Source organism: Rattus norvegicus, chromosome 4 (assembly GCF_036323735.1).
Source record: "Rattus norvegicus strain BN/NHsdMcwi chromosome 4, GRCr8, whole genome shotgun sequence".
Taxonomy (NCBI): Eukaryota; Metazoa; Chordata; class Mammalia; order Rodentia; family Muridae; genus Rattus; species Rattus norvegicus.
Window position 1 is genome coordinate 101,349,746 of NC_086022.1, and position 72,089 is coordinate 101,421,834.

The 72,089-nt window shown below is 37.6% G+C and overlaps 2 gene segments (V, D, J or C); both read right to left on the minus strand.

Moving 5' to 3' along the window:
* Positions 1–32,132: 32,132 nt before the first annotated feature.
* Positions 32,133–32,728, minus strand: LOC120102167 (immunoglobulin kappa variable 1-9-like). The segment is given in 2 exon segments: positions 32,133–32,462; positions 32,580–32,728. Coding segments are annotated over 2 exon segments (405 nt in total).
* Positions 32,729–48,276: 15,548 nt separating this feature from the next.
* Positions 48,277–48,933, minus strand: Igkvl1 (immunoglobulin kappa variable like 1). The segment is given in 2 exon segments: positions 48,277–48,632; positions 48,832–48,933. Coding segments are annotated over 2 exon segments (435 nt in total).
* Between the last annotated feature and the right edge of the window lie 23,156 nt (positions 48,934–72,089).

The window sequence follows — 72,089 nt, forward strand, 5'->3', positions numbered from 1 at the left end:
GACTTGCAAGAGATAGAGGCTTGATCTCCTTGGCTTACAGTCATGGACAGTGGGGTTTGTGTCATCACAACATCACCCCTGGAAGCTGAAATAATGAAAGAGAAGTATGGGAGTTATGAACAAATTCATGAACACTGTTATTTCTTTCTCTTTTTGATATTTATTTCAAGAGCTGTTTATTTTAGCATACATTATTTTATGCACTATAATTTTCTCTATAACAAAATAAGTTCATTGAAAGTCCTAATAAGTTTCTAGACATAATTTATATCATCTGTGTCACAATTTGTTTCTATAACATGTGATCACTCAGTTCTGGATCCTCCCTCTCACAGTTCTCAACCAAATAGGCCATATCTTTGAGGATAAGAGCTGTCTGTCTTCTCATACATGGCAGGACAAATGTAATCATCAGTGCCAACCAGGGCTCAAACTTCTCCTTTCTTACTTCCCTCTGTCCTTACCAGGAATCCACAACAACAGCAGCACCAAAAAATGAACAGGAGACTTCATTTTGAGGAGGCAGCTTGAGGAGACTGATCAGTCACAAGGTAGCTGTTGAGCTTTTATCTGAGACTTGCAAGGGTGCGTCCTCTCTAGGGAGCAATGTGCAAAGGTCCAAGTAAGTGTTGCAGTATAAATAAAGGGAAGAATTACACCGAATTCTCATGACGGAAAAAATCAAATGAAGTATCATCCACATCTGGGGTGATGATAGGAATAATATTAATGTTTGATGGGAAAAAACATGCTGAAAATTGTCCATGTGAACATCATAGACAATAAATTCTATGTTACAGAAATGCAAGGGGTCATGGAGGAAAAATGAAGGGATATTTATGTGAACATTCTGTATGTGTTGAATAACTATGCTTTTTTCCATATACCATCAATGCCATGGAAAAAATGCATTATTTTTAGAGTACATTTTTTGTATTCTAATTGCTATGTTTTGTTGAATCTAACAAGTTGATTTCCAGAGTGGTCGTACAATTTGTACTTCCACCACAAATAGAGGAGTGTTTCCATTGTAGAAAAACATCTTCAGCATGAACTGTCTCATCGCTTTTTCACCTAAGCTATTCTCATAGGTATAAGGGGGATCATTGAGCGGATTAAGTCCTTGAGCATGTGCGAACTTTTCATATTCTGATATTGTCTTTAATTTCTTTCTTCAGAGACTTGAAGTTCTTGTCATACAGTCTTTTACTTGCTTGGTTGGAGTTACGCCACGATATTTTATATTTGGGCTACTTCCAAGGATGTTATTTCCCTGATTTCTTGCTCAGTCCATTAACTATTTGTTTAAGATTGCTAGATAATTTTCTATCTGAACAGCTGAAGACAGTTACCTGGTCTGGGAGTTCTCTGATAGAGTTTATTGGGTGACTTATGTATGCTATCATATCATCTACAAGTCTCAATGCTTTGGATCTTCTTTTTCCACTTTTTATCCCCTTAATCTTCTATTGTTATCTAATTGCTCTAGCTAGAACTTCAAGTACTATATTGAAGAAATACAGTGAAAATGAAAGGCTGGTCTTGTCCCTGATTTTTAGTGGGATTATTGTAAGCTTTTCTTCATTCAATTTGACATTAGCTATCAGCCTGATTATATATATATATATATATATATATATATATATATATATATATATATATATATCTTGCTTTTATTGTGTTTCAGCATATGCCTTTTCTCTCTGATCTTTACAAGATTACAGCATAAAAGCATGTTTACTTGTGTCAAATTATTTTTTGAGCATTCAATTAGATGATCTTGTATACTCATTTTTTCTAATTTGTTTATATGGAGGTTTACATTGATGAAATTTCACATATTAAGTCATCCCTCCATCCCAGCAATGAAACCAACTTGACCATGGTGGATATTTTTAATGTGTTCTTGGATTAAATTTGTAAGTATTTTACTAAGTCTTTTTTTTCTCACCAAAGTTCAAAACAGACATTGGTCTGCAATTCTCTTTCATTGTTGAGCCTTTGTGTACTTCAGGTATAAGGGTGACTATAGCCTCACAGGATGAGTTTGACAATGCTCCTTCTGCTTCTACTTTGTGGATAATTTGAGGAGTGTTTTTCCTTAAATTCTGGTATAATTCCATGTTAAGAACATCTGGCCCTGGGCATTTTTTTCTTCTTGTTTTGTTTTTTGGTTTGGAGACTTTAACTGATTACTTCTATTTGCTTAGTTGTTATGAGATTATTTAGATTGTTTACCTGAACGTGATTTAACTTTGGCAATGGGAATCTATCCAAAAAATTGTTAGTTTCATTTAGATTATCTAATTCTCTAGAATACAAGCTTTTGAAGTAAGACTTAATGACTCTTTGGATTTCCTAAGTGTCTGTTCTTATATTCCCCTTTTTTATTTCTTAGTGTGTTAATTTGAATATTGTCTCTCTGCCTTTTAGATACTTTGGCCAAGCCTTTGTCTCTCTCATTAATTTTCTTAAAGAACCAACTTTTGTTCTGTTTTTGTTGATTCTTTGTATTATTCTCATTGTTTCAAATTTATCAAAGCTAGACTTGAGTTTGTTTATTATGTACTGTCTTCACCACTTAGCTTTGATTGCTTCTTTTTTTCCAGAGATGTTCAGCTGTGCTGTTAAATTGTCACAATGAGATTTCTCTAATTTCTTTATGAAGGCACTTAATTCTGTGAACATTCCTCTTATCACTGGTTTTGGTGTGTTCAATAAGTTTTTGTATGTTGTACCGTTGCGTCCCTTGAAATATAAACAGTATACTTTGATTTCTTTCTTTATTTCTTCATTAACCCAGTGATCATTGTATAGAGAGTTGTTCAGTTTCCATGAGATTGTAGGCTTTCTGTTGTTTCTGTTGTTGAAATCCAGCTTTAATACATGATGATTTGGGAAAATCAAAGTGGTTAGTGTAATCTTCTTTTAACTGTTGAGGGTTGCTTTCAGACCAAGTATATGGTCAAATTTGGAGATTTCCATATGGTACCGAAAAGAAGATATATTTATTTGTGTTTCACGAGAATGTATTTCAGAACATTTGCTGCTTTCAATATTTCTCTATTTTCGGCTTGTATGTCCCATTCATTCATGAGCCTGGGTGGTGAAGTCTCTAAGAGTAGATGTGTCTGTTTCCACATGTGCTTTAAGCTTTAACAATGTTTCATTTACTTAAGTGAGTACCCTTGCATTTGAGTTCTAGGTGTTCAGAATTGAGATGTAATCTTGGTGGATTTTCTTTTGATGAGTGTGAAGTGACCTTTCTCATCTATTTTAATTAACTTTGGTTGAGAGTATGTTTTACAAGATGTTAGAATGCGTGTACCAGCTTGCTGCTTGGGTCCCTTTACTTAGAAAACCTTTTTCCTATATATTATTCTGTGATAATGCTTTTCTTTTTAACTTAGGTATATTTCTTGTATACAGCAGAATGATGGGTCCTGTTGATGTAACCATTCTGTCAGTCTGTGTCTTTTTATTGGTGAAATGAGTCCATTGGTATTTTGAGATATTAATGATTAATGATCAATCATTTTTAACTCCTGTTCTTTTGATGTTGGTAGAGGTTATGTGTATGTATGTTTAAGAGGATGTTTCTCTTCTTTTGGATTTGCAGTATGAAAGTATTAACTTCGTGTGTGTGTGTGTGTATGTGTGTGTGTGTGTGTGTGCACGCATGCGTGTATGTATATATGCATGTTATGTATGTGTGTTAAATGTGATTTCTTTGTTCTGGACATTTAGTGTTTTGATTATTTTGTTGCAGGAAGATTTTTTTCTGGTGAAATGTATTTAGTGTTCTGTAAGGTTCTTTTACATGTATAGGCAACAGCTAAAGAAAAGTGAAAGAAATTTTCTTTTATGATTTTGTTGAAGATATTTTCTGAAACTTGGAGCTGAGACACTTGCTCTCCTATTCTTATTATTTTACAACTAGGTCTGTTTATAGCATCCCAGATTTCTTGAATGTTTTATGTTAGAAACATTTTATATTTAGCATTTTCTTTATCATTGTATTCTTCTATTGTATTTTCTATGTCTGTGATTCTTTCTTCTACTTCTTACAATCTGTGCATGATGCTTGTGTCTGTAGTTCCTATGGTCTTTCCTAGTTTTTCTTTCTTGAGAATTGCCTCAGTTCATGTCTCTTTATTGGTTCTCTTTCAATTTTCAAGTACTGAACAGTTTTGTTCAATTCCTTCACCTATTTGTATTTTCCTGAATTTCTTTTTTTTTTTTTAATTGGATTTTTTTCCATTTTTTCTTATTAACTTGAGTATTTCTTATTTACATTTCGATTGTTATTCCCCTTCCCGGTTTCGGGGCCAACATCCTACTAAACCCTCCCCCTCCCCTTCTATGTGGGTGTTCCCCTCCCCATCCTCCCCCCATTCCCACCCTCCCCCCAACAATCACGTTCACTGGGGGGTTCAGTCTTAGCAGGACCAAGGGCTTCCCCTTCCAATGGTGCTCTTACTAGCATTTTCATTGCTACCTATGAGGTTAGAGTCCAGGGTCAGTCCATGTATAGTCTTTGGGTAGTGGCTTAGTCCCTGGAAGCTCTGGTTGATTGGCATTGTTGTTCATATGGGGTCTCGAGCCACTTCAAGCTCTTCCAGTCCTTTCTCTGATTCCTTCAATGGGGGTCCCGGTCTCAGTTCAGTGATTTCCTGCTGGCATTCGCCTATGTATTTGCTGTATTCTGGCTGTGTCTCTCAGGAGAGGTCTACATAAGGTTTCTGTTGGCCTGCACTTCTTTGCTTCATCCATCTTACCTAATTGGGTGGCTGTATAAGTAAGGGCCATATGTTGGGCAGGCTCTAAATGGGTGTTCCTTCTGACTCTGTTTTAAACTTTGCCTCCCTATTCCCTGCCAAGGGTATTCTTGTTCCCCTTTTAAAGAAAGAGTGAAGCATTCGCATTTTGGTCATCCTTCTTGAGTTTCATGTATTTGTGCATCTATGGCAATTCAAGCATTTGGGCTAATAGCCACCTATCAATGAGTGCATACCATGTGTGTTTTCCTGTGATTGGGATACCTCACTCAGGATGATATTTTCCAGTTCCATCCATTTGTCTATGAATTTCATAAAGTCATTTTTTTGATATTTGAATAATATTCCATTGTGCAGATGTACCACATTTTCTGTATCCATTCCTCTGTTGAAGGGCATCTGGATTCTTTCCAGCTTCTAGCTATTATAAATAAGGCTGCTATGAACATAGTGGAGCATGTGTCTTTGTTATATGTTGGGGCATATTTTGGGTATATGCCCAAGAGAGGTATAGCTGGGTCCTGGGGTAGTTCAATGTCCAATTTTCTGAGGAACCTTTAGACTGATTTCCGGAATGGTTATACCAGTCTGCAATACCACCAACAATGGAGGAGTGTTCCTCTTTCTCCACATCCTCGCCAGCATGTCACCTGAGTTTTTGATCTTAGCCATTCTCACTGGTGTGAGGTGGAATGTCAGGGTTGTTTTGATTTGCATTTCCCTTATGACTAAAGATGTTGAACATTTCTTTAGGTGTTTCTCAGCCATTCGACATTCCTCAGCTGTGAATTCTTTGTTTAGCTCTGAACTCCATTTTTTAATAGGGTTATTTGTCTCCCTGCGGTCTAACTTCTTGAGCTCTTTGTATATTTTGGATATAAGCCCTCTATCGGTTGTAGGATTGGTAAAGATCTTTTCCCAATATGTTGCTTGATGTTTTCTCCTAACCACAGTGTCCTTTGCCTTACAGAAGCTTTGCTGTTTTATGAGATCCCATTTGTCCATTCTTGATCTTAAAGCATAAGCCATTGGTGTTTTATTCTTGAAATTTTCTCCAGTACCCATGTGTTCGAGATGCTTCCCCACCTTTTCTTCTATTAGTTTGAGTATATGTGGTTTGATGTGGAGGTTCTTGATCCACTTGGACTTAAGCTTTGTAGAGTGTGATAAGCATGGATCGATCTGCATTCTTCTACATGCTGACCTCCAGTTGAACCAGCACCATTTGCTGGAAATGCTATTTTTTTCCATTGGACGGTTTTGGCGACTGTGTCAAAAAATCAAATTTTCATAGGTGTGTGGCTTCATTTATGGGTCTTCAATTCTATTCCACTGGTTGAACTTTCTGTCTTTGCACTAATTTCATGAAGTTTTTATGAATATTGTTCTGTAATAATGCTTGAGTTTAGGGATAGTGATTCCCCCAGAATTCCTTTAATGTTGAGGATAGTTTTAGCTATCCTGTTTTGTTTTTTTTTTTTTTTTGTTATTCCAGATGAATTTGCAAATTGTTCTTTCTAACTCTATGAAGAATTGGGTTGGAATTTTGATGGGGATTGCATTGAATCTGTAGATTGCTTTGGTAAAATGGCCATTTTTACTATGTTAATCCTGCCAATCCATGAGCATGGGAGATCTTTCCATCTCCTGAGGACTTCTTCAATTTCTTTCTTCAGGGACTTGAAGTTCTTATCATACAGATTTTTTACTTAGTAGGTTAAAGTCACACCGAGGTATTTTATATCATTTGTAACTATTATGAAGGGTGTCATTTCCCTAATTTCTTTCTTGGCTTGTTTCTCTTTTGTGTAGAGGAAGGCTACTGATTTATTTGAGTTAATTTTATATCCAGCTACTTTGCTGAAGGTGTTTCTCAGGGGTAATAGTTCTCTGGTGAAACTTTTGGGATCACTCAAATATACTATCATATCATCTGCAAATAGTGATATTTTGTCTTCTTCTTTTCAAATCTGTATCCCCTTGATCTTCTTTTGTTGTCTGATTGCTCTGGCTAGAACTTCAAGTACTACATTGAATAAGTAGGGAGAGAGTGGGCAGCCTTGTCTAGTGTCTGATTTTAGTGGGATTGCTTCAAGTTTATCTGCATTTAGTTTAATGTTAGCTACTGGTTTGCTGTATATGGCTTTTACTATGTTTAGGCATGGGCCTTGAATTCCCATTCTTTCCCGGACTTTTATCATGGATGGGTGTTGAATGTTGTCAAATGCTTTCTCAGCACCTAATGAAATGATCATGTGGTTTTGTTCTTTCAGTTTCTTTATATAATGGATTACATTTATGGTTTTTCATATATTAAACCATCCCTGGGTGCCTGGAATGAAGCCTACTTGATCATGGTGAATGATGGTTTTGATGTGCTCTTGAATTTGAATTGCCAGAATTTTATTGAGTATTTTTGCGTCAAGATTCATAAGGGAAATTGGTCTGAAGTTCTCTTTCTTTGTTGAATCTTTGTGTGGTTTACGTAAAAGAAAATGTGGCTTCATTGAAGGAATTTGGTAGCGCTCCATCTGTTTCAATTTTGTGGAAAATTTCGGGTAGTATTGGTATGAGGTCTTTTATGAAGGTCTGATAGAATTCTGCACTGAACCTGTCTGGACCTGGGCACTTTTTGGATGGGAGACCTTTAATGACTGCTTCTATTTCGTTAGGTGTTATGGGGTTGTTTAAATGGTTTTTCTGTTCCTGATTTAACTTCGGTACCTGGTAATTATCTAGTAAATTGTCCATTTCCTGTAGATTTTCAAGGTTTGTTGAATATAGTCTTTTGTAGTAGGATCTGATGATATTTTGAATTTCCTCTGAATCTGTAGTTATGTCTCCATTTTCATTTCTGCTTTTTTTTTTTTTTTTTTGGTTGACTTTCTCAAAGAACCAAATTTTGGTTCTGTTGATTCTTTCTATGGTCCTTTTTGTTTCTACTTGGTTTATTTCAGCTTTGAGTTTGATTATTTCTTGCCTTCTACTCCTCCTGGGTGTATTTGCTTCTTTTTGTTCTAGAGCGTTTAGGTGTGCTCTCAAGCTGCTGATATATGCTCTCTCCTGTTTCTTTCTGCAGGCACTCATAGCTATGAGTTTTCCTCTTAGCACAGCTTTCATTGTGTTCCATAAGTTTGGGTATGTTGTATCTTCATTTTCATTAAATTCTAAGAAGTCTTTAATTTCTTTATTTCTTCCTTGACCAGGTTATCATTGAGTAGAGCATTGTTCATCTTCCATGTATATGTGTGCATCCTTCCCTTATTGTTATTGAAGACCAGCTTTAGCCCGTGGTGGTCTGATAGGATGCATGGGATTATTTCTATTTTTCTATCTTTCTGTATCTGTTTAGGCCTGTTTTATGATCAATTATATGGTCAATTTTGGAGAAAGTACCAGGATGTGGTGAGAAGAAGGTATATCCTTTTGTTTTAGGATAAAATGTTCTATAAATATCTCTTAAGTCCATTTGGTTCATGATTTCTCTTAGTCTGTCTATGTCTCTGTTTAATTTCTGTTTCCATGATCTGTCCTTTGATTAGAGTGGGGTGTTGAAATCTCCTACTATTATTGTGTGAGGTGCAATGTGTGCTTTGAGCTTTAGTAAGGTTTCTTTTATGTATGTAGACACCCTTTTATTTGGAACATAGTTATTTAGGATTGAGAGTTCATTGTGGTGGATTTTTCCATTGATGAATATGAAGGGTGCTTCCTTATCTTTTTTGATGACTTTTAGTTTAAAATTGATTTTATTCAATATTAGAATTAGAATGGTACTCCAGCTTGCTTCTTCAGACCATTTGCTTGGAAACTTGTTTTCCAGCCTTTCACTCTGAGGTAGTGTCTGTTTTTGTCTCTGAGGTGTGTTTCCTGTAGGCAGCAGAATGCAGGGTCCTCATTGCAGATCCAGTTTGTTAATCTATGTCTCTTTATTATAGAGTAGAGACCATCGATGTTGAGAGATATTAAGGAATAGTGATTATTGCTTCCTGTTATATTCATATTTGGATGTGAGATTATGTTTGTGTGCTTTTCTTCTCTTTGTTTTGTTGCCAAGAAGATTAGTTTCTTGCTTCTTCTAGGGTATAGCTTGCCTCCTTATGTTGGGCTTTACCATTTATTATTTTTTGTAGCACTGGATTTGTAGAAAGATATTGTGTAAATTTCGTTTCGTCATGGAATATCTTGGTTTCTCCATTTGTGTTAATTGAGTTTTGCTGGATACAGTAACCTGGGCTGCCATTTGTCTTCTCTTAGGGTTCATATGACATTTGATCTGTCCAGGATCTTCTGGCTTTCATAGTCTCTGGCGAGAAGCCTGGTGTGATTCTGATAGGTCTGCCTTTATATGTTGCTTGACCATTTTCCCTTACTGCTTTTAATATTCTTTCTTTATTTTGTGCATTTGGTGTTTTGACTATTATGTGACAGGAGGAGTTTCTTTTCTGGTCCAATCTATTTGGAGTTCTGTAGGCTTCCTGTATGTTTATGGGCATTTCTTTCTTTAGGTTAGGGAAGTTTTCTTCTATGATTTTGTTGAAGATATTTACTGGTCCTTCTTCACTGTCTTCTATACCTATTATCCTTAGGTTTGATCTTCTCATTGGGTCCTGGATTTCCTGTATGTTTTGGACTAGTAGCTTTTTCCATTTTATATTTTTTTGACCGTTGTGTCAATGATTTCTATGGAATCTTCTGCTCCTGAGATTCTCTCTTCCATCTCTTGTATTCTGTTGGTGATGCTTTTATCTACGGCTCCTTGTCTCTTCCTTTGGTTTTCTATATCCAGGGTTGTTTCCCTATGTCCTTTCTTTATTGCTTCTATTTCCATTCTTAACTCCTTCAACTATTTGGTTAGGTTTTCCTAGAATTCTTTCAGGGATTTTTGTGATTCCTCTCTATAGGCTTCTACTTGTTCATTTATGTTTTCCTGCGTTTCTCTAAGGGAGTTCTTCATGTCTTTCTTGAAGTCCTCCACTATAATGATCAAATGTGATTTTAAATCTAGATCATGCTTTTCTGGTGTGTTTGGATACTCCGTGTTTGCTTTGGTGGGGAATTGGGCTCCGATGATACCATGTAGTCTTGGTTTCTGTTGCTTGGGTTCCTGTGCTTGACTCTCGCCATCAGGTTTTCTATGGTGTTACCTTGTTCTGCTATTTCTGACTGTCTAGACCGTCCTACAGGCCTGTGTGTCAGGAGTGCTGTAGACTTGTTTTCCTGTTTTCTTTCAGCCAGTTATGGGAACACAGTGTTCTACTTTAGGGCATGTAGTCTTTCCTGTCTACTGGTCTTCAGCTGTTCCTATGGGCCTGTGTCCTGAGTCCACCATGCAGGTCGCTTGTAGCAAAAATGTTGTTCTTACCTGTGGTCCCACCACTGAAGTGGCTCAAGAAGGCTGTTTTTGAGCTCTCTGGGAGGGTAGCAACCAGGAGGGTCTGTGCTGCCTTTTGCAGGAGCCCCCGTGCACTGGGGTCCTAGATGGCGTTAGGTGTTTTCCTCTGGAGTCAAAAAAGTGGCAGAGTGTAGTCTCTTCTAGCTTCCCAGGTGTGTCTGCCCCTCTGAAGGTTTAGCTCTCCCTCCCATGGAATTTGTGTGCAGAGAGCTGTTGAAGGATTCCCTTCAGGCCCACATGATGTCTGGACTGCGGGTTGTCTGCCTTTCCAGTGCCCCTATCTTCTGGTGTCCAGAGGTCATATACAGTTTCCTCTTGGGCCAGGGACGTGGTCAGGGTTGGGCAGTATTGGTGGTCTCTCCCACTCTGCAGTCTCGGGAGTGCCCACCTGTCTCTCCCAAGAAGTTTGGGAGCCTAATCTTATTTCTTTGTTTAGTGTTGCCTCAGTTTTTCCTGGTATCATGGGAATAAGGATCTTTGTATCTTGCCAAAATGGAAAGTGAGATAATGCATATTCATATCTATATAGAGATTAATATAACTGGCAATGCCATGCAGTTGCTTCTGCCTTTGCTCTGCATCCCCTTTGTCCTGATTATTTGTGATCATACCCAGGGCCCTCAATGCAATAGACCTTGACACTACTTGATGCAGAATGAAGAACCAGAGGCCAGCAAAGTATTCTGTGGAATAGTGAATTCTGGACACGGTCACTGTATTTGTCAACTCATTCTTGTGGCCATCTGTACAAAATCTGTATACAATTAGAATATCAGTATTTCTTTGTGCATTAGAGAGGAACTACTGAGTCCCTAACATCACTGAAAGGGGTGCAGGTAATGTGAAATTCTCTACATTCTTTTAGACATTGGTATGCTGCCATGTTCCAGGAAATACTGTGCGACTCATGATCTTGCAATTAAAGTCAAATTAACTCTCTGAGTTAAAAAGAAATGAAAATATAACAAAGGAAAGGAAAGGAGAAGAAAATAATAAGGAAAAGGAATTGCAAATGAAGGGAAATTGTTGGAAACAACAGTAATACAATAACCAGAAATTTTCAGAAATAAAGGAAAAATAAGCATTCTCTGGAAACAAAGAATGGTAATTTAATCTGAAAAGAATTTTACATTAAGTTCTTGAAAATTTTCAAAATGGAAAGAGAAAAAATTTTGATCATAATTAAGAAAACACAAAATCCTAAAAATTATGGACATAGGAAGTAAAACACTAAAAACAAGCAGAAAATACCAGTAGAAATACAGTCTTGCTCACTGATAACTATATATGTAATTGGAATAAAACCTTGAGTCAAAATAGGCAGTGAAGCTAGATGGAGAAAACAAAACAAAAACAAAAACAAAAACAAAAAAAACCTACTGGCTTATAAGAAAAGAAACACTTCGTGAGTCAAAATACTGAAAACGAGAGAGTTAGTGAATAGAATTCATTAAAGTAGCAAAAATGAGAGTAATATATGAAAAATTTATATTAGTAAAATGGAGGTGAAACCAAAAAGATTGTTGTTTGCAGCTGTGGTCTTGAGCATGACTGCCTTTATAACACCTCATGAGCTATGAAGAGCTGACCTCCTCAGCTGCAAAAACGATATTATATCTTCCTCAGTAGAGGTATAAACAACCACCAACTAAGCAACCAACAATGAAGAAGGTAAAGCTGAGGGAAACCATTCTGGTCCAACTTCACTTTTATGGGGTTTCTCATTTAGCATTATCTAAGTGAAACAGACAGAAGACTGAGATGTCTCTCTTGGTTAAACTGTCTACTTTACTATATGCTTATTTCATTTGCAAAAAGTAGCTCATGAAGTGCTATGAAGGCAGTCATGCTCAAGGCCACAGCTGCAAACAACAATCTAGAGTTCTTTTGCATCTCTTTCACAAAGATGAGTAACGTATTAGCAGCTGGGCCACTCTAAGCAAGGACATTTGTTGGGGTAAAAATCACTGCGGGAGGTTAATGTGTACTTTGTAAGCAGTAATAAGGTCCTAAAGAGCTTCTAGAAGTAATTTATATCATTGCAATTATCTGTGTCACAATTTGTTTTTATAACACATGTTCACTCAGGTCTAGAATCTCCCTCTCACAGTTGTCAACCACATAGGACCCAAGTTAGGAAAAGACCTATATGTCTTCTTATTTATAGGCAGAACACATGTGATCAGAAGAAACCCCCTGGGCTAAAACTCCCCACCAACTCTCCTTTCTTAGTTCTCCCTGTCCTTATGAGGAATCCACAAGTACAGCAGCACCAAGATATGAACAGGGAAATTCATTTGAGGAGGCAGCCTGAGGAGACTGATCAGTGACAACATCAGTGACAACATAACTACTGTGCTTTTATCTGTGACTAGGAAGGGTGGGTCCTCCCTAAGGAGCAATATGCAAAAGGCCAAGTAAGTGTTGCAGTATTAATAAAGGGAAGGATTACAGAATTCTCATGATTGCAAAAACCAAATAAAATACTATCTGTATCTGGAGTTGTGATAGGAAATAATTAATGTTTGATGGAAAAGAACATGCTAAAAATTGTCAATCTGAGCATCATAGACACTTCTTAGTAAGTACTATTGTGCAGAAATGCACAGGAGAGTGGAAGAAAAATGAATCTGTATCTATACCACCATTCTCTGTGTGTTGAAGAACTATGCTTTTGCTCATCTGTCACCAATGTCATGGAGAAATGTGTTATTTACAGAATAATAAATATAGACATTAGGAACTGCCATTACTATGTTTTGTCAAAATATTCTCTATGGGAGCACAAAAATAAATTTAAACAGTTGACAGATACATATTTTTTCCATTTATTTATTTATTCAATTTATATTTCAACAGTAGCCTGTCCCTACTTCCAGCCCTCTTCAAATAGTTCTTCTCCCCATCCTTCCAACCTTTTGTGTCTGATAAGGAGGACCCTCCCTGGATTCCAACCTACCTAGCACATCAAGTCACTACAGGACTCAGCATATCGTCTCCCACTTAGGTTAGAAAAGACAGCCCAGTTACAGAAATTGGGTCCACAGGGTGGCAACAGAGTCCCAGACAGCACATACTTCATTTGTTGGTGGACTTGCATGAAGACCAACCTTTGTAACACCTACATAATTGCGAAAGGCCTAAGTTGAGGTCATTCTTACTCCTTGGTTCATGCATCAGACTCTCAAAGCACCCCATGGTTCATATTAATTGACACTGTTGGTTTTCTTGTGAATCCCTCGGATCCCTCAATCATTTTTCTAAGTCTTCCACAATAGCCTCTGAGCTTCATCTAATGTTTGACTATGGGTCTCTTTGTCTATTTCCATCTTCTGCTGGATGGAGTCACTCAGAGAATAATTATGTGGTGCTTCAGGCTGCAAACACAAGAGAGTATCATTAACAGTGACAGGATAGCTTCTTCCCTATGGAATAGGTATCAATTTGGGACAGTCATTGACTGGACCTTCCATCTTTTTCTGGTCTATCTTTATCATTGCACTTCATATAGATAGGACAAATTTTGAGCTGAAGTGTTTGTGTGTTGGTTTATGTCTTTATCCCTTCACTGGGAGTCCTGCCTAGCTAGCTACAGGAGGTTGCCACTTCAAAAACTGTATGTCCCAAGGCTAGGAGTGTTAACTACAGTAATCCTCATAAACTCACTGGAACCTTCCCCATCCCAGGTTTCTGGAACATTCTACAAATGTTCTCCCCTGTCCCAGTACAATCCAGATTTCCATACAACCTTCAGGGCATCTCTCCCAGATTGCCATATACCTGACACCAACTCCACCTCTGCCAACAAGTTCATTCCCTCCATCCTACTAAATATCTATTTAATTTCTTCTTCTGAGTGACACTGAAGCATCTTCCCTTGGGCCTTCCTTGTGCTTTAGCTTCTGTGGGTCTGTGGATTACAGTGTAGATATCCTGTATTTTATGGCCAATCTCCATTCATAAGTGAATACCAACCATATTCATCATTTTGGGTCTCTGTTACCTCAGTCAGGATGATGTTTTCTAGTTCCATTTGTTTGCCTGCAAATTTCATCATGTCCTTGTTTTTAATAGCTGTGTATTATTCCATTGTGTAAACGAGCTACATTTTCTTTACAAATTCTTTCGTGAAGGGACATCTTGGTTGTTTCTAGTTTCTGTGTATTATAAATAAAGCTGCTTTAAACATAGATGAATAAGTGTCCTTTTGGTATTGTGAGGAATCTTTTGGTTATATGGGTAGGTGTGGCATGTCTGAGTCTTGAGGTTGAAATATTCCCAATTTTCTGAGAATCTAAAAAATTGATTTCCAGAGTGGTTGAATAGATAAAGGAGTGTCCCCCTCATGGCAATACCTCTCCTGCATAAAATGTCTCATCAGTTTTTATCTAAGGTATTCTCATGGGTATAAGCAGGATTCTTGGGCAGATTAGGTCCATGAGCATGTAAGATCTTTGCATCTTCTGACATCATCTTCAATGTCTTTCTGCAGAGACTTGAAGCTCTTGTTATATAGTTCTTTCACTTGCTTGTTTATAGTTATACCAAGGTATTTTTATAAATTGTGACTATTGTAGACAGTAATACATTGCAAAATTTTCAGACTCCAGGCTGCTGATAGAGAGAGAATAATCTGTCTCAGACCCCCTGCCAATGAACCTTGATGGGACTCCTGAGTGTAAATTCAAAGTGTTCAGACCTTTAGAAGTTCTACGTGGTTTCTGCTGATACCAGGCCAAATTATTGTTAGTGCTCTCACTTGTCCTGTAACAGATGGTGAATTTGTCTCCAAGAGAGGCAGGGAGGGAAGATGGAGACTGTGTGATCTGGATGTCACATCTAGCACCTAGAAGTAGAGATAAAATAAATACCCACATAATTAAGCATTAAAAGAGAGGACACCTCATAAATACCAGCAAAGAGATACATTGTAGAACAGTGAAATTCCCATTTTACTCCATTTTTATCTTGAAACCAGAGCAACAGGAGCCCAAGAAATAGAACAGGGCCCTCATGTCATGATGGCCTCAAATGCTATGACAATGGGTCAAGATGTGACTGCTATATATGGAATTTTCCAAAGTTGGGAAGTGAATGTAGGCACATCGTTGGAATCCAGTTAGGGTTGAGCTCAATTGTAAGGCTTACTTCTCTCAGTGTTTAACACAATCACAATGACCCCAGATACCCAAGGTCAGATCCTGCTTATGTCCCTAGAAATCGTACTTTATTTTTAAGGTTTTAAAATTGTAGATGTCATTTAAAAATTCTACTATATATTACCTCTAATTTATTAGATCTCAAATATAGACTGGATGTAATATCAAAGAATATCCTTTTTTCTAGAAATATTCATCAAAGAAGAGATTATTAATCAGACTAATAATTCAAATTGGTTCAAAACTAATATATATTATATATTATTATAATGTATGTATATACATTATCCTAGTGAAATATTTCTGTTTTGAGTAGTCATTTCTTTAAATTAAAATTGTTTATCAGGACTCTTTCTGGTGAATTAGAAAGTAAGTTTTAACGGAATTATGTATGCTTAATACAGTATAAATGAGTACATGCAAAATAAGTGCACATATAACACCTGATCCCAGCAACCTGTATCATTAGGAATTCTTAGTCCCTATGAATATGCTGGTATTGTTATATTCATAGGCTAAATGGTATTCACTTTTGTTCAGTTTGGAATCCTGTACTTAAACACTTTTCTAGTATTTAGTATTATTTACCAGAATTCTTCAGCATGCAGGTTTGACAAGTGAAGATATACTTGAATACTATAACAGCAAACACTGCCACTGTGTAGTATGGATGTTACAGTTGTTTCCTAAGATTGTATACATAATAAATCTCTACAAAATTAAGCATAGTGAAAAAAAGGACATCCCCAGTGTACCAGGCAACACTGATCGCTGTGTGACAGTTATATTTCCATTGTAGGTTTAATTTGCTGAGAGGAAGTCTTCATGATCATCAGCTGCTCAGTCTGATACTATCAGCCACTTTCTGACCAACCAATAAATAATTCTATGTAGAATGGATTTTGTTTATGTCACATGCCAATCAGCAGGAAATGGATAGCTCTAGGTACAACTGAAGGATCACTTATCTTAATAAATCACCACAAGCTTTGCCCCAACATTCCGGGCCAGAACAGGACAACACGTGTAAAATTATTAAAAAGAAAAAGTTGTCTTTTACCCCATACTATATCTGACACTGCAATGCTCCATGGTATCTTGCCAGAAATACACATCCCAATTCCGTGGTGGCTAAGTGTTTCTAGCCACCACACTCTCTCTTAAACTTAAATTGCTACATGAAAGTACACACAACACATTAACCTCTGATCTAATTGATAAGCTATAATTGCCTACCTAAACATACAAAGCCCTATACACATCCATTCCTTAAGAATATTCATAAAACCTGTAAATACACAGAGTGGAATCTTAATGTCAGTCTACATGTTCTCTCAGTGGCTTCTCTGCTTCCCCTTCGAGTCTACTCCTCTTTCTAAAACTTTTCTCCTGCCCATCCTTCCTTCTCATCCAATGACAGGCCTCATTCTATCTTGTACCTGTCTTTACCTGTGTAATGACATCATCCTACATTTCACCCTTTCACACATATTTGTCTGCAGAGAAGGATTTCTGCTATAATGATCCTGCACTACTAAATGCATTTTTGAGACTATTTACTAAATTTATAGGAGCTTTAACACTATTTGACACTATTTAATTTATAAAAAGAGGAACTACTAGAGACCACCATATTCAGTGAAAATACAAAAAATCATGGGGTTACAAAAGTTTTACTCACTGTTTCACAAATTTGTTTATCCTGACAATTCCAACATTTTTACTGCAAATACAGAAAATGTCTCTTTCTCAAATTAGCAAGTACATATATTCTTAAGGATCCTTGGAAGCTGATATTATTTGAAAAAAACGCATGATCATAAAATACCTCATATAAATATCTTTGATTTGTCTGTGCTAACTTCATTAATCATCAAAGAATTTGAACCAGACCAATCTTTTAAACTCTTGTTTTAAGGCCTTGAGATTGTGGAAGTTTTCTATCTTTTCTCAATTGGAAGCTAGAGTGTGGTGAAGCAGCCTAGACTTTATGAGACTGATTTTCCATACGTCATTCAATCAACCATATTTGCTAACAAACTATTTGTGGCCCTCACATGAATAGATTGATAAGAGTATACACATTCTTTGGGCTGGATTAGGAATGCACTGTGATATCTCCCATCATTTCTTTCCTTTTTTTTTTTTTGGTTCTTTTTTTCGGGACTGGGGACCGAACCCAGGGCATTCTGCTTCCTAGGCAAGCGCTCTACCACTGAGCTAAATCCCCAACCCTTCTCCCATCAGTTCTATGTTTTTTGGGGGGATCTATTCAGTTTAAAACATGGTTCTGCCTGTTCACATGGCAATCCATGTAACTGCAATGATCATTCTTCAGGAAACTTTTAACAGGAAAGGGACATTTCCATAAGTCAGCTGAAACAATCAAGATATATTTTGTTATTGGAGACCAATGTCTGGTTGAGTTTTTTTCAGGATTTAAGAATCTGATATACGCCTATACTGACTTGCTTTGTAAAGAAACAGGGACACTTGAATGATATTACATATCACCAAGTAGTGAAGAGTGTCAGAGTTTTGTGTTTGAGGCAGGGACTCACGGACCGAGTTATTGTTTCAAGCTTTCTTTTATGAAGCTCAAGAAGAAAAAAAGGAGGTGAATTGCTATGGGGTGTTGCTTGTGTGCTTCACTGTTTTAATTTAGAGATTAAGTTATGGTGTATGACCCTCCCGACAAGGCTCCGGATACTACGTATATGTGTATCACTATGTTCATATGATATGAAATAGAAGCTTCTTTCTAAAAAGTTTACCTAAAGGAGATGTAGCATTCTTGCCCATACACAGAAAACAGATAGGCCAGCCCATCTCCCTTGGCTTCAGAAATTGTTCCTAGATATGTCTGAATAAATCTTCAGTATAATTAAGGAGTTTCTAGGGATAATAAGTTGTTTCAATTGTTCATATAGCCTGATACAAGAGGAGAGTTTCAGGATAGAGGACAGAACTAGAGAAAATCTGGGCATGTGCCTTGCAGGTGAGAAAGGATGGGAGGAAGCATTGGTGGCAGTTTCAATGCCATACCCAGCTTTTCTCTGACTCTTCAGCAGTGATGAGCTCCTTGTCCTACCCACAGACACAGGGGAATGTATCACTTTCATGAAACATAGGTTTTTGTGGAAAGGACATGCAGTGATGTCACTATGGTGTGTTACTAATCATCATTTTTCCTCATGATTATTAGTGCATATAATGCAAACAATAATTACTGAACATAATAATGTAATAATTACAAATATTCTGTGAGAATAATTTCCATTTACATTTGTTCCAATATAGTGAATAAATATATGCCACCTCAGGGGTGGGAGGTGGGTGAACCCTCCAAAATGTACCAGAGACTTGGGAGATTAGATACCCTCAGGTCTCAAAGGTTGGAAGAATCAATAGATAAATTCTCCCTTAAAACATATCTTGATGCTCAAAACCCACTTGACTCATTGACCTGACTACAATTTAGAACTATGGGATATTGGAAAGTCAACCCAACTTGGAATCCCTCTGGACACATAACTAATGTTATGATGTGCTTAAAGGCAGGGGCTTAATATGGTTGTCCTCCAAGAGGCCCAAGATCAGCTTTCTGAGAGAAATGGGGATACCTAGACTCAAGGGATAGATTGAAGTAAAGGACCCTGTGGTTGAAGTAGGGAAAGCTGGAAGAAACTGAGGAGGAAGGTGACAAACACACACACACACACACACACACACACACACACACACACACGGTAAAAACATAGAGATAATAAACAGAAAAAAAAAACCAAAATTTTAAGCAGACTATGAAGTTTTACAGTCTGTGAACGTTCTATGTAGATAGTACTACTATCCAAATCGGCCACAATGTTCATTCAGTGTCTCTTTCTGGCATGATGATAGAAACACAGGAGATCTTTGCATAAAACCATAAAAATTGTCCTCCTGGATGGTACCCTTTGAAAAGCACAACTTGTGCATTCTGTTAAAAGTGAGATTTTAATGCTATTTTTGTTAAGAAGTCTAAAAGTAACATAGGGAAAAAAGACCGGAGAGAGGAAACAGATGGAGAAGTGGAGGAAAAGGGGGAGAGAAAAGACAGTACACATACAGAAAGAGATTGATTTCACTAGGCTACACCTCTGTTCTATGTCAGAGCATTAGCTCTTATTTTGATGAAAGCTGATACATCAGCCTGGATGCTGTCACAAACACACATGAATAATAAATTCCTTACAGACCTGAAAGAACATGTGAGCATGGAGATTATTGTGGTTATGTTGCCACAGAGAAGTGAGAGCTGCAGTGGTTGGAAGAATCCATAGATAAATTCTCCCTTAAAATATATCTTGACCCTCAAAACCCACTTGACTCATTGACCCTGACTACAATTTAGAACTGTGGGATATTATTATATAGCCTTTATTTAACATAAAAAGTTGATAATTTTTTACAAAAGTCCCTTATAAAATTAATACAAATTTGGCTCAGATAACAAAGTATGTTAAGGCTTCTTTGGTTGATTTAATCTCCTGGTTCAATTATCTAATGTTTCATACAAAAAGATGGTAGTTTTCTTTCCCTTAGGAAAAAAGTGTGTGACTTTCTTTAGTGTATTATGAAGCTCATGATAGCTTTCCAGTAAATAATGATAGCTGTTGTTCCCATATCCTCTCAATGCCTGATGATTTTTAAGGGCATAAAGCACAGCGTATTGCATGTTTACTTCTTGAATAAGCTATTCTCAACCTGTGTTAGTTACAATCAAGACATGATACTTTCTACTCAATTCCTGGTCTTGATGATGCTCTGGATTGTAGGTGAGAAAGAATAATTCTGTGTATTTATCCAATCATAGGGGTCATTGCTTCTTATTATTTCTGGAAAATCCTACATAGGTAATGTGATGTGTGTGTGTATGTGTGTGTGTGTGTGTGTGTGTGTTTGTGTGTGTGTGTGCGTGTGTGTGTGTGAATGTGTGTGTATGCATGTGTGGAATGTGTGTGTGTGCACGTGTGTGTGAATGTGTGTGTGCATGTGTGTGTGAATGTGTGTGTGTTTGTGTGTGTGTGTGTGTGCTTAATTTTACAATTTGAGTAGCTAGATGTGATATCACGATGCCCCAGTCTCTATTCTTCCTGTTTGTATCTCTAGGAGAGAGTCATCATCTCATGCCAGGCACTTCAGGACACTAACATTTCCTTAGTCTTAACACTAGAAGAATATAGAAAAATTTCCAAAGATAATCCATAGTGAATTTTATTAGCCATCCTGGGTTTCACTTAGGGTAAAGTGGCAGTGATTCTGTGACAAATTAAACCTTCACCTGGTAACTTATTACTGTCAACAAAACTATGATTCTCCTCCCATAGCTATTCAAGTTATAATATAAACACCTTAGGCAACAAGAATAAATTTAGGATGCTCCAGCTGTTTCTGCAACTGTCTCCACCTGTTGGCTGATGTTCACCTAAATTTGAATACCTGAACTTCAACCCACAATAACATATACAATAATGTCTGTCATGGTCCTCAAAGAAGAAAAGTTTTGTACTTGAAGTTTCTGGGTGAGCATGATGTGTGTCTATACAAGAAAACAAAAACCATTGCATTTATTTATTTAGTGATCATTTTAATACATGCCATAGGAAACTGAGTAACACTACTGAATTTATTTCATAAACTATTAGTAAGGTGAATATTTCTACTTGAAACATTGTATTTCCTAATGCTAATCTGAACTCACAGCTCCCTGTCTTGGAGGTATAACCATGCCTAACCATGCTGACTTTATACTTCCTCAGTCAGTCTAGTATTGGTCCTGAGTATTAGCAATAAAAAGCCAAATATGTTTTTAATAGAATGATTAGAATTTTGATGCTTAGAATATTTGTGTCCTGTATATACCCCTGTTAAGGTATCCTCAGAAAATTCAAGTTCGGTAAGAAGGGCAAGTCCATAGAGCAGATAGAAAATGAGCAACTTTAGTATTTATGCAGGATTCTTTTGGGAAGTTAATTAATATGTTGATTAGATTAAATAAGAATATAACATTTTTCTTTTAATAGATACATTTCTTACTGTGATCTATGTTACAACAATGTATCAAGTATTTTATTCAGAATCAAAGTGAAATACCGTACAGACACTTTCCAATAGTACAGAATCCATGCCTCCAATTACTCAATAGATAATTCTAGGAATTGTTTGCCATGCAGAAGGAGGATATACACATTGATTTGATTTTTGTATTGATTGAAGACTTGATTCAGTATACATGTTCTTTTCCTGTGATGCATGTAATTGCAACATATGTGACAAAAACTGTAATTTTATAGAAAACTGATTTATTTTCTTATGCAATGCACAACTCTGAAAAGGTAATATAAAATGAAAATAGAATTGTATTCAATTCACTAATATTTACATAAGTGACAGTTCAAAAATTAAATTTTATCAACAGATAAAAACACCTAACCAAAACTTACAGAAATAAATGAAGGAAAATTTCAAATAAATCTTAAAATAGTAGCATAAAATATTCTTACACATCAATAACTGTGAATTAAATTGGAATAAAACCCTCAGTTAAAATAGTTAAATATATGAAAATGGGTGAAATAACTCTTTGCTAATCAGAAAAGAAGAACTTCATGGGTGACAACATAATTGAGAGGTACGAGTGTCACTGAACATCCTTTATGAAAATAAAAATCAAAAGGGAGTAGGATATGCAATATTTACATTAATAAAATGGAATTTACATCAAAACTATAAAATGTGACAAGATATTGTATAGTAAACGAAACAGTTAACAAAGGACAATGTCTCAATTTTCTGCCTGCTTTCCTGGATAATTTTGTGTGAGGAAGGAAGACAAGGTCTTTTGGACCAGAATGAAATGTCACTTATCTTTACACTCATCATTCTTGGTTGCTGGGAGAAAAAATGTATACAGTTCTCTTGAGGCAGATTGATATCACTGTTCTTGCAGGTGATGAGGACAGAAATGCATGACTAGTGAGTTGTATCCAAGGTACTTATCTTTCAAGACCCTTAGTTGCAACCAAGACTATGGAGTTCCTCAACACCTGTCTCTTATAAATAAGTAACACAAGTGGCAGTTAGGCCACCCGAAGCAAGGACTTTTTTTGAAGGGGAGGGCTTAATCACTTTTGAATCTTGGGAGCAGTAATAAACTCCACAATCCTCAGACTCCACTCTGCTAATCTTGAATATGAAGTCTGTCCCTGACCCACTGGTAATCAACCTGTGTGGCACCCCAGAAAATCAGTTGGGAATCCTGTAGATCAGGTACTTTGGAGACTGTCCTGTGTTCTGCCAGTTCCCTTGCAACTAAATATTTACACTATAATTACAATGCTCTGATTAGACCTTATAGAGATAGAGACTTGATCTCCAAGGCTGACAGGCAGGTAGCCTGAGGTTTGTGTCATCACAACATCACTACTTGAAGCTGAAATAATAAGAGAGAAGTAGAAATTATAGACAAATTTCATGAATTGTCTCTGTGATTAAGTTTTGGTATTTATTTAAATGGAATATATTGCTAAATATGATTCATGTTTATTTTGCTCCGATATTTTATGTATTTGCATCTCAAATATTACACCCCTTCTCCTCTCTCCCATACACCCTCCCCTCTCCTCCTGTCTTTATGTGGATGCTCGCACTCCCATCCACTCACTTGCACCTCAATGCCCTGGCATTCCTGTACATTGGGGAAATGAGCCTTCACAGGACCAAGGGCTTTTTCTCCTATAAAAAAAAAATCCACAGTTCATAGGAAGCTCAAGAAGGAAGACCAAAATGTGGTCTTCTTAGTATGGAGAACAAAATACTTACAGGAAGAAATACAGGGTCAAAGAGAAGAGCAGGTACTGAAGAAAAGGTCACCCAGAGACTGCCACACCTGGGGATCCATCCCACATACAGTTACCAAACCCAAACACTATTGCTGATGCCCAGAAGTGCATGCTGACAGGAGCCAAATATGGATATCTCCTGAGAGGCTTTGCCAGAACCTTACTGATACATTTGAGAAGGCTTTAGTAAGATTCTTTATACACTAAAATTCTGTTTAACAAAACAAGTAAATTGAAAGGCCAAAGAGGCTTGCACCCATAATTTAGTCCATTCCAGTCCATTTGTGTCATAGTCTTTATTATAGCACAGAATCTGCCCTATCTAGAATCTCCTTCAAACAGTTGTAAACCTCACAGGTCCCATCCTTACGCTTATGCCTTCCAGAGAAGCATAGGAGTTGGAGACTTGGCTGTATCTTCTAACAGTAGCAGACCTTGGCCTATTCCCAGTCCTTGGTGATAACTCCAGGGGAGAGCAATGCTGAGAAGCTCATTCAGGGATTGTGAAAATAAAACCTGTGAGCCCTTCAGGCAGAGGCCTAGATCTGTGGTAGCTGTCCTTTTCAGAACCACCGTGATGGGAAGTCAAAAGAGAATTTAGGAAGCAAAATCTGGCTAAGTATACATCTTCCTATACCTTCATGAAGTTCCATTGTTTTCTAGAGATCCAGTGTTAACTATCTTTTTTTTATGATTTCAAACTAGGTCCCACTTACCACTAACTTTTGAATTGAAATATTTGCTTACTGTCAATTTGCACGTTCTATAATTTCTACAAAAGAGGCAGACAGAAACTCTGATTCTCTGATTGTAGTTGTGAGTTTAAGTAACCAAGTGGGTGCCACATGGGTGAAGAATGTTCATTTATTCAAACAGAAACAACCTTCATTGACTAAATTAATTACTAATTAAATGAAAGAATGTATTTGGCTTTTGTTCAATGGGTGATGTAGTGGTATGCACTTAAACGTTGAAACAAATTCCTTTTGATGTGAGAAATGGAAGAAAGACTGAGTTCTTAGGAACAGCACCTTTGGAAACCTGCCTCAGAAGGAGAATGAAATCATCAGATCTCATATTTTTCTAATAGTACTAACCTTCAATTCATGAGGCTTCCATTCTAGTATCACCATTGGAATACCTTAACCATCCTATGGAACACCCTCAACTTTCTTTCCGACTAAGCCTACAGATCTTAGTAGGTATTACTTAAGATCTTCTCCATGGCTACCACTTCTCAAGTATGAAAATTAATCCAGTTCTTATCCAAAGATAGCCTGTCATTGCTGTGTTTCATTAGGAGTAGAAAAGATTCTGTGATGGTGGAATATGGCAAGGAACATATGATATATAGTAGTTAAATGCTTTATTTCTAAAGGCAATGGCTATGTTGAGAGAGAAGCAAGAGTAGAAACAGTAATCTGGGACATCTAAGAAATACCAGTGAAGAGTGTGTGATTTAGAAGCTGATGCAGTTTTGATGTTAAGTGGGAAAATTCCTGACCTTGGAATGATTTGATGGAATTAGCTTAGTAGATGCTCGAAAAAAAGCAGACTCAGGTGTAACTGCATAACAGATTTGTTTCTTCTTTATTATTAATAATTCCTCATTTTTTAAACCAAAAACTGGCTAGTCTATGGATTATATTATGTGTTTCTATGAATTTGTGTGTGTGTGTGTGTGTGTGTGTGTGTGTGTGTGTGTGTGTGTGTAGTGTAGTGTTTGGTCATTTATGTCTGTATATTAATGTATTTTTATGATTTTTATTTCTGTTACTCTGTTTTGTTTTTTGATTTTCCTGGCAACTTTTTAAAAAGGGAAAGAAGGCATGGAGTTACAGACAGGAAGTATCTAGGAGGAGATTACGGAGAGGAAACTATGATCAGAATATATTATATGGAAACAATTTAATAAATAATTAATATTTCTCTCACAGAGGTTTGTGTTCAATCAAAACATTTTCTGGAAGCTCAAATAAAAGACTAGTTGCTACTTACTCCTCCTGTAAGTTCTTTTACTAGATAAAGCTAAGTTTTGTTTGTTTGTTTCTCTGCATAAGTAACATTTGTCTATTTGACTATGAGCAACATGTGTAATGTACCTACCTTTCAGCATTTTTACAAGTTTGTTACACATATGGTAAGGTTATCTTCTTTAGGGCACTTTTGAAAATTTAACATAGATAGTATAAATAGCACAGCATTGACATTTTACTACATACATGTATATCACATGTAATGATAAGAAAATAGGGTAATAACAATATGTGGTGAGGAAAAATGGGGGTGAGCAATTGGACAATGGGTCATGAGACAGAAAAAGAGAAAGTGGGGGTTTACAAGGAAAATTAGAGATCGCATGGGATGGGCTGATTGGATGGAATATCACTAAAACAAAATTTTCATTAGAAAACTCTCTAATGATATCTGATACTTTATATACAACTTAAAAAATAACAATTAAATAACACAAATCATAAGGAAAGCATAACCAGGCTTCAAACATCACTAGGAAGTTCCAGAAGAATATTGTGGCCGAGATGGTATCTTCTGCCACCAAGGCTCTTCCTCATCAACCAGGTGAGACAAGTCTTTGGATTTCCAGAAGAGCGATGTTACTAACATTTGAGGAAAATGAACATTAGCATTTTTGGAATTCATATAAAAAACCTTAACCACTTTAGGTTTCTAAGCAGGATCGTTTTACTAGAGGAAACATATCTAAATCTCACCTCACACCAGTGAGAATGGCTAAGATCAAAAACTCAGGTGACAGCAGATGCTGGCGAGGATGTGGAGAAAGAGGAACACTCCTCCACTGTTGGTGGGATTGCAGACTGGTACAACCATTCTGGACATCAGTCTGGAGGTTCCTCAGAAAATTGGACATTGAACTGCCTGAGGATCCAGCTATACCTCTCTTGGGCATATACCCAAAAGATGCCCCAACATATAAAAAAAACACGTGCTCCACTATGTTCATCGCAGCCTTATTTATAATATCCAGAAGCTGGAAAGAACACAGATGCCCTTCAACAGAGAAATGGATACAGAAAATGTGGTACATCTACACAATGGAATATTACTCAGCTATCAAAAAAACGACTTTATGAAATTCATAGGCAAATGGTTGGAACTGGAAAATATCATTCTGAGTCAGCTAACCCAATCACAGAAAGACATACATGGTATGCACTCATTGATAAGTGGCTATTAGCCCAAATGCTTGAATTACCCTAGATGCCTAGAAGAAATGAAACTCAAGACGGATGATGAAAATGTGAATGTTTTACGCCTTCTTTAAAAGGGAAACAAGAATACCCTTGGCAGGGAAGAAAGAGGCAAAGATTAAAACAGAGACTGAAGTAACACCCATTCAGAGCCTGCCCCACATGTGGCCCATACATATACAGCCACCCAATTAGACAAGATGGATGAAGCAAAGAAGTGCAGACCGACAGGAGCTGGATGTAGATCGCTCCTGAGAGACACAGCCAGAATACAGCAAATACAGAGGCGAATGCCAGCAGCAAACCACTGAACTGAAATAGAACCCCGGTTGAAGGAATCAGAGAAAGGACTGGAAGAGCTTGAAGGGGCTCGAGACCCCATATGTACAACAATGCCAAGCAACCAGAGCTTCCAGGGACTAAGCCACTACCTAAAGACTATACATGGACTGACCCTGGACTCTGACCTCATAGGTAGCAATGAATATCCTAGTAAGAGCACCAGAGGAAGGGGAAGCCCTGGGTCCTGCTAAGACTGAACCCCCAGTGAACTAGACTGTTGGGGGGAGGGCGGCAATGGGGGGAGGGTTGGGAGGGGAATACCCATAAGGAAGGGGAGGGAGGAGGGGGATGTTTGCCCGGAAACCGGGAAAGGGAATAACACTCGTTATTAGATGCATCATTGGCATGGTCCGATAGCACGCATGGGATTATTTCTATCTTTCTGTACCTGTTGAGGCCCGTTTTTTGACCAATTATATGGTCAATTTTGGAGAAAGTACCATGAGGAGTTGAGAAGAAGGTATATCCTTTTGCTTTAGGATAGAATGTTCTATAAATATCCGTTAAGTCCATTTGGCTCATGACTTCTCTTAGTCTGTCGACATCACTGTTTAATTTCTGTTTCCATGATCTGTCCATTGATGAGAGTGGGGTGTTGAAATCTCCCACTATTATTGTGTGAGGTGCAATGTGTGTTTTGAGCTTTAGTAAGGTTTCTTTTACGTATGTAGGTGCCCTTGTATTTGGGGCATAGATATTTAGGATTGAGAGTTCATCTTGGTTGATTTTTCCTTTGATGAATATGAAGTGTCCTTCCTTATCTTTTTTGATGACTTTTAATTGAAAATTGATTTTATTTGATATTAGAATGGCTACTCCAGCTTGCTTCTTCTGACCATTTGCTTGGAAAGTTGTTTTCCATCCTTTCACTCTGAGGTAGTGTCTGTCTTTGTCTCTGAGGTGTGTTTCCTGTAGGCAGCAGAATGCAGGGTCCTCGTTGCGTATCCAGTTTGTTAATCTATGTCTTTTTATTGGGGAGTTGAGGCCATTGATATTGAGAGATATTAAGGAATAGTGATTATTGCTTCCCGTTATATTCATATTTGGATATGAGGTTATGTTTGTGTGCTTTCATTCTCTTTGTTTTGTTGCCAAGACGATTAGTTTCTTGCTTCTTCTAGGGTATAGCTTGCCTCCTTATGTTGGGCTTTACCGTTTATTATCCTTTGTAGTGCTGGATTTGTAGAAAGATATTGTGTAAATTTGGTTTTGTCATGGAATATCTTGGTTTCTCCATCAATGTTAATTGAGAGTTTTGCTGGATACAGTAACCTGGGCTGGCATTTGTGTTCTCTTAGGGTCTGTATAACATCAGTCCAGGATCTTCTGGCCTTCATAGTTTCTGGCGAGAAGTCTGGTGTGATTCTGATAGGTCTCCCTTTATATGTTACTTGACCTTTTTCCCTTACTGCTTTTAATATTCTTTCTTTATTTTGTGCGTTTGGTGTTTTGACAATTATGTGACGGGAGGTGTTTCTTTTCTGGTCCAATCTATTTGGAGTTCTGTAGGCTTCTTGTATGTCTATGGGTATCTCTTTTTTTAGGTTAGGGAAGTTTTCTTCTATGATTTTGTTGAAGATATTTACTGGTCCTTTGAGCTGGGAGTCTTCATTCTCTTCTATACCTATTATCCTTAGGTTTGATCTTCTCATTGAGTCCTGGATTTCCTGTATGTTTTGGACCAGTAGCTTTTTCCGCTTTACATTATCTTTGACAGTTGAGTCAATGATTTCTATGGAATCTTCTGCTCCTGAGATTCTCTCTTCCATCTCTTGTATTCTGTTGGTGAAGCTTGTGTCTACAGCTCCTTGTCTCTTCTTTTGGTTTTATATATCCAGGGTTGTTTCCATGTGTTCTTTCTTGATTGCTTCTATTTCCATTTTTAATTCCTTCAACTGTTTGATTGTGTTTTCCTGGAATTCTTTCAGGGATTTTTGCGATTCCTCTCTGTAGGCTTCTACTTGTTTATTAATGTTTTCCTGTGTTTCCCTAAGTGTGTTCATGTCTTTCTTGAAGTCCTCCAGCATCATGATCAAATATGATTTTGAAACTAGATCTTGCTTTTCTGGTGTGTTTGGATATTCCATGTTTGTTTTGGTGTGAGAATTGGGCTCCGATGATGGCATGTAGTCTTGGTTTCTGTTGCTTGGGTTCCTGCGCTTGCCTCTCGCCATCAGATTATCTCTAGTGTTACTTTGTTCTGCTATTTCTGACAGTGGCTAGACTGTCCTATAAGCCTGTCTGTCAGGAGTGCTGTAGACCTGTTTTCCTCTCTTTCAGTCAGTTATGGGGACAGAGTGTTCTGCTTTCGGGCTTGTAGTTTTTCCTCTCTACAGGTCTTCAGCTGTTCCTGTGGGCCTGTGTCTTGAGTTCACCAGGCAGCTTTCTTGCAGCAGATAATTTGGTCTTACCTGTGGTCCCGAGGCTCAGGTTCGCTCGTGGGGTGCTGCCCAGGGGCTCTCTGCAGCGGCCGCAACCAGGAAGACCTGTGCCGCCCCTTCCGGGAGCTTCAGTGCACCAGGGTTACAGATGGTCTTTGGCCTTTTCCTCTGGCGTCTGAGATGTGTGTGCAGGGAGCAGTCTCTTCTGGTTTCCAAGGCTTGTCTGCCTCTCTGAAGGTTTAGCTCTCCCTCCCACGGGATTTGGGTGCAGAGAACTGTTTATCCGGTCTGTTTCCTTCAGGTCCGGGGTGTCTCTGGCAGGGGTCCTGCCGCTCCTCGGCCCTCCCCCACGGGAGCCCAGAGGCCTTATACAGTTTCCTCTTGGGCCAGGGATGTGGGCAGGGGTGAGCAGTGTTGGTGGTCTCTTCTGCTCTGCAGCCTTAGGAGTGCCCACCTGACCAGGCGGTTGGGTCTCTCTCTCACCGGGTCTGGGAGCAGAGAGCTGCTGCGGGCCGGGCTCTTATTTACATTTCTAATGTTATTCCCTTTCCCGGTTTCTGGGCCAACATCCCCCTAATTGCTCCGCCTCCCCTTCTATATGGGTGTTTTGACAACTTTTTAAAAGGTCAAGTGGCTATAGCTTCACTAGTGCTCTTCTATGTTCTTAATTATCCCCTTAATCTACATGCATTTTGTGATATAGTATTAGCCTAGTATGTATTCTAATTCAAAATCAGTTGTGATGGTAATTCAGGCTTTGTTTATATTGCTCAGGTTTGAGACCTATTATACTCTTAAATGACTTATAATACCTTTTTATTTCTATTTTTGTGAAGAATGATATTAGAATTTTGGTGATAACTACTTTTGATGAATAGATTAATTTTGGCAGTATAGTAATTTTCAAAATGCTAAGATTTCCAATATATGATCATAATAGGTATTTCCAATTTCTAGTTTTTATAAGTTCTAAAACACAAAAAGTGTCTTAAATTTTTCATGGTGATTTGACTTAATATACCCTCTGTAGGCTCAGATGTTTGAAGATTTGGTGCTGAATTGATAGCACTGTTTAGGGAGACTTTGGATGCTCTCAGTCAACCATTGAACTGAGAACGGGGCCCCCAGTTGGAGGAGTTAGAGAAAGTACTGAAGGAGCTGAAGGGGTTTGCCACCCCATAAGAAAAACAAAAATATCAACCTACCAGACACACACACCCCAGTCCCAGCTTCCAGGGACTAAAACAGCATCCCAAGAGTACACAGGGCTCCATCCACATATGTAGCAGAGGATGGCCTTGTTGAGCATAAATAGGAGAGGCCCTTGGTCCTGTCAAGGTTTGATGCCCCAGTGTAGGGGAATGTCAGGGTGGGGAAGTGGGAGGGAGTGGTTAGGGGTTCACCCTCATAGAAGCAGGGGTAGATAAAGTTTCTGGATGGGAAATTGGGAAAGGGGTTAACATCTGAAGTGTAATTGAAAATATCCAATAAAAAGATAAATAAATAAATGAACAAACAAACAAAGCGAAATGTGTTATACTAGGGGGGGGGAAAGAGGTATGTCTTTACTGGAAGAAGTATGCCTATGCGGCTGGGCTTATTCCCAGTTTGTACTCTCATTTTCCTGCCCCTGTCACCATCACAAGGATTTTGCTATATTATCATGGTTTCTAACCCTCTGTAAGTGTAAGCACCAATATATTATTTTTAAGACATCTTGGTCACTGTGTTTTATTTTAGTTATAGAAATGTAACACAGATAAATCTTTCACTATTTGGCTATATATGACCCAACACAAAATAATTTTTTATTTAAGAATTCAACATTTTAAAATTTACTTTTAGTTTTGTGTGACTGTTTTGCCTGCATGTATGCACCATATATATAACTGGTGCCTAATAATGTTAAAGGTTGTTGAATTCTTTGAAACTGGATTTAATCACCATATACATTGCTGGAAATCAAACCTAGGTCATTTGCCAAAGTCCCATGTGCTCTTACTTGCTGAATCATCTCTCCTCCACCTGGAGGTACATTTTGGATAGATTTTTATTTCTTCATATTTTATTTTTATTATTTTAGTTTTTATTTCTTTATAAATCTATTTGATATAAGTATAAAAGAAGGCTGTAGCTTGGTGTTAATTTTGTGTCCTACCACATCGCTGAATGTTTTGTTAGATTTAAAAATTTTCAAGGGGACACTTTAATGTCTCATACATTTGAACACATAACCTGCAAATACTTCTCTTAATAATGCATTTTCTTTGGATCCCCTTTGTTTATCACTGCCTGTTTATTATTCACAAATTTTTTAGAAGAAAATGATTTAATTTGACTGTTATCTCTCTATTTGTATAAAAGATATTGCTTTGATATCTAAAACTATACTGAGTAATTTTTGCCCATGTTGTCAACTATGGGAGCAGGAAAAAGAGTGTAATATTCATCAGGTTATGTAGACAGAGGTGAGGGATGTTAAAAACATTAATGTGGATTTTCAGAAGGGGTATCAATATGTCAACCTTGGACTAATGGGACATGTCTTAGATGCATCATTGGCAGATACATTTTACTTTATAGGAAAACAACAGAGCATGGTTCATTACTAGTATATACCCCTGTGGTCACTTGTCATCTCTTTATTTCAGCTAATGCCTGTAGTGCAGTCCACTTTTCTAATATAAAAGCCCATTTTTTATAATCTGCAGACATTTCCATTGTGACACTTGAGTATCAACTAATACATCTCGGGTGTTTCACGTGTATTGAGGAAATCCAAGAAGAGGCATAATTACATGTATACTACTGATATTGGACATGTTTTGGCTGAAAAGAGATTCATTGGAAAATTTTTCTAAATATATGAGAAAACCCTGAAGCCTCAATACATCCAATAAGCACTCTTAGCAAACAGATACACACAAGGAAGTTGATCAGTTAAGCCTTACATTTTAGCTTATCTAGGGGTTTATGTTATGGCTTGTATCATTGTGGAAGGATGCTCAGAATACTGTAGACAGTAATACATTGCAATATCTTGAGACTCAATGTTTCTAACAGTGAGAGAAAAATCTGTTCCAGATCCACTACCTTCGAACTTTGCTGGAACCCCAGGTAGCAAAGTGGATGCAAAATGAATCAACATCCTAGGAGCCTTCCCTGGTTTCTGTTGAACCCAAGCTAAATACTTGTTAATATCCTTATTGGACCTGCAGTTGATGGTAAGATGGTCTCCTAGAGAAGTAGAGAGAAATGATGTGGCGTGGGTCATCTGGATGTCACATGATACACCTGAGAACATAAAAATATAAGAAACTGTTATATTGGGTGTTACAGCAAAAGCATACAAAGAATCAGCAGCACTGACCATGACAATTGAAATAAATCTCCAATATTGTTCTTTCTTACCTGTGATCAAGAGCACCAGTAGCCACAAGAGCTGAACAGGAATGTTCATGGCCATAGTTTGCCCTGATTCTGTCTCCTGCATGGAATACGTGAGACCTATAAGAATTCTTTATGGTAGTGGGTTGTTCTCTAGGCACATGCAAATCTCTAGGGACTTAACAGGGTTGGACACATGTGCAGGACCGATACAACAGAGTAATTCATCTAGGGACCCAAGACTGCAGGTGTCTCCAGAAAAAGGAGTGACATTCAAAGTTTTCTATAAGTAGCATGTATTGGTCTAACTACCATAGGGACTATGCCCATTTTGTGTTATATAAATAACATCTCAGTTTCATTAATTTGAATTTTAGTATTGGCTTATTTTCTACTACTTCATCTAGGATGGTCACTGATCATTATGTAAGACTCTCACCATGCAAGCAAATTATAGTCTTCTTTAATGGTCACTGATATCTTTCTTTTTATCATAATACTTTTGAGGTCAAATATAACCAATATTAACAAACAGATGCATTAATATGTTTCAGGCAACAAAGCAATTTGTCTTAATGCATTTGTTTTTGTTCTGTCGAAGAACTTCCATAGCAGCCAACCAAGAGCAGTTATATCTCCCTTCTCAATATTTATTGTTTATAAAATCTAGCTCTGATGTTTATTAGATACCTCATATTATTGCTTCTGTTCACTATCTATTCCTACCACAAACAATTGCCTTTTGGGATAGACTTCTTCAAATGAACAGTGTTCATTCACAGCTTTCCACACACTGTATTCCCTAGACCTATCTACATTGTCAGTTTCCAATGTCTTGCATTTCTAAGAGAAATTGATTATAAATGTATGTCATTAGAATTTATAGCTTTAACAAGTGAGCAAAGAAGAAAACGACTTGTCTTTTCTTTAAAAGACACAGGAACCATGGGACCTAGAGTACATCCTCATAAAGCAATATAAGAACATATTGGGTCTTGTGATTAAGAAGGATGGAAAGAAAAAAAATTATTGAGTAAACATTGGTCATGGTCAGGCAGTGTAAAGATGACATCTAAAAAAGAAGAGAAATATATTGGTGGCCTGAAGGAATATCTGATGATATATCTATGGGTCTGTTTATAGTTGAATATGTTTACAAGTGATATGTACAAGATGGTAACACCTGGGTATTAGTTTACACGGAAGTATTGAGAAAATTGAGGAATGAAAATAAGAATGAGTCTCACTGTTAGAAAAATGAGGTATTAATTGTAAGGAGAGTTAAATAGACAATATGTCTTTGAAATGGAATTGAAGATATGAGGTTAAACTCATGCCCTCTGTAGTAGAGATATGAAAAAGTGTTGCTCTGTGTGAATAGAGACATAAACTGATAACTTCTCTAGGTATAGAATAATTCGTCAGACATCAATAGGATACATAATTAATAAATGAAATATTATTGAGAATAATAATTGATTTATTTATTTTAATTATAGCATTAAGACAATACAACATATCCATGAACTTGCTTTCAAAAATGAGTTTAAATGTTATCATTAATTACAAATCAAATAAACCGATTGCATTTCTGCTTTTATTCTGTACATTTCCACTAGATGAGAACTCTTGCAGATTGCTGCATTCACAGGCCTTAGTAAAGTGGCCTTTCAAAAATAGTAACCACACAATAAATATATTTTTTCACTATTAATGAATAGTTTACCAGCTAGATTAATTGAGTAGCTTGATACACCTTGCCATGTTTTTTGCCTGAAGTAGTAGACTAGCATCTTTCAAGACTAAAATCACTAGAAATAAAACAGATGTTCCATCATGTAAAACGACAAATGCAGCACATTAGAAGTTTTGCAGTGAACCCTAAAAGTCCCATGCATTATCCTTGATGTACTGAAATTAGGGCGTTATAGAAGCTTTGTTTTATAATATAATCCTGTGTTATTTATTATACAAGGAGAAGAAATAATTTCCATCCTGATTAATTGTCTAATAATTTGTAATAGAACTGCCATGGAAAAGTTATTCCAACTGTGTTGGAAATTATTGAATGAATTTTCTTGGCAGATTAGTACAAACATTATATCCATCCAAATGTAGATGCTGGGAACCAAACATAGGTTCTCTGAATGGATATGTACTCTCTTAGTCATTGAATCATCTACTTTTTCAGTCCCAATAAATCCACCTAGATGAGTAGATGTGCTTATACTGGCTACTTCTACAGTAGTTGAAATGTTATACTCCCAAAATTTGCAGAAATGCCCCCCATTCTTTCTACCAAGGTTCTATTCTATATAATTGCCAGTCCACAAGAGTCATGTAAATTTTGGCTTTGATTGCCATCTAGTATTGAAACAAGAGAGTGGCAAAAAATACAGATCAAACCAGAACCATGGAAAGGTATATATTTGGGTTGGCCAAATATTTTCTCTTTTCAGGGATTTTCAGGTTTTGTAACATGCTTCCATTCTGTGTGAAAGTACTCTGCCATATACATTAAATATATGGTTCCTTCCTATGACGGAAGGTCTTTTTTGACTAGGAATTGGAAGATGAATTACAATACAAGAAAGCTGAAACCAGGAGAGAGATATTCCAAATAAGAATATAATAGCAAGTTGTAGTACATGTTTTTAACAGGAATACCTGGAACCAAAATGGGATTAAATTTTCAGATCACAGTTTTTCTGTTCCCAGTATAGACAGCCAAGTAACTGGAAACTAGATAATAGTCTCATGAAATTTCATGACTGCAACATCATGATTGTTATATTATATGTGAATATATACTATTATATAAGTATATGTGTAATACATGTGTGTGCAAAGACAGTATATATATATTTTCCCAGAATAAAAAAGTCTATCAGCACTTGGATAGTAGGATCAAATTCTTTGGCATATTTAAATGTATCCTCTGTGAGAGGAACCTCTAGAAGTCTTTTTCTTATTTTCCATACTCAGGCAAGGTAAAGAGGAACAAAGAGCACAAAACTGAGATGAGGAAGTTATGTTGCTCAGAAACTTATACACTACACCAGGAAATATGATCCCTCTAGGGAGCCAGCAATAGTAACCAGCATTAGTGTGGAATCCCTAGAGGGCACCATGCAAAGCAGATTCAGTTAGAGGTGAAAGTATAGTGGTTATACTATTCAGAAGACACATTCTGTTACCATTCTTTTTGTAACAGTTACATTATTAGATGTGATGAAATGTACTTTTTTTTTTTAGAAAATATGGCAACACAATTCATAATAGGCCATGAACTAAAATAGAAAGTTTGGTATGAAGACTGAATACTAGCTCACTATAGTTACTGAGCGTTGAGTGGGTTAACAAAAGCCTAGATTATCTGAGTGAAAATATCTTAGAGTCCTGAGAACAAAGTAATAGGAAACATGTTTCAGAAGGTCTGAGTAATAGAAGACACCAACAGAAATCCACTGGGTTTATCTTTCTTTTTATTAAATTAATCAGAAAACAAGTTGTGATTTTTTTTTATTATCACAGTATCATTTGAACACAAATGCAGCCACTATTTGAGTTCTTGCATTGTATATTACTTACAGCAAGAAGTTATTTTACAAGTAACTTCGCTTGTAAGTTACTCTGAAGACAGAAACCACAGGCCTATGGGGAAATTAATACCTGTTGTTTAACACAGTGGTGAGGGCAAGTTTCTGGAGGGGACTGTGAGAAGGGAGAATAACACTTGAAATGTAAATTATTCATTTAATTTATTAATTAAAATTAATTAAATAATTAATAAAAATCCCAAACCAAGCAAACAAACAAACAAAAATCCAAAGGGGTGATGAAGTAAAGAAAGTTTATTTAATTCCATGTCTGCAAGGGAAAGTTATTGACAGGAAAAGAAAAAGGGAGACACAATTGAAGAGGAATTAAAAAAAGATTAAAAAAATCAGACTACTCCCTTAATATCAAAGTTGCACCCTCTCTCTTAATATCTAAATTACTTTGCTACTCTTTTCACTGTTCTCTATTCTTTATACACTTTCACCAAATACATGATTACATGGTATCTATTTCAAATATTCAACCTAAGTTTAAACATAAGTTCACATCATAAAATGAATGAGATGTGTACAACACAGATGCCTACATAGATTTTTATTAATAGTAGTTATCTAACTAGACAATTATTTTCTGTCTCCACCATAGGGTATGAAAGTTAACAACTATAATTCTCAGGTCTAAGTTAACAATAAAGTTTTGTATAGCTAAACCTAGTCAATATTTTATCTTCTGTCCTTGCACCTACAATAAATCATTTGTTCCCTTTTATGACCTTTGTTTAATTGTTTTACAACCCCCAAGAAATGTATCCCTTAATTTGTATCTATCTGCTTCCTAGCTTAGTGCAAATGACCCATGAGACATGAAAACTAGTAGACTTCTAATTGCAGTATTCATATTGCAGAAGGCCTTAACTGCACTCCTATTATAAGGGTTAAATAATTCCTAGTAAAATTATAAGAATTCTTATAGAATTATCAATAGGAATTAGGAACTTATCTATTTGTCTGTATAACAGTATAGCATCACTACAAGACAGGACATCTTCTCTGCCTGAAGAAAACCTGTCCAATAAGGTAGACATATGCTGAGGAATTATTATTTACTCTAATATTATTTAATCTGACTGATGGTACCATGTGCCAGAAAAACTATACCAATAGACAGAATTAAATCCTGAAAATGTCATTTCTTGACCCTTCCCTGCAAGGGCTCAATTATTGCAGTATACAGTTCATGGTGAAACCACCTCAGGAAGACCACCAGCTAACCTTTAACCTCTCCTAGATTGATCCTGATAATACGGAAGACAGTATGGTTCTATATTATGAACTATGTAAAATGACAAAGGAGTAACTTGGAAAATTCTCAATATGCATGGTAAAATGAAGGAATGCTATTACTATGCTATGATGATGATTTTCACATTGATAAGAAAAATAGTCTTTTTTCTTTTTTTCTTTTTTCTTTATTCTTTAATCAATTTTTACAAATCAGATTTTATCCTCACCCAGTCTACCCTCTGACATTCCCACATCCCATACCTCTTCTCTCCATCTCCACCCTCCCAAACCTCAACCCCTACTCCCTGGGGCCTCAAATCTCCTGAGAGTTATGTGCATCTTCTCTCACTGAGTATATAGACCTTGCGGTCCTCTACTGTATATGTGTTGGAGGTCTCATATCTGCTGGTGTATGCTGCCTGGTTGGTGTCTCGGTGGCTCAGTGTCTGAGAGAGCTGAGGGGTCCAGGTTAGTTGAGATTGCTGGTTTTCCTATAGGGTCACCTTCCTCCTCAGCTTCTTACAGCTTTTCCCTAATTCAACCACGGAGGTTACCAGCTTCAGTCCATTCCCTTAGTATCTCCATCTGTCTCAGTCAGGTGCCTGTTGGGTCTTACAGAGGTCAATCATGATAGGTCCCTTTTTTTCTTCCAATTTTATTAAATTTTTATTTATATTTCAAATGTCATTCCCTTTCAAGGTTTCATGTCCATCAGTCTCCTAGCCCTTCCACCTTCCCTTTTGTATGGGTGTTTCCCTCCACATCCACCATCTTTCCAATTACCTATATACTTCTCCTGGGAATATACCCAAAAATTATAAAGCACTTTTAAGTGTCTTGAGGGCTCTTGTAGTTTGAAGTAGATACTCAACAGTACACTCAGCTATTCTTTGACAATACAGAGCTCTCTATTCAGTATGCATAGGCTGTCTAACCATACAATTTTCAGAGCGATTCAGAAGTCTGAATTACTATTTCATGTCAACAACAGAAAACATAGTATAGTTGGTATGACTGAATTTTCAAATAACTACAGACAAGGGAGAGATTCAAACTATGTGAACATGCTTTTGGAAATGTTATCAGTAAGTATAGAATCTCCATTATGAGATGAAAGTCTCATTGATAAAATTCACCAAAAATCCCCTCATTTGCTTCTGATACAAACTGTTAGAGATGTGAAATAGTAGTCTATAATTTATGAGCACTAGTGATTGTCTACATTTTAACAAGACATCTATGTTAGATTGGCAGATTCTCTTTAAAGGTGGTATATTTTATTCTGAGTGATTGCTATATTCATCATTAAGGAATTTCTTCCATTTTTGAGCTGTGATATTCCTGGAAAAGCAGTTCTCATGTGAAAATTGCTTGTTTCTTCCTGGGTTAGGGGAAACAGGTTCTATGTTGAAGCTAAGGGATGCAAGGCCCTGGAAGGATACCAAGATAATTTTAAATTATACAAAATAATGGTGGTCCATTATTACATTTTTATAAATGTATGTTGTATACTTTGCTCAAACTATAGTATATTCATGTATTTTTAAGCAGACTAATGTTCTCATAGGCTTTGACTGTTCTATGTAGGCATTGCTACTCTCCAAATTGTTCAAAATATTCTCTGTGTCTTTTTCCTTCAAGATGACTGAGACTCAGCAGATCTTCATTCAAATTCTACTAGGAGAACCCTCTAAGCACCACACACCTGCTGTGAAGTCTCTCAGAAGTGAAGAGATTTCAATTCTATTGTGCTACAGGCAACTAATAGTAACAGAAGAAAACAGAGAGTGAAAAGTGGAAAAAAAATTGAATATATCAAGAAAAGAGATAATGAGAATGCAGGATACATAAAGAATGAGCTTGACTTTACCGGTTTCTCCGTTTGTGGTGTATCATAGCTTTAATTCTTATTGAATAGAGATTGATTAATCAGTTGGGGCATGGATGTAGTCACAAATATGCTGACTTCTTGCAGACAAGAATGAATTACCTGAGAGCATGGAGAAGAATGGAGTGATTTGGCCATGGAAAAGTGAGAACCACACAGGCTCAGAGAATGAAGGGGAAAATCCTCCCTTAAATTCAGCAAATGGTGCTGGTTCAACTGGAGGTCAACATGTAGAAGAATGCAGATCGACCCATGCTTATCACCCTGTACAAAGCTTAAGTCCAAGTGGATCAAGGACCTCCACATCAAACCAAATACACTCAAACTAATAGAAGAAAAACTAGGGCAGCATCTAAACATGGGCACTGGAAAAAATTTCCTGAACAAAACACCAATGGCTTAGGCTCTAAGATCAAGAATCGACAAATGGGATCTCATAAAACTGCAAAGCTTCTGTATGGCAAAGGACACTGTGGTTAGGACAAAAAGGCAACCAACAGATTGGGAAAAGATCTTTACCAATCCTACAACAGATAGAGGCCTTATATCCAAAATATACAAAGAACTCAAGAAGTTAGACTGCAAGGAGACAAATAACCCTATTTAAAAATGGGGTTCAGAGCTAAACAAAGAATTCACAGCTGAGGAATGCTGAATGGCTGAGAAACACCTAAAGAAATGTTCAACATCTTTAGTCATAAGGGAAATGCAAATCAAAACAACCCTGAGATTTCACCTCACACCAGTGAGAATGGCTAAGATCAAAAACTCAGGTAACAGCAAATGCTGGCGAGGATGTGGAGAAAGAGGAACACTCCTCCATTGTTGGTGGGATTGCAGACTGGTACAGCCATTCTGGAAATCAGTCTGGAGGTTCCTCAGAAAATTGGACATTGCACTACCTGAGGATCCAGCTATATCACTCTTGGGCATATACCCAAAAGATGCCCCAACATATAAAAAAGACACGGGCTCCACTATGTTCATAGCAGCCTTATTTATAATAGCCAGAAGCTGGAAAGAACCCAGATGTCCTTCAATAGAGGAATGGATACAGAAAATGTGGTACATCTACACAATGGAATATTACTCAGCTATCAAAAACAATGACTTTATGAAACTCCTAGGCAAATGGTGAACTGGAAAATATCATCCTGAGTGAGGTAACCCAATCACAGAAAAACACACATGTTATGCACTCACTGATAAGTGGCTATTAGCCCAAATGCTTGAATTACCCTAGATGCCTAGAACAAATGAAACTCAAGGCAGATGATCAAAATGTGAATGCTTCACTCCTTCTTTAAAAGGGGAACAAGAATACCCTTGGCAGGGAATAGAGAGGCAAAGATTAAAACATACACAGAAGGAACACCCATTCAGAGCCTGCCCCACATGTGGCCCATACATATACAGCTATCTAATTAGACAGGATGGATGAAGCAAAGAAGTGCAGGCCGACAGGAGCCGGATATAGATCTCTCCTGAGAGACAAAGCCAGAATACAGCAAACACAGAGGCGAATGGCAGTACCAAACCACTGAACTGAGAATAGGACCCCCGTTGAAGGAATCAGAGAAAGAACTGGAAGAGCTCGAAGGGGCTCGAGACCCCTTATGAGCAACAATGCCAAGCAACCAGAGCTTCCAGGGACTAAGCCACTACCTAAAGACTATACATGGACTGACCCTGGACTCTGACCTCATAGGAAGCAATGAATATCCTAGTAAGAGCACCAGTGGAAGGGGAAGCCCTGGGTCCTGCTAAGACTGAACCCCCAGTGAACTAAATTGTTGGGGGAGGGCAGCAATGGGGGAAGGATGGGTAGGGGAACACCCATAAGGAAGGGGAGGGAGGAGGGGGATGTTTGCCCGGAAACCGGGAAAGGGAATAGCACTCGAAATATAAATAAGAAATACTCAAGTTAATAAAAAAAATAATCCTCTCTGAAGCCTCAACACCCACACCTTGACTAATTTTCATGGATTCTACTATTTACAACTCTGAGATATTTTTACATCCCATTCTTTTTAAAGTATAATTGGTAATTGGTTACAAGTGTCACTGAAACATCAATACAAATTCGATTTAGAGAACAAACCTTTTTAAAGCTTTTCTGATTGATTAAATCTCCTGGCTCAGTTCTCCAGTACTTCTAATAAGAGGTATAAGATGTTTGTACCTTAGTAAGAATACAGACAAATTCCCTTAATACATTATGAAGTTCATGATGGTTGTTCAATACATATTGATGACTGTTATTCTCAGATCCTCTCAATCTCTGCTGATATTCATGAACCCAGAGCACAGCCTATTGCATGTATACATATTGAGTAAACCGGTCACATCCTATGTCAGTTACAATAAAGACATAGCATGGACATGTGTGTTTCTGCTCAATTACTAGTCCTGTTGATGCTCTGGGTTTTGGTGAGAAGGGATAAATCTAGAGATTTATCCAATGACGATGGCCATTGCTCCTTGGTCTTTTGAGAAAATCCTATGGAAATATTATATATTGCCTGTGTATTAGTGCTTAATTTTCCAAGATAAGATACTGGATGTGTCATTCTGATAACCAGCCTCCTCTATTCTTTCTGATGGCATAGGAAAAAATTACTATCACATGTCAGGCAAGTCAGGATATTAACATTTCCTTACTCTGACAGCAGAAGGAACCAGGAACAGTTTTATAGATCGTGATCAATGATATCCTGGCTCTTCATAAGTTCAGTGGCAATGACTCTGAGACAATTTCACCTTTACCAACAGAGCTTAGTATCTGAAGATGTTAATAATTATCACTGTCAACAAAGTTTGGATACCCCTTCCACAGTGATCCAAGTTGTAACATTAGCCTCTCAGGCAAGAAAAGTAAGCCTAAGAAGTTCCAGCTGTTCTTTCTTGTGTCCCTGCCTGGTGACATCATCTCTTGTATGTGGTGAGATATTGAGGATCACTGGAAAGTTTTGGTGAAAGGAATCCAAGAGACTTACATTTACCTAAATTGAATATCTTACTCTCAGCCTACAATGAACATACATGGTATGGTTTCTCATGATTCTTCAGGAAGAGTAGTTTTGCCCCTGACCTATCTGGGTGAACACTGAGTGTTATATGTACAGAAAAACCAAATCTACTATATTTATTAATGTAGTTATCATTTCAATTCATCTAATGGGGATCTAAGTAACACTTATTAATTTACTTGCAAGCTCTTAGTAACATGAATGTTTATTACATGATTCACCAGGGAAAGACGTGCAGAAAAGAGAGCATACGTTCATGTAAGAGTACTGGGGATGATGGCCAAGGACAGAGGGCTGCTGATCTGGGTCCAGGGCAGCCAAGATGGAATATAGGTTATAGTAAGTGATGAGTTGGGAATATCGGAAAGTACATCAGCCATGTGGAGGATACAAACTGGCCCAACATTGAGCTGTTAAAGGCATATTAAAATACAGTGTGTGTGTGTGTGTGTGTGTGTGTGTGTGTGTGTGTGTGTGTGCATATTTTTCATTCAGGAATCCAGAAGTTTGAGGCAGGTAGAAAGGATTGTTTGAATAGCAACCACTGAGTTCAGCTACATAGTTGTTAGAGAAAAATGCATATATAACTTTTTTCTCTTAATAGATGAACATGTTACTGTGTTCTATGTTGTAATTAGGCTTCAAGTATTTTATTCAGAATCAAAGGGGAGCATAGGACAGATACTCTAAAATAGAACATATGTCCCTATGTAAAATTTACTGAAAAGACAATTCTAGATCTATTTGTCATCCAAACGGACAAGGTGTTGGTTGCTAAGGCGTTTGAGGCATCTGATTTTCTCTTTTGATTGATAAGCTTTGTTCAATGCACTTGTCATTTTCCAGTGATGTTTCTGATTACAATAATATGCATGGGAGGATATACATCTAAATAAGATCATGAATGAGTTTTGTATAAAGGTACATTTTAAAAAAATCCTATCAACTTAATTTCACAGAAAACATATACTTAAAGGAGAAAATTATATACTTAAAGGAGACAGTTTACTAAAGAAATATGTCTCATTTTTCTGTCTGTTTGCCTGATTATTTTGAATGAGGAAGGTAGACAGGGGCTAATTGATAAGATTAGGTTTTCACTCAGCTTTACCCTCATCCTTGATGGTTGATGAGAGGCCACCTATTTACCATTTTCCTGAGCAAGACAGAATAATATTGTTAAAAAAAAGAAAAGAAAAAGAAATCACAGTGGTCATCCACTAAGTTTGTCTATAACCTGTACTTCATTTTCATTAATTAGGTTTCAAGATGTGATGTTGTGATGACACAAACTCCACACTCACCAACTGATATTTTGGAGATGCAGTCTTTTTTTTCTTGCATGTCTAGTCAGAGCCTTGTTCATAGTAATGGAAACACCTACTTAGAATTGTACCTGCAGAAGCCAGTCCAGTTTCCATAATTCTTCATCAATGACATTTCCAACATATTTTCTGGGGTTCCAGACAAGTTCAGTGGCAGTGCATTAGGCACAGATTTCAAACTCAAGATCAGCAGACTAGAGACTGATGATTTGGGAGTTTATTATTGCTTTGAAGATTCTAAGTTCCTCCTACAATGATTTAAACCCTCACAAAATGTCCTTGTTTCTTTTTCTTTTTCTTCCTTTTTGTAAATTTATTTTAATGGAGATCACTAATTTTTTATTAACAAACAAGTAAACTAAAAGGCTTACAGGTAAGTGTAAGTTTGAGCATCCTAGTCCATCTGTGTCATAATCTTCATTGTGGTACAGCCTCCCTCACACAAGTAAACTACAAAGGACCTACCCTGTAGAGTAAGACATGTCTGTTCATATATGCACAGAACACACGTGATCAGCAATGGAACCCAGGTCTCGTCTTCTATGCTTATCCTCCTCTCTCATTTCATAGATACAGGCAAGAGATACACATGTGGCCCATACATATACAGCCACCCAATTAGACAAGATGGATGAAGCAAAGAAATGCAAACCAACAGGAGCCGGATGTAGATCGCTCCTGAGAGACACAGCCAGAATTCAGCAAATACAGAGGCGAATGGCAGCAGCAAACCACTGAACTGAGAATAGGTCCCCTATTGAAGGAATCAGAGAAAGAACTGGAAGAGCTTGAAGGGGCTCGAGACCCCATATGTACAACAATGCCAAGCAACCAGAGCTTCCAGGGACTAAGCCACTACCTAAAGACTATACATGGACTGACCCTGGACTCTGACCCCATAGGTAGCAATGAATATCCTAGTAAGAGCACCAGTGGAAGGGGAAGCCCTGGGTCCTGATAAGACTGAACCACCAGTGAACTAGTCTATGGGGGGAGGGCGGCAATGGGGGGAGGGTTGGGAGGGGAACACCCATAAGGAAGGGGAGGGGGAGAGGGATGTTTGCCCGGAAACCGGGAAAGGGAATAACACTCGAAATGTATATAAGAAATACTCAAGTTAATAAAAAAAATCAATTTATAATAGCCTTTTAGAGTTATTACAGATATCCTATATCCAATTACTAAGAAAGTCTTTATGAGGGAAGTATTTTTTATATCAATTGGAAAGAATGAATAGGAACAGTTTCATATTTCATCTTTATTTAGTGTTAGGGAACTCTCCAAATATAGAGTATTTCCCCACTAGGAAAACACAATTTTGTTAGATTCTTGTTAACCTTGCCTGAGAATCTATACTCCTGGTAGCCATGTGTTCTGTAGCAACAACAAAAAAATCCAAGTTCACAGAGGAGTCCATCATCGTGAATTAGATACACTCTTTTAGTTCCTTAGGATAATCTCAGCATAAGAACCTATTTTCCATGGGTCTTCATTTAGAGATGATTAGTAGTAACGATGTGGTTGTTCAGACCTACTCAAATAGTCAATCTGTATCTGAAGCCTCAACTAATTTTAAATCCTTAATACTCAAAACAATACTTTCCATTTTTAACTGAATAGTGCTTGACAATTGTGAGAACTTCACATGGATTAGAAGATGCCACTCATGAGGCCATATTATAAGGCAGTAGGTAACTCCATTAACTATTTAAACATTTAGTCCTAAAGCACGAATTAATTTAAACACAGAGGGGCAAGAATGTATAATTTTAAATGCAAAGATTAAAAGTTAACAAATGTAATTATAATAATTAATAGATGTTTCATATCATAGTTCATGATTAACACTAAGATAAAATGGTTTAGATTGTTTTAAAAGTTTCAAAAACAAATGTTTTATTTGTTTACTTGTTTGTATTATCTAGAGACACCAAGACATGTGTTGTCATCAAACTAATGATCTCCTCCCTCATTTACTAGTTAGACTAGCAATACTAGTAGTTGACAAAATTTGTGATTCCCTAGTTTTTTTTTAAATAAATGATTTTCCCTCTTAGCTTACTTTCTAATTTTTAATAACTTTCCTTAGATATTTAGTTTAAATTAATACTGAATGCTCATTCTAATATTTTATAAAATCTCCAACTAATAAAATATTGACATAGTATATAATCTCCAACTAAAGTGGAAAAAATCTAAGTACCTTGTCTGAAAGGTTTTCTTGAGGACAAGTTGAAGGGTTTTAGATTAGTTACTTTTGCATACATAATCTCAAACCACCCTAGTATAGACTCCAATGTGTGATAATTAGTATTCATTCCATTAATATCTATAATGAAAAAGCAATAAACTGAGCAAAGAAAAATACAAAATGTAAGCCTTGAGAAGAAAAGAAGAACTAGATAATGGAATGGAGCTAAGTTCTGTATTCAAGGAGAGAAACACATTGAAGCAAAGTTAAAATTAAATGGAATGAAGGAAGTGTTGATTTCAGGGAAAGACCCCACACAGTTAGGCTTAAAGAACAGCTTATATCCAGGCATAATTACACACATCTTTAATATCTCACATTCAAGAGACAAAAACAGGCAGATGTCTGAGTTCAAATCCAGTGAGGCCATCCATGGATATTAGAGGTAATCATTAAAACAGAAAATTACTGAAAGTGTAAATAAAAAGAGGACTGTGGTCCAACCCCAGCAAGTAGAAGAAATTGAATCCTTCAGCCACATGATTCGTATTTTAGAGTAAAGGAGGGAATAAAGAGATTGTGCAATCTCCCATTTTGACTAAAGAAATATGCTAAAGGCAGGTGTTTGACAGGGGTGTCTCTGTAATGCGGCTCACAGAGGCCTTTCTGTGAAACTGAATACAGAACTTAGATTGCCTTAGAAAGTCCAAAATTTGGGGATAGCAGAACTGTGTAGGAATTGGAACCAACTCAAGAGAAAGAAGTGTGTTGCAGTCAGAAAAACTGAAAGGAGTTGGAGATATGAAGATGATTCAAATCTGAAGAGGGCATCTGACATGGAGTTGGAAAGTTGTGAGATTGCCCAGACAGTTTTCAGTCTTGCTTTGGTTCAGTATTCCGTGACCTTTGGAAATGCAATATATATTCTGTGACATATTATGTTGCCAGTATGTGATCTGTTTTTTAATTTTGATTTTACAGGGGAATACAGTAAGGAAGTTGCATAAATCTCAGAAGACACTTTTTCATTTATTTATTTTTTTATTTATTTATTCATTCATTCATGTATTCATTTTACATTCTGATTACTGTTCCCACTTTCCTGGTCCCCACCACACAGAATACCTGCTTCCATTCCTCTAACCCCTTCTTCTATGAGAGGATGGGGATCCCTGAGTATCTTTTCAGCCTGAGATAAAGTCTCTGGAAGGTCAGGTACATCCTCTTCCACAGAGAAGAAACAAGGTAGCATAGTTGGAGAACATATTTCAGATAGGCAACAGCTTTATGAACAGCTTCTGCTCCAGTTGTTGGGAAATCCACATGCAGACCGAGCTAATCTTCTTCATGTGTGCCAGAGTCCTTGGTGCAGCCAGTGTATGGTCTAGTTCATGGCTGAGGTAAGTTGAATTTGCTGGTCTTCCTATGGAGTGACTATCACTTTCAGGGTCTTTGGTCCTTCTCCAAATCTTTGATAAGAGTTCCCATCTCTGTGCAATATTTGGCTATGTGCTTCTGCATCTGTTTCAGTCAGAAGGTGGTGGAGTCTCTCAGAGGACAGTTATGCTTGGCTTCTGTCTAGAAGCATAACTGAGTATGATTGGGTAGAAAGTTTTATGGGTGGATTTCTGTCCATATTCCTTCACTGGGGGTCCTTCATAGCTATAGGAAGCCTGTTTAAGTTCTTTCTCTATGTGGTTTGAATCTTTGTTCTCTCCAAAACTTTTAACACGCAGGGTTGTTATATTGTGTCAAAAGATTCTTCACCATTGAATGAGATAATCCTGTGATTTTTTTTCTTCAGTTTGTTTATATGGTGGATTACTTTGATAGATTTTTGTATATTGATCATAGTGAAAGATGTTTTGATGGGTTCTTGAATTCAGTTTGCAAGAATTTCATTGAGCAATTTTGTGTCATGTTCAATAAGGGATACTGATCTGAAATTTTCTTTCTTTGTTGAATCTTTATGTTTCAGGTATCAACATGACTGTGGCCTCATAGAATGAATTTGGCCATATTCCTTCTGTTGCTATTGTATGTGAAATAGTTTGCAGAATATTGACATTTGTTGTTCTTTGAAAGTCTGGTAGAACTCTGCACAAAAATATCTGGCCCTGGGATTTTCTTGGTTGGAAAAATTCAGTGATTTCCCTTATTTACTTAAGTATTATAGGACTGTTTAGATAGTTTATTTGGTATCGATTTGGAAGTAATTGAGATAACTATATATATTATGAGTTTTTACACCGTAATTCAAAGTAGTCAGCTGGCATACCAGGCATATTTCCTTGAGAAAGTCTTTCACTCTGAAAACAACTAATATAATTGGTAGAGGTAACAGAATCATAAAAAAAAGTTTAGTATTAAAAGTGGGGAAAGTAAAAAAACTCTAAACAAGATTTTTTGCCACATGTCACTGAATCTGTAGCCACATTTTACTTCTAGGAGGAAGCAGCTGGTAGATAAAGCATTTTGTCCCAGTCTGTGGTACTGTGTGGTGGGCTACTACTCCCCTGCTGACAATAGTAAGAGGCAGCAACTTCATCCTGCATGCAGCTGATTGTCAGAGTGTAAGAGGTATCAGACCCACTGCCACTGAAGCTGTCTGGGAATCCAGAAGCCAGGATGGATGTCCGATAAATCAAGAGTTTAGGGTAGGATCCTGCCTTCTGCTGGTACCAGTGCAAGTAATTGGAACTTATACTTGAGCTGGCACGGCAGGTGATGGTGACCTTCTCTCCTTGAGATGCAGTAATGGATACTGGAGACTGGGTGAGCACAATTTCTCCCTTTGACACTATGACCAGGAAAAAAAGTGTTGAAGAGAGAGAGAGGTTAGTAGAAATAGAAACACAAAAAAGTCATATTCAGAATATTCAGAAGAAACCTAATATTCAGAAGAAACAAAACAAAAACAAAAAGTTTATCTTAGACTCAAACTTGACCCAGGGAAAAGAATCTTGGATTCTGAACTCACAGACTTCCCCCTCTGTTACCTGTGACATAGATCAGAAGCAAGCTGGAAATCTGAACCAAAAAATCCATTGTGTTTTCAAATCTTGATCTCAGGCTCATTACTGCTCTTTTATAAGTAGATCTCTGTAAAGCAACTGTGAGCCATTCGTGACTCCTTAAGGTGAAGTATGCAAATAACACGATATGGACTAAACCATTCTTGGCTTATAAACCCATGTGGTCCTTGAACTGAAGCAAATCCAGTTAGACCAAATTAGCGTTTACATGTTTGCATTTACTACACTTATGGGAAAGGAATTCACTGTTTCTTTTTCTCTTCTTTACGGTGCATACTTCTGACCCTCAGTATTGGTCATGTACTTTTGTGAAGTCTGAGTGAATTTGATTTTCTACGTAAGGAAAGATCTACTGAGCAGTATGAATGGAAAAAGAGGTCCTAATTTTGTAGTAGCTATCATTTGTCCAGGACTCTATTCCATACTGGTTTTGAGTGAACCCTAGGCTGGAGGTTCATGAAGACATATACATCTGAATAACTACCATTCTCAGTATACACTATGCTCTAACTTTTTGGGTTGTACCATATTATTATATGGGAACATTTGAACACAATTTTCAAGTAAAGTATGCTGTAATTATTAAAGAGACAAAATTCTTGTATAAGTTTAATAAAAAAAATATACTGTATCTTACAGCCAATTTTAATTATGTTCCTAAGATCTTTGAAGTTAAATGCAGTCCTCTTAGGAGTTGGGATGTCTCTAGAAATTCTTTCAGAACATCATCCCCATTCCTCTCTTCATTAAAGAATTCTTCTATAATGTATCAAAGGTTAGAAAAAATAACAGAAAGAATCTGTGAATAGATACACACATTGATAAGCACTGACTTAGAAAATATTGAATTCAAAGGAATTGTTGAGTATGCTTTTCTGACTACTTAATTCTAAGTAAATGGCTTCTTTTCCATCACAATAACTCAGGATCTCATGTTTCATTGTTGGTATTTAGTAGTTAGTTGCTAGTTTTATTGTCCCTTAAGAATAAAAAATCTTTCATTAGAATGTTTTTATAATTTAAGAGCAAGAGCACTAAATCATTTGTGGTATTATTTAAAACAAGCAAATCCATCCATTAGTCAATAAACCACCTTGTGAATAGAAGACAGGAAATCTCCATCAGGTCAGTTCCATAAATAGAGTTTGTTCTTCAAGAGGCTTCCAAAAGCATAATAATATTTATCTTCACTTAGTGAAAATGAGAAATAAATAATTTTTCCATTTATTTTATAATTTTTTTTCTGTATGTATATAAGTGAACCATGTGGCTGTTGGTACCCAAGGAATTCAAACAAGGGCTTTAGATTCCATGGAACTGGAGTTATGAATGATTGTAAGCCGTTGTGTGAATATTGGCAATTGAACCCAGGTTTTCTTCAAGAACAACAAATGCTCTTATTTGTTAAGCCGCTAGGACATCCAATTTTAACCTTCATGTTAAGTCAGTGGAAATAGATCCTCCTGAACCAGGGAAGTCTGTTGCTAGAAGCCAGAATCCTGAAAGAAGCTTGTTCCCCTTTTCAAAAGGCAGTAGGATAACTCTGGGTGTGGTAAGTTCTAAGAACTCTAAATGAGTAAACAGACACCTTGAGATCTTCTTTGGAGTCAGGTGAATCAAGCACCTAGGAACTGTTCATTTCCTTTCTCTCTTTTTTTTTTTTTTTCTTTTCTTTTTTTCGGATCTGGGGACCGAACCCAGGGCCTTGCGCTTGCTAGGCAAACGCTCTACCACTGAGCTAAATCCCCAACTCCGGAACTGTTCATTTTCAAGTGTTATTGTGATACAGGTCCAAGTCTAAAGACATTGACTGGAGAGATATGTATTAGTGCTGCCCTCTTCTGGTGAGATAGCCAAAATGAAGACTGTACTCTGTTCAGGAGTCTAGAGGAAAAGCTACATTCACAGAGATCAGTGCCAAATAATAGCATGCTTTATAAACAACTCATTTGCTGAACACTGAAGACTGGAGCTATTATTTTTTCTTTTTTAAAACATTTTATTTTTTATTGGATATTATTTATTTAAATTTCAAATGAAATCCCCTTTCCCGACTTCCTGTCCATAACCCCCCTATCACATCCCCATCCTTTTCTTCTATAAGGGTGGTCCACCTCCCCCTACATGTTTTCTATAGTGTGTATTTTTTCTATTTCTATATAAACTTTACACTCTTCTCTCAATATCTTTTGCGAGTTTCTTTTTTTTTAAAGGAGAAAGAAGTTTTACAGAAAAAATAAAGAGATTCCATTTGAAAACAAATACTCTTTCTTTTAGTTGAACATACTCAAATGCAATAATGCATGAATTTATAGCATGAGGTGTAAATTTCCCTCAGAAGCCACCTCTTCAGGACATATAGGTCCTAAATGAAAAAATGCTTATAATACCAATCCTTGTTGCCTGAAGGACTGTGTATTATCGACTTCCTAATCAATACACTTACAAGTAGTTTCCTATTTTATTGGATATTTCCTTTACTTTTTAATATTTTTATTGGACATTTCTTTATTTACATTTCAAATATTATTCCCTTTCCTGGTTTCCTGTCCATAATCCCCTATACCTCCCCCTCCCCTTTTTCTATAAGGGTGTTCCCCTCCCCACCCACACCCCCTTCTTAAAGGATTTTTTTTTTTGGTTCTTTTTTTCGGAGCTGGGGACTGAACCCAGGCCCTTGCGCTTGCTAGGTAAGCGCTCTACCACTGAGCTAAATCCCCAGCCCCACACCCCCTTCTTAATTCACCCCGCCGTGACAATCCCTTATACTGGGGGTCCAACCTTGGTAGATCCAGGGCTTCTCCTCCCATTGGTTCTCAGCAAGGCCATCCTCTGCTTCATATCCAGTTGGAGCTATGGGTCACTCCATGTATAGTCTTTGGGTAGTGGTTTAGTCCCTGGAAGATCTGGTTGTTTGGAATTGTTGTTCTTATGGGGTTGCAAGTCCCTCAGTTCTTTCAATCCTTTCTCTAATTCCTCCAATGGGGGTCACGTCCTCAGTTCAGTGGTTTGCTGCTAATATTCGCCTATGTATTTGAAATGCTCTGGCTGTGTCGCTCAGGAGAGATCTATTTCTGGTTCTTGTCAGCATGTACTTCTTAGCTTCATCGATCTTATGTAGTCTTGGTGGCTGTATATACATTAGCCACATGTGGGGCAGGCTCTGAATGGCTGTTCATTCAATCTCTGTTCTAAACTTTGCCTCCATATTTTTGTTGCTCATTTTAAGAAAGAGTGAAGAATCGCACTTTGGTCATCCTTTTTGAGTTCTTTTGGTTTGTGGATTGCATCTTGGGTAATTTGAGCTTTTGGGCTAATATCCACTTATCAGTGAGTGCACACCATGTGTATTTTTCTGGGATTGGGTTACCTCACTCAGGATAATATTTTCTAGTTCATTCCATTTGACTATTAATTTCATGAAGTCATTGATTTTGATAGCTGAGTAGTATTCCATTATTTTGTCCCTGATTTTAGTGGGATCGCTTCAAGTTTCTCTCCATTTAGTTGGACGTTAGCTATTGGTTTGCTGCATATTGTTTTTACTATACTTAGATATGGTTCTTGAATTCCTGATATTTCTTGGACTTTTATCATGAAAAGGTGTTGAATTTTGTGAAATGCTTTCTCAGCATCTAATGAAATGATCATGTAATTTTTATCTTTCAATAGTTTATAGAGTGGATTAGATTGAGTGATTTCTGTATATTGAACTGTCCTTGCATCCCTGGGATGAAGCGTACTTGGTCATGATGGATGATTTTGATGTATTCTTGGAGTTAGTTTGCAAGAATTATATTGAATATTTTTGCATCAATATTGATAAGGGAAATTGGTCTGAGGTTCTCTTTCTTTGTTGGGTCTGTGTGTGGTTTAGGTATAAGAGTAATTGTGGCTTCATAGAAGGAATTTGGTAGTGCTCCCTCTGTTTCTCTTTTTTGGAACAGTTTGGACAGTATTGGTATAACGTCTTCGATGAAGATCTGATAGAATTCTGCAGTGTCAACATGAAAAATAAAATCCTTAGAAACCAATAAATTTACCATCAATATTCAAAGAAAAAATAAAATATGCAGTACTTTTAAAAATGCATTAATAACCACTTATCAATGAATACATGCCATGGATGTCCTTTTGATTCTGGGTTACCACACTCAGGATGATAGTTTTTATGTTTGGGAGACATTTAATAACTGCTTCTATTTTTTTTTTTAGGAGTTAAGGCGTTGTTTAGATGGTTTATCTGTTCCTGATTTAATGTTGATCCCAGGTATTTGTCTAGAAAATTGTCCATTTCCTCCAGATATTTCCTTTTGTTTAATAAAGGCTTTTGTATTAGGATCTGATGATTTTTTGATTTTCCCAAGATTCTGTTGTTATGTCTACCTTTTCATTTGTGAATTTGTTAATTTGGACACACTCTCTATGCCCTTTGCTTAGTCTGGGTAAGGGTTTATCTATCTTGTTATTTTCTTCAAAGGACCAGCTCCTGGTTTTGTCCTTTGTATAGTCCTTTTTGTTTCTACTTTGTTGATTTCAGGCCTGAGTTTGATTATTTCTTGCCTTCTACTCTTCTTGGGTGATTTGATTCTTTTTCTTCTAGAGCTTGTAGATGTGCTGTCAAGCCTCTGATGTATGCTGTTTCCTGTATCTTTATGTATGCATTCAGAGGTATGAATTTTCCTCTTAGTACTGTCCTGTTTCTTTCTGCAGGCACTCAGCGCTATGAGTAGTCCTCTTAGCACAGCTTTCATTGTGTCCCATAAGTTTGGGTATGTTGGACCTTCATTTTCATTAAATTCTAAAAAGTCTTTAATATCTTTCTTTAATTCTTCCTTGACCAGGTTATCATTAAGTAGAGCATTGTTCAATTTCCACGTATATGTGGGCATTCTTCCCTTATTGTTATTGAAGACCAGTTTTAGGCCGTGGTGGTCCGATAGCAGGCATGGGATTATTTCTATCTTTCTGTACCTGTTGAGGCCCGTTTTTTGACCAATTATACGGTCAATTTTGGAGAAAGTACCAGGAGGAGCTGAGAAGAAGGTACATCCTTTTGCTTTAGGATAGAATGTTCTATAAATATCTGTTAAGTCCATTTGGCTCATGACTTCTCTTAGTCTGTCTACGTCTCTGTTTAATTTCTGTATCCAAGATCTGTCAATTGATGAGAGTGGGGTGTTGAAATCTCCTACTATTATTGTGTGAGGTGCAATGTGTGTTTCGAGCCTTAGTAAGGTTTCTTTTTTTTATTTTTTTTTATTAACTTGAGTATTTCTTATATACATTTCGAGTGTTATTCCCTTTCCCGGTATCCGGGCAAACATCCCCTCCCCCCTCCCCTTCCTTATGGGTGTTCCCCTCCCAACCCTCCCCCCATTGCCACCCTCCCCCCAACAGTCTAGTTCACTGGGGGTTCAGTCTTAGCAGGACCCAGGGCTTCCCCTTCCACTGGTGCTCTTACTAGGATATTCATTGCTACCTATGAGGTCAGAGTCCAGGGTCAGTCCATGTATAGTCTTTAGGTAGTGGCTTAGTCCCTGGAAGCTCTGGTTGCTTGGCATTGTTGTACATATGGGGTCTTGAGCCCCTTCAAGCTCTTCCAGTTCTTTCTCTGATTCCTTCAACGGGGGTCCTATTCTCAGTTCAGTGGTTTGCTGCTGCCATTCGCCTCTGTATTTGCTGTATTCTGGCTGTGTCTCTCAGGAGTGATCTACATCCGGCTCCTGTTGGTTTGCATTTCTTTGCTTCATCCATCTTGTCTAATTGGGTGGCTGTATATGTATGGGCCACATGTGGGGCAGGCTCTGCATGGGTGTTCCTTCAGTCCCTGTTTTAATCTTTGCCTCTCTCTTCCCTGCCAAGGGTATTCTTGTTCCCCTTTTAAAGAAGGAGTGAAGCATTCACATTGTGATCATCCGTCTTAAGTTTCATTTGTTCTAGGCATCTAGGGTAATTCAAGCATTTGGGCTAATAGCCACTTATCAATGAGTGCATACCATGTATGTCTTTCTGTGATTGGGTTAGCTCACTCAGGATGATGTTTTCCAGTTCCACCCATTTGCCTACGAATTTCATAAAGTCGTTGTTTTTGATAGCTGAGTAATATTCCATTGTGTAGATGTACCACATTTTCTGTATCCATTCCTCTGTTGAAGGGCATCTGGGTTCTTTCCAGCTTCTGGCTATTATAAATAAGGCTGCAATGAACATAGTGAGCACATGTCTTTTTTATATGTTGGGGCATCTTTTGGGTATATGCCCAAGAGAGGTATAGCCGGATCCTCAGGCAGTTCAATGTCCAATTTTCTGAGGAACCTCCAGACTGATTTCCAGAATGGTTGTACCAGTTTGCAATCCCACCAACAATGGAGGAGTGTTCCTCTTTCTCCACATCCGCGCCAGCATCTGTTGTCCCCTGAGTTTTTGATCTTAGCCATTCTCACTGGTGTGAGGTGAAATCTCAGGGTTGTTTTGATTTGCATTTCCCTTATGACGAAAGATGTTGAACATTTCTTTAGGTGTTTGTCAGCCATTCGGCATTCCTCAGCTGTGAATTCTTTGTTTAGCTCTGAACCTCATTTTTTAATAGGGTTATTTGTTTCCCTGCGGTCTAACTTCTTGACTTCTTTGTATATTTTGGATATAAGGCCTCTATCTGTTGTAGGATTGGAAAAGATCTTTTCCCAATCTGTTGGATGCCGTTTTGTCCTAACCACAGTGTCCTTTGCCTTACAGAAGCTTTGCAGTTTTATGAGATCCCATTTGTCGATTTTTGATCATAGAGCTTAAGCCATTGGTGTTTTGTTCAGGAAATTTTTTCCAGTGCCCATGTGTTCCAGATGCTTCCCTAGTTTTTCTTCTATTAGTTTGAGTGTGTCTGGTTTGATGTGGAGGTCCTTGATCCACTTCGACTTAAGCTTTGTACAGGGTGATAAGCATGGATCGATCTGCATTCTTCTACATGTTGCCCTCCAGTTGAACCAGCACCATTTGCTGAAAATGCTATCTTTTTTCCATTTGATGGTTTTGGCTCCTTTGTCAAAAATCAAGTGACCATAGGTGTGTGGGTCCATTTCTGGGTCTTCAATTCTATTCCATTCTGTCTGTCTCTGTACCAATACCATGCAGTTTTTATCACTATTGCTCTGTAATACTGCTTGAGTTCAGGGATAGTGATTCCCCCTGAAGTCCTTTTATTGTTGAGGATAGCTTTAGCTATCCTGGGTTTTTTGTTATTCCCGATGAATTTGCAAATTGTTCTGTCTAAGTCTTTGAAGAATTGGATTGGTATTTTGATGGGGATTGCATTGAATCTTTTGGTAAAATGGCCATTTTTACTATATTGATCCTGCCAATCCATGAGCATGGGAGATCTTTCCATCTTCTGAGGTCTTCTTCAATTTCCTTCTTCAGTGTCTTGAAGTTCTTATTGTACAGATCTTTTACTTGCTTTGTTAAAGTCACACCGAGGTACTTTATATTATTTGGGTCTATTATGAAGGGTGTCGTTTCCCTAATTTCTTTTCTCGGCTTGTTTCTCTTTTGTATAGAGAAAGGCAACTGATTTATTTGAGTTAATTTTATACCCAGCCACTTTGCTGAAGTTGTTTATCAGCTTTAGTAGTTCTCTGGTGGAACTTTTGGGATCACTTAAATATACTATCATATCATCTGCAAATAGTGATATTTTGACTTCTTCTTTTCCGATCTGTATCCCCTTGACCTCCTTTTGTTGTCTGATTGCTCTGGCTAGAACTTCAAGAACTATATTGAATAAGTAGGGAGAGAGTAGGCAGCCTTGTCTAGTCCCTGATTTTAGTGGGATTGCTTCAAGTTTCTCTCCATTTAGTTTAATGTTAGCAACTGGTTTGCTGTATATGGCTTTTACTATGTTCAGGTATGGGCCTTGAATTCCTATTCTTTCCAGGACTTTTATCATGAAGGGGTGTTGAATTTTGTCAAATGCTTTCTCAGCGTCTAATGAAATGATCATGTGGTTTTGTTCTTTCAGTTTGTTTATATAATGGATCACATTGATTGTTTTCCGTATATTAAACGATCCCTGCATGCCTGGGATGAAGCCTACTTGGTCATGGTGGATGATTGTTTTGATGTGCTCTTGGATTCGGTTTGCCAGAATTTTGTTGAGTATTTTTGCGTCGATATTCATAAGGGAAATTGGTCTGAAGTTCTCTTTCTTTGTTGTGTCTTTGTGTGGTTTAGGTATAAGAGTAATTGTGGCTTCGTAGAAGGTATTCGGTAGTGATCCATCTATTTCAATTTTGTGGAATAGTTTGGATAATATTGGTATGAGGTCTTCTATGATTGTTTGATAGAATTCTGCACTAAACCTGTCTGGACCTGGGCTCTTTTTGCTTGGGAGACCTTTAATGACTGCTTCTATTTCCTTAGGAGTTATGTGGTTGTTTGACTGGTTTATCTGTTCCTGATTTAACTTCGGTACCTGGTATCTGGCTAGGAAATTGTCCATTTCCTGAAGATTTTCAAGTTTTGTTGAATATAGGTTTTTATAGTAAGATCTGATGATTTTTTGAATTTCCTCTGAATCTGTTGCTATGTCTCCCTTTTCATTTCTGATTTTGTTAATTTGGACGCATTCTCTGTGTCCTCTCATTAGTCTGGCTAAGGGTTTATCTATCTTGTTGATTTTCTCAAAGAACCAACTTTTGGTTCTGTTGATTCTTTCTATGGTCCTTTTGGTTTCTTCTTGGTTGATTTCCGATCTGAGTTTGATTATTTCCTGCCTTCTACTCCTCCTGGGTGTATTTGCTTCTTTTTGTTCTAGAGCTTTTAGGTGTGCTGTCAAGCTGCTGACATATGCTCTTTCCTGTTTCTTTCTGCAGGCACTCAGCGCTATGAGTTTTCCTCCTTGCACAGCTTTCATTGTGTCCCATAAGTTTGGGTATGTTGTACCTTCATTTTCATTAAATTCTAAAAAGTTTTTAATTTCTTTCTTTATTTCTTCCTTGACCAGGTTATCATTGAGTAGAGCATTGTTCAATTTCCACGTATATGTGGGCATTCTTCCCTTATTGTTATTGAAGACCAGTTTTAGGCCGTAGTGGTCCGATAGCACGCATGGGATTATTTCTTTCTTTCTGTACCTGTTGAGGCCCGTTTTTTGACCAATTATATGGTCAATTTTGGAGAAAGTACCATGAACAGCTGAGAAGAAGTTATATCCTTTTGCTTTAGGATAGAATGCTCTATAAATATCCGTTAAGTCCATTTGGCTCATGACTTCTCTTAGTCTGTCGACATCTCTGTTTAATTTCTGTTTCCATGATCTGTCCATTGATGAGAGTGGGGTGTTGAAATCTCCCACTATTATTGTGCGAGGTGCAACGTGTGTTTTGAGCTTTAGTAAGGTTTCTTTTACATATGTAGGTGCCCTTGTATTTGGGGCATAGATATTTAGGATTGAGAGTTCATCTTGGTGGATTTTTCCTTTGATGAATATGAAGTGTCCTTCCTTATCTTTTTTGATGACTTTTAGTTGAAAATTGATTTTATTTGATATTAGAATGGCTACTCCAGCTTGCTTCTTCTGACCATTTGCTTGGAAAATTGTTTTCCAGCCTTTCACTCTGAGGTAATGTCTGTCTTTGTCTCTGAGGTGTGTTTCCTGTAGGCAGCAGAATGCAGGGTCCTCGTTGCATATCCTTTTGTTAATCTATGTCTTTTTATTGGGGAGTTGAGGCCATTGATGTTGAGAGATATTAAGGAATAGTGATTATTGCTTCCTGTTATATTCATATTTGGATGTGAGGTTATGTTTGTGTGCTTTCATTCTCTTTGTTTTGTTGCCAAGACGATTAGTTTCTTGCTTCTTCTAGGGTGTAGCTTGCCTCCTTATGTTGGGCTTTACCATTTATTATCCTTTGTAGTGCTGGATTTGTATAAAGATATTGTATAAATTTGATTTTGTCATCAATATCTTGGTTTCTCGATCTACGTTAATTGAGAGTTTTGCAGGATACAGTAACCTGGGCTGGCATTTTTGTTCTCTTAGGGTCTGTATGACATCTGTCCAGGATCTTCTGGCCTTCATAGTTTCTGGCGAGAAGTCTGGTGTGATTCTGATAGGTCTGCCTTTATATGTTACTTGACCTTTTTCCCTTACTGCTTTTAATATTCTTTCTTTATTTTGTGTGTTTGGTGTTTTGACTATTATGTGACAGGAGGTGTTTCTTTTCTGGTCCAATCTATTTGGAGTTCTGTAGGCTTCTTGTATGCCTATGGGTATCTCTTTTTTAGGTTAGGGAAGTTTTCTTCTATGATTTTGTTGAAGATATTTACTGGTCCTTTGAGCTGGGAGTCTTCACTCTCTTCTATACTATTATCCTTAGGTTTGATCTTCTCATTGAGTCCTGGATTTCCTGTATGTTTTGGACCAGTAGCTTTTTCCGCTTTACATTATCTTTGACAGTTGAGTCAATGATTTCTATGGAATCTTCTGCTCCTGAGATTCTCTCTTCCATCTCTTTTATTCTGTTGGTGAAGCTTGTATCTACAGCTCCTTGTCTCTTCTTTTGGTTTTATATATCCCGGGTTGTTTCCATGTTTTCTTTCTTGATTGCTTCTATTTCCATTTTTAATTCCTTCAACTGCTTGATTGTGTTTTCCTGGAATTCTTTCATGGATTTTTGCGATTCCTCTCTGTAGGCTTCTACTTGTTTATTAATGTTTTCCTGTGTTTCTCTAAGGGAGTTCTTCACGTCTTTCTTGAAGTCCTCCAGCATCATGATCAAATATGATTTTGAAACTAGATCTTGCTTTTCTGGTGTGTTTGGATATTCCATGTTTGTTTTGATGGGAGAATTGGGCTCTGATGTTGCCATGTAGTCTTGGTTTGTGTTGCTTGGGTTCCTGTGCTTGCCTCTCGCCATCAGATTATCTCTATTGTTACTTTGTTCTGTTATTTCTGACAGTGGCTAGACTGTCCTATTAGCCTGTGTGTCAGGAGTGCTGTAGACCTGTTTTCCTGTTTTCTTTCAGCCTGTTATGGGGACAGAGTGTTCTGCTTTCGGGCGTGTAGTTTTTCCTCTCTACAGGTCTTCAGCTGTTCCTTTGGGCCTGTGTCTTGAGTTCACCAAGCAGGTCTCTTGCAGCAGAAAAGTTGGTCTTACCTGTGGTCCCGAGGCTCAAGTTCGCTCCCAGGGTGCTGCCCACGAGCTCTCTGCAGTGGCAGCAACCAGGAAAATCTGCGCTACCGTTTCCGGCAGCTTCAGTGCACCAGGTTCCAAATGGCGTTTGGTGTTTTCCTCTGGAATCAGTAATCTGTGCAGAGTGCAGTCTCTTCTTGTTTCCCAGGTGTGTCTGCCTCTCTGAAGGTTTAGCTCTCCCTCCCATGGGATTTGGGTGCAGATAACTGTTTATCCGGTAGATCCCTTCAGGTTCTGGAAGTGTCTCAGGCGCAGGGGTCCTGCCGCTCGCTCCTGGTCCCTCCCCCACGGGAACCCAGAGGCCTTATACAGTTTCCTCTTGGGCCAGGGATGTGGGCAGGGGTGGGCAGTGTTGGTTGTCTCTTCCGCTCTGCAGCCTCAGGAGTGCCCACCTGACCAGGCGGTGAGGTCTCTCTCCCACGGGGTCTGGGAGCAGAGAGCTGCTGCGGGCCAGGATCCGCAAGTGTGGGACTCCCAGTAAATACAGGAAGTGCCCGGTCCTAGAGGAATTCTGCCTCTGTGTGTCCCAAGTTCACCAGGCAGGTCTCTCGCAGCAAAAAAGTTGGTCTTACCTGTGGTCCCGAGGCTCAAGTTTGCTCGCGGGGTGCTGCCCACGTGCTCTCTGTGGCGGCAGCAACCAGGAAGATATGCACCGCAGTTTCCGGGAGCTTCAGTGCACCAGGGTTCCAGATGACGTTTGGTGTTTTCCTCTGAAATCAGTAATGTGTGCAAAGTGCAGTCTCTTCTGGTTTCCCAGGCGTGTCTGCCTCTCTGAAGGTTTAGCTCTCCCTCCCACGGGATTTCGGTGCAGAGAACTGTTTATCCAGGTTCCGGCGGTGTCTCACTCTATGTCTTTTTATTGGGGAATTGAGTTCATTGATGTTGAAAGATATTATGGAATAATGATTATTGCTTTCTGTTATTTTCATATTTACAGGTGGAATTATGTTTGTTTCTCTCTCTTTTTTGTGTTTCAGTACAAGGTGATTACTTTCCTGCTTTTTCTAGGGTGTAATTTTCCTTCTTGTGTTGGTCTTTTTCATCTAGTATCCTTCATAGGGCTGGATTTGTAGAAACATATTGTGTAAATTTTGTTTTGTGATGGAATATCTTGGTTTCTCCATCTATGTTAATTGAGAGGTTTGCTGGATATAGTAGCCTGAGCTAGCATTTGTGTTCTCGTAGAGTCTGTATGACATCTTCCCAGGATCATTTGGCTTTCAGCCTCTGGTGAGAAGTTTGGTGTAAGTCTTATACGTCTGCCTTTACATGTTACTTGACCTTTTTCGCTTACTGCTTTTAATATTCTTTGTTTTGTGCATTTGGTGTTTTGTCTATTATGTGATGGGAGGAATTTCTTTTCTGCTCCAATCTATTTGGAGTTCTGTAGCCTTCTTGTATGTTTATGGGTGTCTTTCTTTAGGTTAGTGAAGTTTGCTTCTATAATTTTGTTGAATATATTTACTGGCCCTATAAGTAGGGAGTCTTCATTCTCTTCTAAACTTATTATCCTTACGTTTGATTTTCTCATTGTGTCCTGGATTTCCTGGATCTTTTGGGCAAGGAACATTTTAGTTTTACATTATCTTTGATGGTTGTGACAATGTTGTCTATGGTATCTTCTGTCCCTGAGATTCTCGCTGCTATCTCTTATATTCTGCTGGTGATGCTTGCATCTATGAATTCTGTTCTCTCCCATAGGTTTTCTATCTCCAAGGTTGTGTCTCTTTGTGCTTTATTTATTGTTTCTATTTCCACTTTTATGTTCTGGATTGTTTTGTTCAACTCCTTCACCTGTTTGGTTGTATTTTCCTGTAATTCTTTAAGGGATTTTTGTGTTTCCTCTTTAAGAGGAAAAACCCTATTCTATAGTATTATTCATATATTTCTCTAAAGACAAGATATATTTGATCCATTAAATAAGGGATGTTCAATTGAGTACTTTGAAGTACATTTCTCTCATAGTAAATGTGTTTTGAGAATGACTATCTGTAATAATCACAGAAAGTCTTGTCTGCTTCCTGTTTTCCTGAATGCTACTTATTAGATACCTCATCTACTCATTCCAAATCTGTTCAGATAATCATTCACACAAAGCTAATGGAAAATATCCTCCAAATGTGATACAGATCCCAGATGTGCTTAGAGACATTTTTGTAATTGTCAAACCCTGATGTCATTCGTAGAAGAAAAAGAACTCTCCCAATGAAATCCATGGAAACAACTCATACTGCTGGGTTTAAGAAAACATTATCTGGAGATTCGTGAAGATTCTCTCATCTAAAACTACTCTGAACAATAACCATTCTCAGAAGCATTGTGCTCGGTAACTGATTAGTTCATGTTCTATTTATTATCTGAGAATATCTGAGAGCACTTTTCAAATAAATTACATTTTGTTTATTAAAGACTGTCAACACCTGATCTGCAAATTCATGTATAAATTTTATCAAGTTTACTTACAGCAGAGAATGAAGGAATGGGGAATGAGGGGGTAATGGGAGGACAGGAAATGCTGATATAGTGTGGTAAAGGGAATAAATTGATTTATTTTTAAAAAGTAGTATTACTTTACCTTAAAGAAAGTTTCAATTATCTTCCTAAAACTTTAAAGTTAGCATAGCCATGATGAAGGATGGCTGTGTCTCTAGATCTTCCTTAAGATTGACTCAATTCAGAAACAAAGCCTTCTACATTCCTAATAAGGTAGCCCATTTAGCTCCCTTTAAAGCCTTCCACTGCTTTCTGAGTACAAATTCCCAAAGTCCACCTTCTGCTTAACAAAGTTATGATCAGACCTATCCCAGCAATACCCAATCCCTGGTACCAACTTCTGTCTTAGTTAGGGTTTTATTACTGTGGAAGATCCTTTTTTACTGAGTTATTTGAATTGTGAAGGCCTAAAACAAGAGGTTTCAGAGGAAAATAATTTTGGTAAGTGCTGTAAAGCCTGCTTTTGTGGTATATTGGTGAAAAAAAATGTGGCTGCTTTTTGCACTTTTATGAAGAGTCTGCCTGAAGCGAAGGTGTAAAGATTCAGATTAATTGCATTGACAAAGGAAGTCTCAGAAATGCCCATCATAGACTTTTTTCCTTTGAGTTGTCTCAAGAAGAGCATTTTAAAAAAGAAAATGGGGGAGAAGTTGAGAAAAGAAAAATACAAAATATATGGTTCACATATTGAAGGGACACCTGGAAGTAAAATGGAGCTGAATCCTTTGTTGAAGAATATTAAATTGAATTAAGTGAGAAATGACTTTGGGGCCAGATTCCATCCAGCTAAGTTAGCTCCAGGCAACTTAGTATAAACCTTTAATCCGAATAGGCAAAGTCAAGTGGATCTCTGAGTTCAAAGCCAGCCTAGAACAGAGAAAGTTCTATGTGAAGAAAAAAATTTAATTCAGGTGTGGTGGTACACGCCTTATTCCCAGGAGACAGGCAGACAGATCTTAAATTCAAGGTCAATCTGCAGAACAATTTCCAGTAAAGCCAAGCTTAGGAAGTGAAGGAGTTATAAATGTATAGAAGAAGGGGGCCATGTTTCAGCTCCTGCAAGCAGCAGAACTCAGCAGCTTCAGCCATGTGCCTCTGGCTTTCTTTTCAAGAGAAGAGACTGGGGCAATTGATGCTGGGTAGGTGGAGCTAAGAAAGAGATCAGCACCACTGAGATGAAATCTTCTGGGAAGTGTTTTTTGAGAACTGTATTCCAAAGATGCCAAGGTTGTACATAGTGCTGTACCTGGACTTGGTAGTGTATAAGAATCACACAGATAGTACTGGTTTTGAAGGTATGAAGGGGTTATGAAGAGCAACTGAGGCTAGGTATTGTGAGATGTGATGGAAGGACATTGGAGAAGATGCACCCTCAGTTGCAATTGATGACCCAGGACTGAAACAGTCATGTAAAGTAGTTGCAGCTTGGCACCATGAAGAGAGCATGAGAGATCCTACGAGTGAATCCTCGTTGCAACAGAAGACCCCAATGCATTGGAGATGCCAGTACCATGGGATGATCACCAAGAAGAGCTGAGGCAGTGGATTGAATCCACCCGTGTGATACACAGGGTCAAGTTGTAGAAGTGAAGCCAGACCTTCGGAGGACATTGAATCAAGCTGCGTTGGAGAACAGAACATGTTAAAGATGCCAGATCCATGGACTATCTGGTGAGGAAAGCAGCTAACAGGACGTGGAACCAGCTCAGGAAAAAGAAGTTTGTTGCAGTCAACAAAGATGAAAAAGGAGTTGAAGATCTGAAGACCACTTTGACATCGCACATATAGAGATGTCAGAGTTTGAAATTTGCCCAGCTAGTTGCCTGTCTTAATTCAGGGACTACAGTTAAATGATTAGATGAAGAGGCTTTGAATTTTGGACTTCTCAAAATGTCCTTACTGCTATAGACTATGGGACTATGGAATGTGTACTAAGTGTCATTATTATTATTATTATTATTATTATTATTATTATTCTAAGTTTAGGTATGGCCTCCATAGACTTGTGTCTTTGAACAAGCCTCTGGAGGTCAGGGAGTGGAATGTGAGGGTTTGCATATGCTTGGCCAAGGGTGTGGCACTATTAGAAGGTGTGGGTCTGTTGGAAGTAGTGTGTCACTGTGGGGGGTGGGCTTGGAGACCCTCCTCATAGATTCCTGAGGGTGCTCAGTTTGTTCCTGGCTTCCTTCCTGTGAAGATGTAGAACTCAGTTCCTCCTACACCATGCCTGCCTGGATCTGCAATGCTCCTACCTTGAGGATAATGGATTGAACCTCTGAACCCATGAGCCATCCCCAATTAAATATTGTCATTTATAAAACTTGCATTGATCATGGTGTCTGTTCACAGCAATAAAACCATAACTAAGTAAAAAAAATCATTTATTCACTTCTCATTCCTTCCTTCATGAGAAACTTCTATTTTTTATCAACAATTATTAATAAGCTTAAAGACTCTCTCAATAGGTAGACATATTGAGAGATACTGACCTCAGAATTGTTGAGTTCAAGGTCATTTTTAACTATGTCTTTCTAAACACAAACTTCTAACTAAATAGCTACTCTTCCTTCCAAATAATGCATGGTTTTATCTTTCATTGAATTCAGTAGCTAGTTGCTAGTCTTAATCTTCTTAATTCAGAATGAAAGCTCTTCCATTATTTTTTGTGAATATGGGTTTTACATTTCACTAATTAAGGATACTAAACCATCCTTGGTGTTATGCAAGATAAATAAGTTAACATATTGGTCAATGAACCTCATTGTGGATAGAGAAAATGATGCTTCTGTTAACATCAGATTAAACCTGAAATTAGTGTTGGATGCTGAGGAAACTTTGTAAAACAAAATAATATTTATGTCTCTATTCTATTGAGATAGAAGGATATATAATTTTTTAAGACTTATTTATTATATTTCGTGTTTATGAGTAGTTTGCTTGCATGAATGTGTGTGAATAACATATGCGTTTGATACCCATGGAAGTCATAAGAAGGCTTCAGATACCCGAGTATTGGAATAGTGAATGACTGTAGGCCACCATGTAAATATCACCAATTGAGTCCAGATCTTCTACAAAACCAAGAAATGATCTTAAGTGCTAATAAATCTCCTTATCCCCCAGAAATATCTAATCTTAAATATTTAATAACTCCATTTCCTCCAAGAACCCTTAATATTATGATTACAATCACTGTTATCTAAAGGAGGCTGAGGTTGGAGATCTCCTTGAGAGCCAAGTGTATCAAGAGCTCAGGAACATTTTTTTTCTGTTTTTTGATTTTTTTTATCTTATTCACTTTGCATCTAGCTTACTGCCCTCTCCTGTTCCTGCTGCCACAAACCTTCTACCACCACATAGATTTCTCCTCTGAGAATGTGGGAAACCCATAGGTATCCCACCCATTCAAGTACTACAAGACTCTGTGAGGCTAGACAAGACAACCCAGCTAGTAGAACATATCCTACGTGCAGGCAACAGTTGAGGTTCCACCTTACATCTATCAGAATGGCTAAGATTGAAAGTCCAGAGATAGTACTGACAAGGATTTTGACAAGAGAAATACTTCATTTGTGGTGGGAATTCAAACTTGTACACCCATTTTGGAAATCAATTTGGCATTTTCTCAGAAAACTGGAAACAGTTCTACTTCAGGACCCAGTTATACCACACCTGGGCATATACCCAAAGGATGCTCCAACATCTCACAAAGATGCTTAACTATGTTCACACCCACTTTATTCAAAATAGCTAGTAACTGGAAACACACTAGATGTTCTTCACATGATGAATTAATAAAGAAAATGTAAATGTACACAATGAAACACTGTTCAGCTACTGAAAGCTAAGACATCATGAATTTATCATCCTAAATGAAGTAAAACATTTGTAAAATGACATGCATAGTATGTACTCACTTATAAGCAGATATTTGCCATAAAATAAAGGTACTTATTACAGTCTACATATCAAAAGAAGCAAAACAAAACAGAAGGCACAAACAAGGAAGATTGAATCTTAGTTAGGAGGAAACATAAAATAGTCATAAGAGGCAGATTGAGTGAGAGATCTGTGACACAGGTGATAGAGAAGGGAATGGGCATTCAGGATCCCTTATGAGGAAGGACAGAACATATGGCTAGATGGACATGAAACCTACACTGACAAGGGTGAAGGGGATGGGGGACATCCCCAGGACAAGGCAGAGACATGGAATAAGGGAAGTGACCCAGAATCAATGGGGGTAACCTTAGCTGTGACTGACTTCATTGGGGATATGAAACCTGAAGATCCCACCTCCTTTAGCCAGACAGGAAACCCAGAATAGAAATAGAGACACGAATCCAACCATAAAAGTTTCGGTCCAAAATTTATCCTGTGTATTGTTAATGGGGGCACAGGAGAGGGAACAGAGACTGAGGGAATGGGCCAACTTCTGACATATACCATGGACAAATGTCAATCCTTAAAACTATAAATGATACTCTGCTATGCTTACAGACAGGAACACGTTGTCCTCTGGGAGGCTCTACGCAGTAGCTGACTCAGACAGACACAGACATCCACAGCTAAATATTGGATGGAAGTCAAGGACTCTTATGAAATAATATGAGAAAGGATTGTAGACTTGAAAAGCATACGACCTCTACATGAGGACCAACAGAGTCAACAAACCTGGACTCTTGGAGTTCTAAGTTTGAACAACCAACCAAAGAACATTAAAAGACTAGACACAGGTCAGCTCATATGCAGCTGATTTGTAGCTTGAACTTCATGGGGGTCCTGAACAATTTCTTGTTTTCTAATCTTCAATTAATTGAACCTCTAAGGCTGGTGACAACTGAATAGTTATAGAAAATGTGGTACATTTCCACAGCTATTAAAATCTATGACTTCTTGAAATTCTCAGGCAAATGAATGGAACTAAAAAATATCATTGTGAGTGAGGTAACCCAATCACTAAAGAAAATATATGTACTCACAGATAAGTGGACATTAGCCCCAAAGCACAGAATATCCAACATATAATTCACAGACAGTATACAGCTCAAGAACAAGGAAGACCAAAGTGTAGATGCTTCATTCCTTCTTATCATAGGAGGTAGAAGGTGGGAGGGACTTGGGAGGAAGAGAAAAGGGAGAGAGGGAAAAAAGGGGGCAGTATCAGGTATGGGAGGAGACAGAAATGATACACAGAGCCAGGACGTTGAACAGAGCTGTGTAACAGTGGGAGTTAGCGACTTGGGTTAGCCACCAGCAAGTCCCTTATGCCAAGAAAGCAAGAGACTCCCAGAATCCTAGAGGGATGAGATGAGCTGAAATGTCCATCAAAGGGGAGGGAGAACCTGTAGAGACCATATCCAGAGGTCAGCCACGGTCCCTGGTTGGGGAATATGGCCACCCATTCATCTCCAAATTTGTAATACAAAATGACTCCAGTCCTAAGCAAATATGGAGACATAACGTGGAACAAATAATGAAGGAAAGGCCTTCCAGGGACTGCCCCACCTGAGGATACATCCTATATACAGACATCAAACCCATACATTATTGTGGATGCCACAATAATGCTTGCTGACAGGAGCCTGATATGTCTGTTGCCTGAGAGACTCTGCCAGAGCCTGAAAAATACAGAGGAAGATGCTCACAGCAATCCATTGGACTGAGCACATGGACCCCAATGGAGGAGTTATAGAAAGCATTGAAGGAGCTCAAGGAGTTTCCAACCCCATAGAAAGAACAAAGATATTAATCAGCCAGACATCCAAGAGCTCCCATGGACTAAACCACCAACCAAAGAGTACAGATGGATGGACCCATATGGACATATGTAGTATAGGATGGCCTTATGTGTTATCAATATGAGGAGAGGTCCTTGTTCCTGTGAATGGAATGTGTAGGAAAATGTCAGGGTGTTGAAGCAGGAGTGGATAGGTGGGTGGGTGATCACCTTCATAGAAGCAGGGAAAGAGAGGATGGGAAAGGGGGTTTCAGAAGGGAAACAAGAAAAAGGTATAATATTTGAAATGCAAATAAATAAAAGATCCAATAAAAATGATAGAGAGTTAAATAATAAAATAGGAATGTGTTAGTGCTGGCATCTACTATTAAGGTAGCCAAAATGAAAACAGGGTTGCATATCGTATATTTTGGAATCTAAAAAAAAAAAAAAAAACTACACTCACAATGATGTGGGCCCAATAGTAGTATGTTTATGGTAAAGAAGTACTATGACAAGCAGAAAATTGGTTATTTCTTTACTTTCAGTGGTTATAAATAAGGAAAAATTGTGTTCATAGTCAGACACATCCACATATATACCTCATTTCTTGTCATTATGAAATGGAAAAGTATGGATACAACTTATTCTCTGTTTTACATTTAGGTTACAATTAGGTAAAATACCATAAAACCTACTTATGGTAGTGTGGTACCAGGTCATTTAATATAAAGCAATAATATAACAAACTGTAGAATGTCTGATATAGTTTTAGAAGGATGACACACTGTGATGGATTCTTGTAATCATGTGGATGTTTTTGAGTTATAGGTTGTTGCTACTGCTCAGAATCAACGAATAGTAATGATACACATAAAATAGAATAGTAAATTCTAAATATCTGCAATTTGAAATCAGGTGACCTTATAAGTATAAAATATTACTCACCTGAACCACCAAATGTATTATTAAAAAGCTAAGAAACAGGTTATTGAATATCTATTTTTAATAACAAATGAACATGTACTTTGTAAGGCTCACTGAGATTCCCCACCTTGCTTTGTTCCTATTTTTCAGTTATGAGAAGGGAGCCAGGTTGCCAAAAAAATTGTGGTATACAATCAAGGCAGTTTTTCAAATAATCCAATATTCAAATTAAGAAATCAACACAAATAATCAAAATTCAGAGATTAAGGGATCATGTGTTGAGTAGTCTCAAATGGTCCAACTACAACATATTTTCTGTACCTGTAGCCAAGGGATCATTGCAGAATGGGTAGAAGCATTTTAAGAACAAGAGAAAGTGGAGAATTGCTCTAAGATTATGTGATGATTTGTATATTATTGGCCCAGGTAGTGGACATATAAGGGAGTGTGGCCCTTTCAGAGAAGGTATGTCACTGTGACTGTGTGCTTTACGGCCCTCACCCTAATTGCCTGAGAATCAGTATTCTACTGGCAGCCTTCAGATGAAAATTTAGAACTCCTAGATCCTCCTGACCCTGGATCCTGCCATATTACCACTTTGATAATTATAGATCAAACCACTGAACCTTTAAACTAGCCCCAATTAAATATTGTCCCTATAAGAGTCTTGGTCATGATGTATGTTCTCAGCAGTAAAACCCTTGCAAAAGCATATTTGTCTCCTAGGAATGTCAGAGAAACTCCATACAAGAGGTCTAAAGGCTGGTGTCTAAACAAGACTTGAACAAGGATGACTCCAGCATATATGCAAACATTGACATGGGAAATATTGTGGGGGTTCCACCCTACATAAAGAAATATGTGTAACTGTGGAATTTTGAGAGTAAGAGAAATGGTTTTATATGACTAGATTTCCTGAGATAGATGGCCTTCGTAAAAGGCTTCCACAACCATGACACAGAACACTCCTGGAAAAGAGACTTTGCTTCATTTCTCAAGTTCTTGATAGATATACAGGGCCATTCCACGTGTATGGTTGCTTACATGCTCACAGTAAGCAGGTGCTGATAAGTATGTTCAAACTTGAGGACATAAGAATGAATTGGGAGTAGTCGTCTTGCCTATAACCCAAGAAAATCCAACGGAAATAAAAATTTGGGAAACCGTGACTCTCTTGGTTCATTAGGTGAGTTTTACATAGATTCTTATTTTATAAAAACAAACGATTCATATACAGAGCTGAGTAATTTATTTCCATTTCAATTTGGGTAAGTGACACACATCAAGGAAGTAAATAGCTAAGAAAGATTCGGGCACATTTGTTAAGATAGCATAGATAGTCAAGATAAAAAGGTTACAAGACCATTAAAAAAATTAGGGCAGAATAAAGAACTCAGAACTGATTTCCTTTTTGTATTCGTGAGAGTACAAGCCAAAATCTCACATGGATCTCTGGGCCTCAATAAGTAGGCTCCTGGTACTGACCCTCATCTTGGTTCCACTAAGTACAAATGCAATTACTCTGCTATGTTAATGCCCCCAACCTTAAATACCACAAAAACTAATTGAATATATTTACATAAAATAATAGAATGAAATTAATTTCTGAGAAATATACTTCCTCATGAGTATGGGAACTTGGTGTTGATTACTGGCAATCTTGGATTATCATTAGATCACATCATAATCAGAACATGTAAGAATTTAATTAATATGTATCAATATTTTAATAAGAAAACACAGAGTAAAACTTCTTTTCTTAATGTTTGTAATAGGGACCCATACTTAGTAAGCACCCTGATCTTAGCACAACTGATGCTGTAAACAGTCCTAAGTGGAAAGTCTGAACCAAATCCCTTTCTGTACAGATCGAAGAACTGTAAAAAGGAGACAGAAAGGTATAAGAGGCAGATAGAACACCAGGAAAACGAAGTCCTCTAAATTAGTATGAGCACAGTCATATGAGCTCATAGAGAATGAAAGAACATGGACAGCACCCCCACAGGTCTCTACTAGATCATATATATTATGAATATATATTATGCACATATATTATGGTTTCCATTTTTTATGGGATTTCTAAAGTATGCAACAAATGAGTTTCTGACTCTTGTGTTCTGTTGAAATGTTCTGCCCATTGGTGATGGTGCACAACGGCATCATACACTAAAAATAAGACGACCCAGTCAAGAAGAGAGAGTTCTTTCTGAACTGTCTATACCACATCGCCTTCCTAATTCTCTGATTTCCATAAATTGAAACCTTAGGAATATGATATAGAATAGAGGAAATCTTAGGGGATATGTAAGGCAAAGAACCATAGTCCTCATTCTCTTTGGAGACCATTGATCCAGGATTAGTTCTGGGGAGATTCAGTGGTCCATATTATATTACTACATCTTCTAGAATTGGAGGAGGAGATATTTGACACAACTTTCAACAAAAATGCAAAACACAAAAACTCCTAAACAAAGCATCCAGGAAATCCAGGACACTATGAGAAGATCAAACCGAAAGTTTATAGGTATAGAAAGAGTAAAGATTTCCAACTTAATAGACCAGTAATTATCTTCAACAAAATTATAGACGAAACCTAGCCTAACCTCAAGAAAGAGATGCCCATTCATATTCAAAAGCCTACATAACTCCAAGCAGATTGGACCAGAAAAGGAATTCCTCCTGTTACATAATAGTCAAAACACCAAATGCACAAAACAAAAATTAAAAGCAGTAAGGGAAAAACGTCAAGCAATATATAAAGGCAGACCTATCAGAAATACAGCAGCCTCCTCAAAAGAGACTATGGAAGCTAGAAGAGCCGGAACAAATGTCATACACACCCTATGAGAATGCAAATGCCAGTCCAGGCTACTGTAACCAGCAAAACTATCAAT